Source organism: Dermacentor variabilis, chromosome 1 (genome assembly GCF_050947875.1).
Source record: "Dermacentor variabilis isolate Ectoservices chromosome 1, ASM5094787v1, whole genome shotgun sequence".
NCBI lineage: Eukaryota > Metazoa > Arthropoda > Arachnida > Ixodida > Ixodidae > Dermacentor > Dermacentor variabilis.
The window spans coordinates 87,823-159,657 of NC_134568.1; positions in this window are offsets into that span (position 1 = coordinate 87,823).

Genomic DNA, 71,835 nt, shown 5'->3' on the forward strand with positions numbered 1-71,835 from the left:
CACGCTCGCGCCTCTCTACTGCTTCACGCTCGCGCCTCTCTACTGATTCACGCTATCGCCTCTCTACTGCTTCACGTTCGAGCCTCTCTACTGATCCACGCTATCGCCTCTCTACTACTTCACGCTCGTGCCTCTCTACTGTTTCCCGCTATCGCCTCTCTACTACTTCACGCGCGTGCCTCTCTACTGATTCACGCTCGCGCCTCTCTACTGCTTCACGCTCGTGCCTCTACTGATTCACGCTATCGCCTCTCTACTGCTTCACGCTCGCGCCTCTCTACTGCTTCACGCTCGCGCCTCTCTACTGATTCACGCTCGCGCCTCTCTACTGCTTCACGCTCGTGCCTCTCTACTGCTTCACGCTCGTGCCTCTCAACTGCTTCACGCTCGCGCCTCTCTACTGATTCACGCTCGTGCCTGTCTGCTACTTCCCGCTCGTGCCTCTCTACTGTTTCTCGCTATCGCCTCTCTAATGCTTCACGCTCGTGCCTCTCTACTGATTCACGCTCGCGCCTCTCTACTGCTTCACGCTCGCGCCTCTCTACTGCTTCACGCTCGCGCCTCTCTACTGATTCACGCTCGCGCCTCTCTACTGCTTCACGCTCTTGCCTCTCTACTGTTTCCCCGCTATCGCCTCTCTACTGCTTCACGCTTGTGCCTCTCTACTGATTCACGCTATCGGCTCTCTACTACTTCACGCTCGCGCCTCTCTACTGCTTCACGCTCGCGCCTCTCTACTGCTTCACGCTCGCACCTCTCTACTGTTTCGCGCTATCGCCTCTCTACTGATTCACGCTCGCGCCTCTCTACTGTTTCTCGCTATCGCCTCTCTACTGCTTCATGCTCGTGCCTCTCTACTGTTTCTCGCTATCGCCTCTCTACTGCTTCACGCTCGCGCCTCTCTACTGCTTCACGCTCGTGCCTCTCTACTTCTTCACGCTCGTGCCTCTACTGCTTCACGCTCGCGCCTCTCTACTGCTTCACGCTCGTGCCTCTCTACTGATTCACGCTATCGCCTCTCTACTGCTTCACGCTCGCGCCTCTCTACTGATTCGCGCTATCGCCTCTCTACTGCTTCACGCTCGCGCCTCTCTATTGATCCACGCTATCGCCTCTCTACTGCTTCACGATCGCGCCTCTCTAGTGCTTCACGCTCGCGCCTCTCTATTGATCCACGCTCGTGCCTCTCTACTGATTCACGCTATCGCCTCTCTACTACTTCACGCTCGTGCCTCTCTACTGATTCACGCTATCGCCTCTCTACTGCTTCACGCTCGCGCCTCTCTACTGCTTCACGCTCGTGCCTCTCTACTGCTTCACGCTCGTGCCTCTACTGCTTCACGCTCGCGCCTCTCTACTGCTTCACGCTCGCGCCTTTCTACTGATTCACGCTCGCGCCTCTCTACTGCTTCACGCTCGTGCCTCTCTACTGTTTCCCCGCTATCGCCTCTCTACTGCTTCACGCTCGTGCCTGTCTACTGATTCACGCTATCGCCTCTCTGCTACTTCACGCTCGTGCCTCTCATTGATTCACGCTCGCGCCTCTCTACTGTTTCCCGCTATCGCCTCTCTACTACTTCACGCGCGTGCCTCTCTACTGTTTCCCGCTATCGCCTCTCTACTGCTTCACGCTCATGCCTCTCTACTGATTCACGCTCGCGCCTCTCTACTGTTTCCCGCTATCGCCTCTCTACTACTTCACGCTCGCGCCTCTCTACTGATTCACGCTCGCGCCTCTCTACTGCTTCACGCTCGCGCCTCTCTACTGTTTCTCGCTATCGCATCTCTACTGCTTCACGCTCGTGCCTCTCTACTGTTTCACGCTATCGCCTCTCTACTGCTTCACGCTCGTGCCTCTCTACTGATTCACGCTCGCGCCTCTCTACTGCTTCACGCTCGTGCCTCTCTACTGATTCACGCTCGCGCCTCTCTACTGTTTCTCGCTATCGCCTCTCTACTGCTTCACGCTCACGCCTCTCTACTGTTTCTCGCTATCGCCTCTCTACTGCTTCACGCTCGCGCCTCTCAACTGCTTCACGCTCGTGCCTCTCTACTGCTTCACGCTCGTGCTTCTCTACTTCTTCACGCTCGCGCCTCTCTACTGCTTCACGCTCGCGCCTCTCTACTGATTCACGCTATCGCCTCTCTACTGCTTCACGTTCGCGCCTCTCTACTGATCCACGCTATGGCCTCTCTACTGCTTCACGCTCGCGCCTCTCTACTGCTTCACGCTCGCGCCTCTCTACTGATTCACGCTCGCGCCTCTCTACTGCTTCACGCTCGTGCCTCTCTACTGTTTCCCCGCTATCGCCTCTCTACTGCTTCACGCTCGTGCCTGTCTACTGATTCACGCTCGCGCCTCTCTACTGTTTCCCGCTATCGCCTCTCTACTACTTCACGCGCGCGCCTCTCTACTGTTTCTCGCTATCGCCTCTCTACTGCTTCACGCTCGTGCCTCTACTGTTTCTCGCTATCGCCTCTCTACTGCTTCACGCTCGTGCCTCTCTACTGATTCACGCTCGCGCCTCTCTACTGCTTCACGCTCGCGCCTCTCTACTGATTCACGCTCGCGCCTCTCTACTGCTTCATGCTCGTGCCTCTCTACTGATTCACGCTATCGCCTCTCTACTGCTTCACGCGCGTGCCTCTCTACTGATTCACGCTCGCGCCTCTCTACTGCTTCACGCTCGTGCCTCTCTACTGCTTCACGCTCGTGCCTCTCTACTGATTCACGCTCGTGCCTGTCTACTACTTCCCGCTCGTGCCTCTCTACTGATTCACGCTCGCGCCTCTCTACTGATTCACGCTCGTGCCTCTCTACTGATTCACGCTCGCGCCTCTCTACTGCTTCACGCTCGCGCCTCTCTACTGATTCACGTTCGCGCCTCTCTACTGCTTCACGCTCGCGCCTCTCTACTGTTTCCCCGCTATCGCCTCTCTACTGCTTCACGCTCGTGCCTGTCTACTGATTCACGCTATCGCCTCTCTACTGCTTCACGCAGGCGCCTCTCTACTGCTTCACGCTCGCGCCTCTCTACTGTTTCTCGCTGTCGCCTCTCTACTGCTTCACGCTCGTGCCTCTCTACTGTTTCTCGCTATTGCCTCTCTACTGCTTCCCGCTCGCGCCTCTCTACTGCTTCACGCTCGCGCCTCTCTACTGATTCACGCTCGCTCCTCTCTACTGCTTCACGCTCGTGCCTCTCTACTGTTTCCCCGCTATCGCCTCTCTACTGCTTCACGCTCGTGCCTGTCTACTGATTCACGCTATCGCCTCTCTACTGCTTCACGCTCGCGCCTCTCTACTGCTTCACGCTCGTGCCTCTCTACTGCTTCACGCTCGCGCCTCTCTACTGCTTCACGCTCGCGCCTCTCTACTGATTCACGCTCGTGCCTGTCTACTACTTCCCGCTCGCGCCTCTCTACTGCTTCACGCTCGTGCCTCTCTACTGATTCACGCTCGCGCCTCTCTACTGCTTCACGCTCGCGCCTCTCTACTGCTTCACGCTCGCGCCTCTCTACTGATTCACGCTCGTGCCTGTCTACTACTTCCCGCTCGCGCCTCTCTACTGCTTCACGCTCGTGCCTCTCTACTGATTCACGCTCGTGCCTCTCTACTGATTCACGCTCGCGCCTCTCTACTGCTTCACGCTCGTGCCTCTCTACTGATTCACGCTCGTGCCTCTCTACTGTTTCTCGCTATCGCCTCTCTAATGCTTCACGCTCGTGCCTCTCTACTGCTTCACGCTCGCGCCTCTCTACTGCTTCACGCTCGCGCCTCTCTACTGATTCACGCTCGCGCCTCTCTACTGTTTCTCGCTATCGCCTCTACTGCTTCACGCTGGCGCCTCTCTACTGCTTCACGCTCGCGCCTCTCGACTGATTCACGCTATCGCCTCTCTACTGCTTCACGCTCGCGCCTCTCTACTGCTTCACGCTCGTGCCTCTCTACTGCTTCACGCTCGTGCCTCTTTACTTATTCACGCTCGTGCCTTTCTACTACTTCCCCCTCGTGCCTCTCTACTGATTCATGCTCGCGCCTCTCTACTGCTTCACGCTCGCGCCTCTACTGTTTCTCGCTATGCCTCTCTACTGCTTCACGCTCGTGCCTCTCTACTGTTTCTCGCTATCGCCTCTCTACTCCTTCACGCTCGCGCCTCTCTACTGCTTCACGCTCGTGCCTCTCTACTGATTCACGCTCGCGCCTCTCTACTGTTTCTCGCTATCGCCTCTCTACTGCTTCACGCTCGTGCCTCTCTACTGTTTCTCGCTATCGCCTCTCTACTGCTTCACGCTCGCGCCTCTCTACTGATTCACGCTCGCGCCTCTCTACTGTTTCCCGCTATCGCCTCTCTACTACTTCACGCTCGCGCCTCTCTACTGATTCACGCTCGCGCCTCTCTACTGCTTCACGCTCGCGCCTCTCTACTGTTTCTCGCTATCGCCTCTCTACTGCTTCACGCTCGTGCCTCTCTACTGCTTCACGCTCGTGCCTGTCTACTGATTCACGCTATCGCCTCTCTACTACTTCACGCTCGTGCCTCTCTACTGATTCACGCTCGCGCCTCTCTACTGTTTCCCGCTATCGCCTCTCTACTACTTCACGCGCGTGCCTCTCTACTGTTTCCCGCTATTGCCTCTCTACTGCTTCACGCTCGTGCCTCTCTACTGTTTCCCGCTATCGCCTCTCTACTGCTTCACGCTCGTGCCTCTCTACTGATTCACGCTCGCGCCTCTCTACTGATTCACGCTCGCGCCTCTCTACTGCTTCACGCTCGCGCCTCTCTACTGTTTCTCGCTATCGCCTCTCTACTGCTTCACGCTCGTGCCTCTCTACTGTTTCTCGCTATCGCCTCTCTACTGCTTCACGCTCGTGCCTCTCTACTGATTCACGCTCGCGCCTCTCTACTGCTTCACGCTCGTGCCTCTCTACTGATTCACGCTCGCGCCTCTCTACTGTTTCTCGCTATCGCCTCTCTACTGCTTCACGCTCACGCCTCTCTACTGTTTCTCGCTATCGCCTCTCTACTGCTTCACGCTCGCGCCTCTCAACTGCTTCACGCTCGTGCCTCTCTACTGCTTCACGCTCGTGCTTCTCTACTTCTTCACGCTCGCGCCTCTCTACTGCTTCACGCTCGCGCCTCTCTACTGATTCACGCTATCGCCTCTCTACTGCTTCACGTTCGCGCCTCTCTACTGATCCACGCTATCGCCTCTCTACTGCTTCACGCTCGCGCCTCTCTACTGCTTCACGCTCGTGACTCTCCACTGTTTCCCCGCTATCGCCTCTCTACTGCTTCACGCTCGTGCCTGTCTACTGATTCACGCTCGCGCCTCTCTACTGTTTCCCGCTATCGCCTCTCTACTACTTCACGCGCGCGCCTCTCTACTGTTTCTCGCTATCGCCTCTCTACTGCTTTACGCTCGTGCCTCTACTGTTTCTCGCTATCGCCTCTCTACTGCTTCACGCGCGTGCCTCTCTACTGATTCACGCTCGCGCCTCTCTACTGCTTCACGCTCGTGCCTCTCTACTGATTCACGCTATCGCCTCTCTACTGCTTCACGCTCGCGCCTCTCTACTGCTTCACGCTCGCGCCTCTCTACTGATTCACGCTCGCGCCTCTCTACTGCTTCACGCTCATGCCTGTCTACTGTTTCCCCGCTATCGCCTCTCTACTGCTTCACGCTCGTGCCTGTCTACTGATTCACGCTATCGCCTCTCTACTACTTCACGCTCGTGCCTCTCCACTGATTCACGCTCGCGCCTCTCTATTGTTTCCCGCTATCGCCTCTCTTCTACTTCACGCGCGTGCCTCTCTACTGATTCACGCTCGCGCCTCTCTACTGCTTCACGCTCGTGCCTCTCTACTGATTCACGCTCGCGCCTCTCTACTGTTTCCCGCTATCGCCTCTCTGCTACTTCACGCGCGTGCCTCTCTACTGATTCACGCTCGCGCCTCTCTACTGCTTCACGCTCGCGCCTCTCTACTTTTTCTCGCTATCGCCTCTCTACTGCTTCACGCTCGTGCCTCTACTGTTTCTCGCTGTCGCCTCTCTACAGCTTCACGCTCGTGCCTCTCTACTGATTCACGCTCGCGCCTCTCTACTGCTTCACGCTCGTGCCTCTCTACTGTTTCCCGCTATCGCCTATCTACTGCTTCACGCTCGTGCCTCTCTACTGATTCACGCTATCGGCTCTCTACTACATCACGCTCGCGCCTCTTTACTGCTTCACGCTCGCGCCTCTCTACTGTTTCTCGCTATCGCCTCTCTACTGCTTCACGCTCGTGCCTCTCTACTGTTTCTCGCTATTGCCTCTCTACTCCTTCCCGCTCGCGCCTCTCTACTGCTTCACGCTCGCGCCTCTCTACTGATTCACGCTCGCGCCTCTCTACTGCTTCACGCTCGTGCCTCTCTACTGTTTCCCCGCTATCGCCTCTCTACTGCTTCACGCTCGTGCCTGTCTACTGATTCACGCTATCGCCTCTCTACTGCTTCACGCTCGCGCCTCTCTACTGCTTCACGCTCGCGCCTCTCTACTGTTTCTCGCTGTCGCCTCTCTACTGCTTCACGCTCGTGCCTCTCTACTGTTTCTCGCTATTGCCTCTCTACTGCTTCCCGCTCGCGCCTCTCTACTGCTTCACGCTCGCGCCTCTCTACTGATTCACGCTCGCGCCTCTCTACTGCTTCACGCTCGTGCCTCTCTACTGTTTCCCCGCTATCGCCTCTCTACTGCTTCACGCTCGTGCCTGTCTACTGATTCACGCTATCGCCTCTCTACTGCTTCACGCTCGCGCCTCTCTACTGCTTCACGCTCGTGCCTCTCTACTGCTTCACGCTCGCGCCTCTCTACTGCTTCACGCTCGCGCCTCTCTACTGATTCACGCTCGTGCCTGTCTACTACTTCCCGCTCGCGCCTCTCTACTGCTTCACGCTCGTGCCTCTCTACTGATTCACGCTCGCGCCTCTCTACTGCTTCACGCTCGTGCCTCTCTACTGATTCACGCTCGTGCCTCTCTACTGTTTCTCGCTATCGCCTCTCTAATGCTTCACGCTCGTGCCTCTCTACTGCTTCACGCTCGCGCCTCTCTACTGCTTCACGCTCGCGCCTCTCTACTGATTCACGCTCGCGCCTCTCTACTATTTCTCGCTATCGCCTCTACTGCTTCACGCTGGCGCCTCTCTACTGCTTCACGCTCGCGCCTCTCGACTGATTCACGCTATCGCCTCTCTACTGCTTCACGCTCGCGCCTCTCTACTGCTTCACGCTCGTGCCTCTCTACTGCTTCACGCTCGTGCCTCTTTACTTATTCACGCTCGTGCCTTTCTACTACTTCCCGCTCGTGCCTCTCTACTGATTCATGCTCGCGCCTCTCTACTGCTTCACGCTCGCGCCTCTACTGTTTCTCGCTATGCCTCTCTACTGCTTCACGCTCGTGCCTCTCTACTGTTTCTCGCTATCGCCTCTCTACTCCTTCACGCTCGCGCCTCTCTACTGCTTCACGCTCGTGCCTCTCTACTGATTCACGCTCGCGCCTCTCTACTGTTTCTCGCTATCGCCTCTCTACTGCTTCACGCTCGTGCCTCTCTACTGTTTCTCGCTATCGCCTCTCTACTGCTTCACGCTCGCGCCTCTCTACTGATTCACGCTCGCGCCTCTCTACTGTTTCCCGCTATCGCCTCTCTACTACTTCACGCTCGCGCCTCTCTACTGATTCACGCTCGCGCCTCTCTACTGCTTCACGCTCGTGCCTCTCTACTTATTCATGCTCGTGCCTGTCTACTACTTCCCGCTCGTGCCTCTCTACTGATTCACGCTAGCGCCTCTCTACTGCTTCACGCTCGCGCCTCTCTACTGTTTCTCGCTATCGCCTCTCTACTGCTTCACGCTCGTGCCTCTCTACTGTTTCTCGCTATCGCCTCTCTACTGCTTCACGCTCGCGCCTCTCTACTGCTTCACGCTCGTGCCTCTCTACTGATTCACGCTCGCGCCTCTCTACTGTTTCTCGCTATCGCCTCTCTACTGCTTCACGCTCGTGCCTCTCTACTGTTTCTCGCTATCGCCTCTCTACTGCTTCACGCTCGCGCCTCTCTACTGCTTCACGCTCGTGCCTCTCTACTGCTTCACGCTCGTGCCTCTCTACTGATTCACGCTCGCGCCTCTCTACTGTTTCTCGCTATCGCCTCTCTACTGCTTCACGCTCGTGCCTCTCTACTGTTTCTCGCTATCGCCTCTCTACTGCTTTACGCTCGCGCCTCTCTACTGTTTCTCGCTATCGCCTCTCTAATGCTTCCCGCTCGTGCCTCTACTGTTTCTCGCTATCGCCTCTCTACTGCTTCACGCTCGTGCCTCTCTACTGATTCACGCTCGCGCCTCTCTACTGCTTCACGCTCGCGACTCTCTACTGCTTCACGCTCGTGCCTCTCTACTGTTTCCCCGCTATCGCCTCTCTACTGCTTCACGCTCGCGCCTTTCTACTGCTTCACGCTCGCGCCTCTCTACTGATTCACGCTCGCGCCTCTCTACTGCTTCACGCTCGTGCCTCTCTACTGTTTCCCCGCTATCGCCTCTCTACTGCTTCACGCTCGTGCCTGTCTACTGATTCACGCTATCGCCTCTCTACTACTTCACGCTCGTGCCTCTCTACTGATTCACGCTCGCGCCTCTCTACTGTTTCCCGCTATCGCCTCTCTACTACTTCACGCGCGTGCCTCTCTACTGATTCACGCTCGCGCCTCTCTACTGCTTCACGCTCGTGCCTCTCTACTGATTCACGCTCGCGCTTCTCTACTGTTTCCCACTATCGCCTCTCTACTACTTCGCGCGCGTGCCTCTCTACTGATTCACGCTCGCGCCTCTCTACTGCTTCACGCTCGTGCCTCTCTACTCATCCACGCTATCGCCTCTCTACTGCTTCACGTTCGTGCCTCTCTACTGATTCAAGCTATCGCCTCTCTACTGCTCCACGCTCGCGCCTCTCTACTGCTTCACGCTCGTGCCTCTCTACTGATTCAAGCTATCGCCTCTCTTCTGATTCACGCTATCGCCTCTCTACTACTTCACGCTCGTGCCTCTCTACTGATTCACGCTCGCGCCTCTCTACTGTTTCCCGCTATCGCCTCTCTACTACTTCACGCTCGCGCCTCTCTACTGTTTCCCGCTATCGCCTCTCTACTACTTCACGCGCGTGCCTCTCTACTGATTCACGCTCGCGCCTCTCTACTGCTTCACGCTCGTGCCTCTCTACTGATTCACGCTATCGCCTCTCTACTGATTCACGCTATCGCCTCTCTACTACTTCACGCTCGTGCCTCTCTACTGTTTCCCGCTATCGCCTCTCTACTACTTCACGCGCGTGCCTCTCTACTGATTCACGCTCGCGCCTCTCTACTGCTTCACGCTCGTGCCTCTACTGATTCACGCTATCGCCTCTCTACTGCTTCACGCTCGCGCCTCTCTACTGCTTCACGCTCGCGCCTCTCTACTGATTCACGCTCGCGCCTCTCTACTGCTTCACGCTCGTGCCTCTCTACTGCTTCACGCTCGTGCCTCTCAACTGCTTCACGCTCGCGCCTCTCTACTGATTCACGCTCGTGCCTGTCTGCTACTTCCCGCTCGTGCCTCTCTACTGTTTCTCGCTATCGCCTCTCTAATGCTTCACGCTCGTGCCTCTCTACTGATTCACGCTCGCGCCTCTCTACTGCTTCACGCTCGCGCCTCTCTACTGCTTCACGCTCGCGCCTCTCTACTGATTCACGCTCGCGCCTCTCTACTGCTTCACGCTCTTGCCTCTCTACTGTTTCCCCGCTATCGCCTCTCTACTGCTTCACGCTTGTGCCTCTCTACTGATTCACGCTATCGGCTCTCTACTACTTCACGCTCGCGCCTCTCTACTGCTTCACGCTCGCGCCTCTCTACTGCTTCACGCTCGCACCTCTCTACTGTTTCGCGCTATCGCCTCTCTACTGATTCACGCTCGCGCCTCTCTACTGTTTCTCGCTATCGCCTCTCTACTGCTTCACGCTCGCGCCTCTCAACTGCTTCACGCTCGTGCCTCTCTACTGCTTCACGCTCGTGCTTCTCTACTTCTTCACGCTCGCGCCTCTCTACTGCTTCACGCTCGCGCCTCTCTACTGATTCACGCTATCGCCTCTCTACTGCTTCACGTTCGCGCCTCTCTACTGATCCACGCTATCGCCTCTCTACTGCTTCACGCTCGCGCCTCTCTACTGCTTCACGCTCGTGACTCTCCACTGTTTCCCCGCTATCGCCTCTCTACTGCTTCACGCTCGTGCCTGTCTACTGATTCACGCTCGCGCCTCTCTACTGTTTCCCGCTATCGCCTCTCTACTACTTCACGCGCGCGCCTCTCTACTGTTTCTCGCTATCGCCTCTCTACTGCTTTACGCTCGTGCCTCTACTGTTTCTCGCTATCGCCTCTCTACTGCTTCACGCGCGTGCCTCTCTACTGATTCACGCTATCGCCTCTCTACTGCTTCACGCTCGCGCCTCTCTACTGCTTCACGCTCGCGCCTCTCTACTGATTCACGCTCGCGCCTCTCTACTGCTTCACGCTCATGCCTGTCTACTCTTTCCCCGCTATCGCCTCTCTACTGCTTCACGCTCGTGCCTGTCTACTGATTCACGCTATCGCCTCTCTACTACTTCACGCTCGTGCCTCTCCACTGATTCACGCTCGCGCCTCTCTATTGTTTCCCGCTATCGCCTCTCTTCTACTTCACGCGCGTGCCTCTCTACTGATTCACGCTCGCGCCTCTATACTGCTTCACGCTCGTGCCTCTCTACTGATTCACGCTCGCGCCTCTCTACTGTTTCCCGCTATCGCCTCTCTGCTACTTCACGCGCGTGCCTCTCTACTGATTCACGCTCGCGCCTCTCTACTGCTTCACGCTCGCGCCTCTCTACTTTTTCTCGCTATCGCCTCTCTACTGCTTCACGCTCGTGCCTCTACTGTTTCTCGCTGTCGCCTCTCTACAGCTTCACGCTCGTGCCTCTCTACTGATTCACGCTCGCGCCTCTCTACTGCTTCACGCTCGTGCCTCTCTACTGTTTCCCGCTATCGCCTATCTACTGCTTCACGCTCGTGCCTCTCTACTGATTCACGCTATCGGCTCTCTACTACATCACGCTCGCGCCTCTTTACTGCTTCACGCTCGCGCCTCTCTACTGTTTCTCGCTATCGCCTCTCTACTGCTTCACGCTCGTGCCTCTCTACTGTTTCTCGCTATTGCCTCTCTACTCCTTCCCGCTCGCGCCTCTCTACTGCTTCACGCTCGCGCCTCTCTACTGATTCACGCTCGCGCCTCTCTACTGCTTCACGCTCGTGCCTCTCTACTGTTTCCCCGCTATCGCCTCTCTACTGCTTCACGCTCGTGCCTGTCTACTGATTCACGCTATCGCCTCTCTACTGCTTCACGCTCGCGCCTCTCTACTGCTTCACGCTCGCGCCTCTCTACTGTTTCTCGCTGTCGCCTCTCTACTGCTTCACGCTCGTGCCTCTCTACTGTTTCTCGCTATTGCCTCTCTACTGCTTCCCGCTCGCGCCTCTCTACTGCTTCACGCTCGCGCCTCTCTACTGATTCACGCTCGCGCCTCTCTACTGCTTCACGCTCGTGCCTCTCTACTGTTTCCCCGCTATCGCCTCTCTACTGCTTCACGCTCGTGCCTGTCTACTGATTCACGCTATCGCCTCTCTACTGCTTCACGCTCGCGCCTCTCTACTGCTTCACGCTCGTGCCTCTCTACTGCTTCACGCTCGCGCCTCTCTACTGCTTCACGCTCGCGCCTCTCTACTGATTCACGCTCGTGCCTGTCTACTACTTCCCGCTCGCGCCTCTCTACTGCTTCACGCTCGTGCCTCTCTACTGATTCACGCTCGCGCCTCTCTACTGCTTCACGCTCGTGCCTCTCTACTGATTCACGCTCGTGCCTCTCTACTGTTTCTCGCTATCGCCTCTCTAATGCTTCACGCTCGTGCCTCTCTACTGCTTCACGCTCGCGCCTCTCTACTGCTTCACGCTCGCGCCTCTCTACTGATTCACGCTCGCGCCTCTCTACTGTTTCTCGCTATCGCCTCTACTGCTTCACGCTGGCGCCTCTCTACTGCTTCACGCTCGCTCCTCTCGACTGATTCACGCTATCGCCTCTCTACTGCTTCACGCTCGCGCCTCTCTACTGCTTCACGCTCGTGCCTCTCTACTGCTTCACGCTCGTGCCTCTTTACTTATTCACGCTCGTGCCTTTCTACTACTTCCCGCTCGTGCCTCTCTACTGATTCATGCTCGCGCCTCTCTACTGCTTCACGCTCGCGCCTCTACTGTTTCTCGCTATGCCTCTCTACTGCTTCACGCTCGTGCCTCTCTACTGTTTCTCGCTATCGCCTCTCTACTCCTTCACGCTCGCGCCTCTCTACTGCTTCACGCTCGTGCCTCTCTACTGATTCACGCTCGCGCCTCTCTACTGTTTCTCGCTATCGCCTCTCTACTGCTTCACGCTCGTGCCTCTCTACTGTTTCTCGCTATCGCCTCTCTACTGCTTCACGCTCGCGCCTCTCTACTGATTCACGCTCGCGCCTCTCTACTGTTTCCCGCTATCGCCTCTCTACTACTTCACGCTCGCGCCTCTCTACTGATTCACGCTCGCGCCTCTCTACTGCTTCACGCTCGTGCCTCTCTACTTATTCATGCTCGTGCCTGTCTACTACTTCCCGCTCGTGCCTCTCTACTGATTCACGCTCGCGCCTCTCTACTGCTTCACGCTCGCGCCTCTCTACTGTTTCTCGCTATCGCCTCTCTACTGCTTCACGCTCGTGCCTCTCTACTGTTTCTCGCTATCGCCTCTCTACTGCTTCACGCTCGCGCCTCTCTACTGCTTCACGCTCGTGCCTCTCTACTGATTCACGCTCGCGCCTCTCTACTGTTTCTCGCTATCGCCTCTCTACTGCTTCACGCTCGTGCCTCTCTACTGTTTCTCGCTATCGCCTCTCTACTGCTTCACGCTCGCGCCTCTCTACTGCTTCACGCTCGTGCCTCTCTACTGCTTCACGCTCGTGCCTCTCTACTGATTCACGCTCGCGCCTCTCTACTGTTTCTCGCTATCGCCTCTCTACTGCTTCACGCTCGTGCCTCTCTACTGTTTCTCGCTATCGCCTCTCTACTGCTTTACGCTCGCGCCTCTCTACTGTTTCTCGCTATCGCCTCTCTAATGCTTCCCGCTCGTGCCTCTACTGTTTCTCGCTATCGCCTCTCTACTGCTTCACGCTCGTGCCTCTCTACTGATTCACGCTCGCGCCTCTCTACTGCTTCACGCTCGCGACTCTCTACTGCTTCACGCTCGTGCCTCTCTACTGTTTCCCCGCTATCGCCTCTCTACTGCTTCACGCTCGCGCCTTTCTACTGCTTCACGCTCGCGCCTCTCTACTGATTCACGCTCGCGCCTCTCTACTGCTTCACGCTCGTGCCTCTCTACTGTTTCCCCGCTATCGCCTCTCTACTGCTTCACGCTCGTGCCTGTCTACTGATTCACGCTATCGCCTCTCTACTACTTCACGCTCGCGCCTCTCTACTGATTCACGCTCGCGCCTCTCTACTGTTTCCCGCTATCGCCTCTCTACTACTTCACGCGCGTGCCTCTCTACTGATTCACGCTCGCGCCTCTCTACTGCTTCACGCTCGTGCCTCTCTACTGATTCACGCTCGCGCTTCTCTACTGTTTCCCGCTATCGCCTCTCTACTACTTCGCGCGCGTTCCTCTCTACTGATTCACGCTCGCGCCTCTCTACTGCTTCACGCTCGTGCCTCTCTACTCATCCACGCTATCGCCTCTCTACTGCTTCACGTTCGTGCCTCTCTACTGATTCAATCTATCGCCTCTCTACTGCTCCACGCTCGCGCCTCTCTACTGCTTCACGCTCGTGCCTCTCTACTGATTCAAGCTATCGCCTCTCTTCTGATTCACGCTATCGCCTCTCTACTACTTCACGCTCGTGCCTCTCTACTGATTCACACTCGCGCCTCTCTACTGTTTCCCGCTATCGCCTCTCTACTACTTCACGCTCGCGCCTCTCTACTGTTTCCCGCTATCGCCTCTCTACTACTTCACGCGCGTGCCTCTCTACTGATTCACGCTCGCGCCTCTCTACTGCTTCACGCTCGTGCCTCTCTACTGATTCACGCTATCGCCTCTCTACTGATTCACGCTATCGCCTCTCTACTACTTCACGCTCGTGCCTCTCTACTGTTTCCCGCTATCGCCTCTCTACTACTTCACGCGCGTGCCTCTCTACTGATTCACGCTCGCGCCTCTCTACTGCTTCACGCTCGTGCCTCTACTGATTCACGCTATCGCCTCTCTACTGCTTCACGCTCGCGCCTCTCTACTGCTTCACGCTCGCGCCTCTCTACTGATTCACGCTCGCGCCTCTCTACTGCTTCACGCTCGTGCCTCTCTACTGCTTCACGCTCGTGCCTCTCAACTGCTTCACGCTCGCGCCTCTCTACTGATTCACGCTCGTGCCTGTCTGCTACTTCCCGCTCGTGCCTCTCTACTGTTTCTCGCTATCGCCTCTCTAATGCTTCACGCTCGTGCCTCTCTACTGATTCACGCTCGCGCCTCTCTACTGCTTCACGCTCGCGCCTCTCCACTGCTTCACGCTCGCGCCTCTCTACTGATTCACGCTCGCGCCTCTCTACTGCTTCACGCTCTTGCCTCTCTACTGTTTCCCCGCTATCGCCTCTCTACTGCTTCACGCTTGTGCCTCTCTACTGATTCACGCTATCGGCTCTCTACTACTTCACGCTCGCGCCTCTCTACTGCTTCACGCTCGCGCCTCTCTACTGCTTCACGCTCGCACCTCTCTACTGTTTCGCGCTATCGCCTCTCTACTGATTCACGCTCGTGCCTCTCTACTGCTTCACGCTCGTGCCTCTACTGCTTCACGCTCGCGCCTCTCTACTGCTTCACGCTCGTGCCTCTCTACTGATTCACGCTATCGCCTCTCTACTGCTTCACGCTCGCGCCTCTCTACTGATTCGCGCTATCGCCTCTCTACTGCTTCACGCTCGCGCCTCTCTATTGATCCACGCTATCGCCTCTCTACTGCTTCACGATCGCGCCTCTCTAGTGCTTCACGCTCGCGCCTCTCTATTGATCCACGCTCGTGCCTCTCTACTGATTCACGCTATCGCCTCTCTACTACTTCACGCTCGTGCCTCTCTACTGATTCACGCTATCGCCTCTCTACTGCTTCACGCTCGCGCCTCTCTACTGCTTCACGCTCGTGCCTCTCTACTGCTTCACGCTCGTGCCTCTACTGCTTCACGCTCGCGCCTCTCTACTGCTTCACGCTCGCGCCTTTCTACTGATTCACGCTCGCGCCTCTCTACTGCTTCACGCTCGTGCCTCTCTACTGTTTCCCCGCTATCGCCTCTCTACTGCTTCACGCTCGTGCCTGTCTACTGATTCACGCTATCGCCTCTCTGCTACTTCACGCTCGTGGCTCTCATTGATTCACGCTGGCGCCTCTCTACTGTTTCCCGCTATCGCCTCTCTACTACTTCACGCGCGTGCCTCTCTACTGTTTCCCGCTATCGCCTCTCTACTGCTTCACGCTCGTGCCTCTCTACTGATTCATGCTCGCGCCTCTCTACTGTTTCCCGCTATCGCCTCTCTACTACTTCACGCTCGCGCCTCTCTACTGATTCACGCTCGCGCCTCTCTACTGCTTCACGCTCGCGCCTCTCTACTGTTTCTCGCTATCGCATCTCTACTGCTTCACGCTCGTGCCTCTCTACTGTTTCACGCTATCGCCTCTCTACTGCTTCACGCTCGTGCCTCTCTACTGATTCACGCTCGCGCCTCTCTACTGCTTCACGCTCGTGCCTCTCTACTGATTCACGCTCGCGCCTCTCTACTGTTTCTCGCTATCGCCTCTCTACTGCTTCACGCTCACGCCTCTCTACTGTTTCTCGCTATCGCCTCTCTACTGCTTCACGCTCGCGCCTCTCAACTGCTTCACGCTCGTGCCTCTCTACTGCTTCACGCTCGTGCTTCTCTACTTCTTCACGCTCGCGCCTCTCTACTGCTTCACGCTCGCGCCTCTCTACTGATTCACGCTATCGCCTCTCTACTGCTTCACGTTCGCGCCTCTCTACTGATCCACGCTATGGCCTCTCTACTGCTTCACGCTCGCGCCTCTCTACTGCTTCACGCTCGCGCCTCTCTACTGATTCACGCTCGCGCCTCTCTACTGCTTCACGCTCGTGCCTCTCTACTGTTTCCCCGCTATCGCCTCTCTACTGCTTCACGCTCGCGCCTCTCTACTGTTTCCCGCTATCGCCTCTCTACTACTTCACGCGCGCGCCTCTCTACTGTTTCTCGCTATCGCCTCTCTACTGCTTCACGCTCGTGCCTCTACAGTTTCTCGCTATCGCCTCTCTACTGCTTCACGCTCGTGCCTCTCTACTGATTCACGCTCGCGCCTCTCTACTGCTTCACGCTCGCGCCTCTCTACTGATTCACGCTCGCGCCTCTCTACTGCTTCATGCTCGTGCCTCTCTACTGATTCACGCTATCGCCTCTCTACTGCTTCACGCGCGTGCCTCTCTACTGATTCACGCTCGCGCCTCTCTACTGCTTCACGCTCGTGCCTCTCTACTGCTTCACGCTCGTGCCTCTCTACTGATTCACGCTCGTGCCTGTCTACTACTTCCCGCTCGTGCCTCTCTACTGATTCACGCTCGCGCCTCTCTACTGATTCACGCTCGTGCCTCTCTACTGATTCACGCTCGCGCCTCTCTACTGCTTCACGCTCGCGCCTCTCTACTGATTCACGCTCGCGCCTCTCTACTGCTTCACGCTCGCGCCTCTCTACTGCTTCACGCTCGTGCCTCTCTACTGCTTCACGCTCGCGTCTCTCTACTGCTTCACGCTCGCGCCTCTCTACTGATTCACGCTCGTGACTGTCTACTACTTCCCGCTCGCGCCTGTCTACTGCTTCACGCTCGTGCCTCTCTACTGATTCACGCTCGTGCCTCTCTACTGTTTCTCGCTATCGCCTCTCTAATGCTTCACGCTCGTGCCTCTCTACTGATTCACGCTCGCGCCTCTCTACTGCTTCACGCTCGCGCCTCTCTACTACTTCACGCTCGTGCCTCTCTACTGATTCACGCTCGCGCCTCTCTACTGTTTCCCGCTATCGCCTCTCTACTACTTCACGCGCGTGCCTCTCTACTGTTTCCCGCTATCGCCTCTCTACTGCTTCACGCTCGTGCCTCTCTACTGATTCACGCTCGCGCCTCTCTACTATTTCCCGCTATCGCCTCTCTACTAGTTCACGCTCGCGCCTCTCTACTGCTTCACGCTCGCACCTCTCTACTGCTTCACGCTCGCGCCTCTCTACTGCTTCACGCTCGTGCCTCTCTACTGTTTCTCGCTATCGCCTCTCTACTGCTTCACGCTCGTGCCTCTCTACTGATTCACGCTCGCGCCTCTCTACTGCTTCACGCTCGTGCCTCTCTACTGATTCACGCTCGCGCCTCTCTACTGTTTCTCGCTATCGCCTCTCTACTGCTTCACGCTCACGCCTCTCTACTGCTTCACGCTCACGCCTCTCTACTGCTTCACGCTCGCGCCTCTCAACTGCTTCACGCTCGCGCCTCTCTACTGCTTCACGCTCGTGCTTCTCTACTTCTTCACGCTCGCGCCTCTCTACTGCTTCACGCTCGCGCCTCTCTACTGATTCACGCTATCGCCTCTCTACTGCTTCACGTTCGAGCCTCTCTACTGATCCACGCTATCGCCTCTCTACTACTCCACGCTCGTGCCTCTCTACTGTTTCCCGCTATCGCCTCTCTACTACTTCACGCGCGTGCCTCTCTACTGATTCACGCTCGCGCCTCTCTACTGCTTCACGCTCGTGCCTCTACTGATTCACGCTATCGCCTCTCTACTGCTTCACGCTCGCGCCTCTCTACTGCTTCACGCTCGCGCCTCTCTACTGATTCACGCTCGCGCCTCTCTACTGCTTCACGCTCGTGCCTCTCTACTGTTTCCCCGCTATCGCCTCTCTACTGCTTCACGCTCGTGCCTGTCTACTGATTCACGCTCGCGCCTCTCTACTGTTTCCCGCTATCGCCTCTCTACTACTTCACGCGCGCGCCTCTCTACTGTTTCTCGCTATCGCCTCTCTACTGCTTCACGCTCGTGCCTCTACAGTTTCTCGCTATCGCCTCTCTACTGCTTCACGCTCGTGCCTCTCTACTGATTCACGCTCGCGCCTCTCTACTGCTTCACGCTCGCGCCTCTCTACTGATTCACGCTCGCGCCTCTCTACTGCTTCATGCTCGTGCCTCTCTACTGATTCACGCTATCGCCTCTCTACTGCTTCACGCGCGTGCCTCTCTACTGATTCACGCTCGCGCCTCTCTACTGCTTCACGCTCGTGCCTCTCTACTGCTTCACGCTCGTGCCTCTCTACTGATTCACGCTCGTGCCTGTCTACTACTTCCCGCTCGTGCCTCTCTACTGATTCACGCTCGCGCCTCTCTACTGATTCACGCTCGTGCCTCTCTACTGATTCACGCTCGCGCCTCTCTACTGCTTCACGCTCGCGCCTCTCTACTGATTCACGCTCGCGCCTCTCTACTGCTTCACGCTCGCGCCTCTCTACTGCTTCACGCTCGTGCCTCTCTACTGCTTCACGCTCGCGTCTCTCTACTGCTTCACGCTCGCGCCTCTCTACTGATTCACGCTCGTGACTGTCTACTACTTCCCGCTCGCGCCTGTCTACTGCTTCACGCTCGTGCCTCTCTACTGATTCACGCTCGCGCCTCTCTACTGCTTCACGCTCGTGCCTCTCTACTGATTCACGCTCGTGCCTCTCTACTGTTTCTCGCTATCGCCTCTCTAATGCTTCACGCTCGTGCCTCTCTACTGATTCACGCTCGCGCCTCTCTACTGCTTCACGCTCGCGCCTCTCTACTACTTCACGCTCGTGCCTCTCTACTGATTCACGCTCGCGCCTCTCTACTGTTTCCCGCTATCGCCTCTCTACTACTTCACGCGCGTGCCTCTCTACTGTTTCCCGCTATCGCCTCTCTACTGCTTCACGCTCGTGCCTCTCTACTGATTCACGCTCGCGCCTCTCTACTATTTCCCGCTATCGCCTCTCTACTAGTTCACGCTCGCGCCTCTCTACTGCTTCACGCTCGCACCTCTCTACTGCTTCACGCTCGCGCCTCTCTACTGCTTCACGCTCGTGCCTCTCTACTGTTTCTCGCTATCGCCTCTCTACTGCTTCACGCTCGTGCCTCTCTACTGATTCACGCTCGCGCCTCTCTACTGCTTCACGCTCGTGCCTCTCTACTGATTCACGCTCGCGCCTCTCTACTGTTTCTCGCTATCACCTCTCTACTGCTTCACGCTCACGCCTCTCTACTGCTTCACGCTCACGCCTCTCTACTGCTTCACGCTCGCGCCTCTCAACTGCTTCACGCTCGCGCCTCTCTACTGCTTCACGCTCGTGCTTCTCTACTTCTTCACGATCGCGCCTCTCTACTGCTTCACGCTCGCGCCTCTCTACTGATTCACGCTATCGCCTCTCTACTGCTTCACGTTCGAGCCTCTCTACTGATCCACGCTATCGCCTCTCTACTACTTCACGCTCGTGCCTCTCTACTGTTTCCCGCTATCGCCTCTCTACTACTTCACGCGCGTGCCTCTCTACTGATTCACGCTCGCGCCTCTCTACTGCTTCACGCTCGTGCCTCTACTGATTCACGCTATCGCCTCTCTACTGCTTCACGCTCGCGCCTCTCTACTGCTTCACGCTCGCGCCTCTCTACTGATTCACGCTCGCGCCTCTCTACTGCTTCACGCTCGTGCCTCTCTACTGCTTCACGCTCGTGCCTCTCAACTGCTTCACGCTCGCGCCTCTCTACTGATTCACGCTCGTGCCTGTCTGCTACTTCCCGCTCGTGCCTCTCTACTGTTTCTCGCTATCGCCTCTCTAATGCTTCACGCTCGTGCCTCTCTACTGATTCACGCTCGCGCCTCTCTACTGCTTCACGCTCGCGCCTCTCTACTGCTTCACGCTCGCGCCTCTCTACTGATTCACGCTCGCGCCTCTCTACTGCTTCACGCTCTTGCCTCTCTACTGTTTCCCCGCTATCGCCTCTCTACTGCTTCACGCTTGTGCCTCTCTACTGATTCACGCTATCGGCTCTCTACTACTTCACGCTCGCGCCTCTCTACTGCTTCACGCTCGCGCCTCTCTACTGCTTCACGCTCGCACCTCTCTACTGTTTCGCGCTATCGCCTCTCTACTGATTCACGCTCGCGCCTCTCTACTGTTTCTCGCTATCGCCTCTCTACTGCTTCATGCTCGTGCCTCTCTACTGTTTCTCGCTATCGCCTCTCTACTGCTTCACGCTCGCGCCTCTCTACTGCTTCACGCTCGTGCCTCTCTACTGCTTCACGCTCGTGCCTCTCTACTGATTCACGCTCGTGCCTGTCTACTACTTCCCGCTCGTGCCTCTCTACTGATTCACGCTCGCGCCTCTCTACTGATTCACGCTCGTGCCTCTCTACTGATTCACGCTCGCGCCTCTCTACTGCTTCACGCTCGCGCCTCTCTACTGATTCACGCTCGCGCCTCTCTACTGCTTCACGCTCGCGCCTCTCTACTGCTTCACGCTCGTGCCTCTCTACTGCTTCACGCTCGCGTCTCTCTACTGCTTCACGCTCGCGCCTCTCTACTGATTCACGCTCGTGACTGTCTACTACTTCCCGCTCGCGCCTGTCTACTGCTTCAGGCTCGTGCCTCTCTACTGATTCACGCTCGCGCCTCTCTACTGCTTCACGCTCGTGCCTCTCTACTGATTCACGCTCGTGCCTCTCTACTGTTTCTCGCTATCGCCTCTCTAATGCTTCACGCTCGTGCCTCTCTACTGATTCACGCTCGCGCCTCTCTACTGCTTCACGCTCGCGCCTCTCTACTACTTCACGCTCGTGCCTCTCTACTGATTCACGCTCGCGCCTCTCTACTGTTTCCCGCTATCGCCTCTCTACTACTTCACGCGCGTGCCTCTCTACTGTTTCCCGCTATCGCCTCTCTACTGCTTCACGCTCGTGCCTCTCTACTGATTCACGCTCGCGCCTCTCTACTATTTCCCGCTATCGCCTCTCTACTAGTTCACGCTCGCGCCTCTCTACTGCTTCACGCTCGCACCTCTCTACTGCTTCACGCTCGCGCCTCTCTACTGCTTCACGCTCGTGCCTCTCTACTGTTTCTCGCTATCGCCTCTCTACTGCTTCACGCTCGTGCCTCTCTACTGATTCACGCTCGCGCCTCTCTACTGCTTCACGCTCGTGCCTCTCTACTGATTCACGCTCGCGCCTCTCTACTGTTTCTCGCTATCGCCTCTCTACTGCTTCACGCTCACGCCTCTCTACTGCTTCACGCTCACGCCTCTCTACTGCTTCACGCTCGCGCCTCTCAACTGCTTCACGCTCGCGCCTCTCTACTGCTTCACGCTCGTGCTTCTCTACTTCTTCACGCTCGCGCCTCTCTACTGCTTCACGCTCGCGCCTCTCTACTGATTCACGCTATCGCCTCTCTACTGCTTCACGTTCGAGCCTCTCTACTGATTCACGCTATCGCCTCTCTACTACTTCACGCTCGTGCCTCTCTACTGTTTCTCGCTATCGCCTCTCTAATGCTTCACGCTCGTGCCTCTCTACTGATTCACGCTCGCGCCTCTCTACTGCTTCACGCTCGCGCCTCTCTACTGCTTCACGCTCGCGCCTCTCTACTGATTCACGCTCGCGCCTCTCTACTGCTTCACGCTCTTGCCTCTCTACTGTTTCCCCGCTATCGCCTCTCTACTGCTTCACGCTTGTGCCTCTCTACTGATTCACGCTATCGGCTCTCTACTACTTCACGCTCGCGCCTCTCTACTGCTTCACGCTCGCGCCTCTCTACTGCTTCACGCTCGCACCTCTCTACTGTTTCGCGCTATCGCCTCTCTACTGATTCACGCTCGCGCCTCTCTACTGTTTCTCGCTATCGCCTCTCTACTGCTTCATGCTCGTGCCTCTCTACTGTTTCTCGCTATCGCCTCTCTACTGCTTCACGCTCGCGCCTCTCTACTGCTTCACGCTCGTGCCTCTCTACTTCTTCACGCTCGTGCCTCTACTGCTTCACGCTCGCGCCTCTCTACTGCTTCACGCTCGTGCCTCTCTACTGATTCACGCTATCGCCTCTCTACTGCTTCACGCTCGCGCCTCTCTACTGATTCGCGCTATCGCCTCTCTACTGCTTCACGCTCGCGCCTCTCTATTGATCCACGCTATCGCCTCTCTACTGCTTCACGATCGCGCCTCTCTAGTGCTTCACGCTCGCGCCTCTCTATTGATCCACGCTCGTGCCTCTCTACTGATTCACGCTATCGCCTCTCTACTACTTCACGCTCGTGCCTCTCTACTGATTCACGCTATCGCCTCTCTACTGCTTCACGCTCGCGCCTCTCTACTGCTTCACGCTCGTGCCTCTCTACTGCTTCACGCTCGTGCCTCTACTGCTTCACGCTCGCGCCTCTCTACTGCTTCACGCTCGCGCCTTTCTACTGATTCACGCTCGCGCCTCTCTACTGCTTCACGCTCGTGCCTCTCTACTGTTTCCCCGCTATCGCCTCTCTACTGCTTCACGCTCGTGCCTGTCTACTGATTCACGCTATCGCCTCTCTGCTACTTCACGCTCGTGCCTCTCATTGATTCACGCTCGCGCCTCTCTACTGTTTCCCGCTATCGCCTCTCTACTACTTCACGCGCGTGCCTCTCTACTGTTTCCCGCTATCGCCTCTCTACTGCTTCACGCTCATGCCTCTCTACTGATTCACGCTCGCGCCTCTCTACTGTTTCCCGCTATCGCCTCTCTACTACTTCACGCTCGCGCCTCTCTACTGATTCACGCTCGCGCCTCTCTACTGCTTCACGCTCGCGCCTCTCTACTGTTTCTCGCTATCGCATCTCTACTGCTTCACGCTCGTGCCTCTCTACTGTTTCACGCTATCGCCTCTCTACTGCTTCACGCTCGTGCCTCTCTACTGATTCACGCTCGCGCCTCTCTACTGCTTCACGCTCGTGCCTCTCTACTGATTCACGCTCGCGCCTCTCTACTGTTTCTCGCTATCGCCTCTCTACTGCTTCACGCTCACGCCTCTCTACTGTTTCTCGCTATCGCCTCTCTACTGCTTCACGCTCGCGCCTCTCAACTGCTTCACGCTCGTGCCTCTCTACTGCTTCACGCTCGTGCTTCTCTACTTCTTCACGCTCGCGCCTCTCTACTGCTTCACGCTCGCGCCTCTCTACTGATTCACGCTATCGCCTCTCTACTGCTTCACGTTCGCGCCTCTCTACTGATCCACGCTATGGCCTCTCTACTGCTTCACGCTCGCGCCTCTCTACTGCTTCACGCTCGCGCCTCTCTACTGATTCACGCTCGCGCCTCTCTACTGCTTCACGCTCGTGCCTCTCTACTGTTTCCCCGCTATCGCCTCTCTACTGCTTCACGCTCGTGCCTGTCTACTGATTCACGCTCGCGCCTCTCTACTGTTTCCCGCTATCGCCTCTCTACTACTTCACGCTCGTGCCTCTACTGTTTCTCGCTATCGCCTCTCTACTGCTTCACGCTCGTGCCTCTCTACTGATTCACGCTCGCGCCTCTCTACTGCTTCACGCTCGCGCCTCTCTACTGATTCACGCTCGCGCCTCTCTACTGCTTCATGCTCGTGCCTCTCTACTGATTCACGCTATCGCCTCTCTACTGCTTCACGCGCGTGCCTCTCTACTGATTCACGCTCGCGCCTCTCTACTGCTTCACGCTCGTGCCTCTCTACTGCTTCACGCTCGTGCCTCTCTACTGATTCACGCTCGTGCCTGTCTACTACTTCCCGCTCGTGCCTCTCTACTGATTCACGCTCGCGCCTCTCTACTGATTCACGCTCGTGCCTCTCTACTGATTCACGCTCGCGCCTCTCTACTGCTTCACGCTCGCGCCTCTCTACTGATTCACGTTCGCGCCTCTCTACTGCTTCACGCTCGCGCCTCTCTACTGCTTCACGCTCGTGCCTCTCTACCGCTTCACGCTCGCGTCTCTCTACTGCTTCACGCTCGCGCCTCTCTACTGATTCACGCTCGTGACTGTCTACTACTTCCCGCTCGCGCCTGTCTACTGCTTCACGCTCGTGCCTCTCTACTGATTCACGCTCGCGCCTCTCTACTGCTTCACGCTCGCGCCTCTCTACTGATTCACGCTCGCACCTCTCTACTGCTTCACGCTCGTGCCTCTCTACTGTTTCCCCGCTATCGCCTCTCTACTGCTTCACGCTCGTGCCTGTCTACTGTTTCCCGCTATCGCCTCTCTACTACTTCACGCGCGTGCCTCTCTACTGATTCACGCTCGCGCCTCTCTACTGCTTCACGCTCGTGCCTCTACTGATTCACGCTATCGCCTCTCTACTGCTTCACGCTCGCGCCTCTCTACTGCTTCACGCTCGCGCCTCTCTACTGATTCACGCTCGCGCCTCTCTACTGCTTCACGCTCGTGCCTCTCTACTGCTTCACGCTCGTGCCTCTCAACTGCTTCACGCTCGCGCCTCTCTACTGATTCACGCTCGTGCCTGTCTGCTACTTCCCGCTCGTGCCTCTCTACTGTTTCTCGCTATCGCCTCTCTAATGCTTCACGCTCGTGCCTCTCTACTGATTCACGCTCGCGCCTCTCTACTGCTTCACGCTCGCGCCTCTCTACTGCTTCACGCTCGCGCCTCTCTACTGATTCACGCTCGCGCCTCTCTACTGCTTCACGCTCTTGCCTCTCTACTGTTTCCCCGCTATCGCCTCTCTACTGCTTCACGCTTGTGCCTCTCTACTGATTCACGCTATCGGCTCTCTACTACTTCACGCTCGCGCCTCTCTACTGCTTCACGCTCGCGCCTCTCTACTGCTTCACGCTCGCACCTCTCTACTGTTTCGCGCTATCGCCTCTCTACTGATTCACGCTCGCGCCTCTCTACTGTTTCTCGCTATCGCCTCTCTACTGCTTCATGCTCGTGCCTCTCTACTGTTTCTCGCTATCGCCTCTCTACTGCTTCACGCTCGCGCCTCTCTACTGCTTCACGCTCGTGCCTCTCTACTTCTTCACGCTCGTGCCTCTACTGCTTCACGCTCGCGCCTCTCTACTGCTTCACGCTCGTGCCTCTCTACTGATTCACGCTATCGCCTCTCTACTGCTTCACGCTCGCGCCTCTCTACTGATTCGCGCTATCGCCTCTCTACTGCTTCACGCTCGCGCCTCTCTATTGATCCACGCTATCGCCTCTCTACTGCTTCACGATCGCGCCTCTCTAGTGCTTCACGCTCGCGCCTCTCTATTGATCCACGCTCGTGCCTCTCTACTGATTCACGCTATCGCCTCTCTACTACTTCACGCTCGTGCCTCTCTACTGATTCACGCTATCGCCTCTCTACTGCTTCACGCTCGCGCCTCTCTACTGCTTCACGCTCGTGCCTCTCTACTGCTTCACGCTCGTGCCTCTACTGCTTCACGCTCGCGCCTCTCTACTGCTTCACGCTCGCGCCTTTCTACTGATTCACGCTCGCGCCTCTCTACTGCTTCACGCTCGTGCCTCTCTACTGTTTCCCCGCTATCGCCTCTCTACTGCTTCACGCTCGTGCCTGTCTACTGATTCACGCTATCGCCTCTCTGCTACTTCACGCTCGTGCCTCTCATTGATTCACGCTCGCGCCTCTCTACTGTTTCCCGCTATCGCCTCTCTACTACTTCACGCGCGTGCCTCTCTACTGTTTCCCGCTATCGCCTCTCTACTGCTTCACGCTCATGCCTCTCTACTGATTCACGCTCGCGCCTCTCTACTGTTTCCCGCTATCGCCTCTCTACTACTTCACGCTCGCGCCTCTCTACTGATTCACGCTCGCGCCTCTCTACTGCTTCACGCTCGCGCCTCTCTACTGTTTCTCGCTATCGCATCTCTACTGCTTCACGCTCGTGCCTCTCTACTGTTTCACGCTATCGCCTCTCTACTGCTTCACGCTCGTGCCTCTCTACTGATTCACGCTCGCGCCTCTCTACTGCTTCACGCTCGTGCCTCTCTACTGATTCACGCTCGCGCCTCTCTACTGTTTCTCGCTATCGCCTCTCTACTGCTTCACGCTCACGCCTCTCTACTGTTTCTCGCTATCGCCTCTCTACTGCTTCACGCTCGCGCCTCTCAACTGCTTCACGCTCGTGCCTCTCTACTGCTTCACGCTCGTGCTTCTCTACTTCTTCACGCTCGCGCCTCTCTACTGCTTCACGCTCGCGCCTCTCTACTGATTCACGCTATCGCCTCTCTACTGCTTCACGTTCGCGCCTCTCTACTGATCCACGCTATGGCCTCTCTACTGCTTCACGCTCGCGCCTCTCTACTGCTTCACGCTCGCGCCTCTCTACTGATTCACGCTCGCGCCTCTCTACTGCTTCACGCTCGTGCCTCTCTACTGTTTCCCCGCTATCGCCTCTCTACTGCTTCACGCTCGTGCCTGTCTACTGATTCACGCTCGCGCCTCTCTACTGTTTCCCGCTATCGCCTCTCTACTACTTCACGCTCGTGCCTCTACTGTTTCTCGCTATCGCCTCTCTACTGCTTCACGCTCGTGCCTCTCTACTGATTCACGCTCGCGCCTCTCTACTGCTTCACGCTCGCGCCTCTCTACTGATTCACGCTCGCGCCTCTCTACTGCTTCATGCTCGTGCCTCTCTACTGATTCACGCTATCGCCTCTCTACTGCTTCACGCGCGTGCCTCTCTACTGATTCACGCTCGCGCCTCTCTACTGCTTCACGCTCGTGCCTCTCTACTGCTTCACGCTCGTGCCTCTCTACTGATTCACGCTCGTGCCTGTCTACTACTTCCCGCTCGTGCCTCTCTACTGATTCACGCTCGCGCCTCTCTACTGATTCACGCTCGTGCCTCTCTACTGATTCACGCTCGCGCCTCTCTACTGCTTCACGCTCGCGCCTCTCTACTGATTCACGTTCGCGCCTCTCTACTGCTTCACGCTCGCGCCTCTCTACTGCTTCACGCTCGTGCCTCTCTACCGCTTCACGCTCGCGTCTCTCTACTGCTTCACGCTCGCGCCTCTCTACTGATTCACGCTCGTGACTGTCTACTACTTCCCGCTCGCGCCTGTCTACTGCTTCACGCTCGTGCCTCTCTACTGATTCACGCTCGCGCCTCTCTACTGCTTCACGCTCGCGCCTCTCTACTGATTCACGCTCGCACCTCTCTACTGCTTCACGCTCGTGCCTCTCTACTGTTTCCCCGCTATCGCCTCTCTACTGCTTCACGCTCGTGCCTGTCTACTGATTCACGCTCGCGCCTCTCTACTGTTTCCCGCTATCGCCTCTCTACTACTTCACGCGCGCGCCTCTCTACTGTTTCTCGCTATCGCCTCTCTACTGCTTCACGCTCGTGCCTCTACTGTTTCTCGCTATCGCCTCTCTACTGCTTCACGCTCGTGCCTCTCTACTGATTCACGCTCGCGCCTCTCTACTGCTTCACGCTCGCGCCTCTCTACTGATTCACGCTCGCGCCTCTCTACTGCTTCATGCTCGTGCCTCTCTACTGATTCACGCTATCGCCTCTCTACTGCTTCACGCGCGTGCCTCTCTACTGATTCACGCTCGCGCCTCTCTACTGCTTCATGCTCGTGCCTCTCTACTGCTTCACGCTCGTGCCTCTCTACTGATTCACGCTCGTGCCTGTCTACTACTTCCCGCTCGTGCCTCTCTACTGATTCACGCTCGCGCCTCTCTACTGATTCACGCTCGTGCCTCTCTACTGATTCAAGCTCGCGCCTCTCTACTGCTTCACGCTCGCGCCTCTCTACTGATTCACGCTCGCGCCTCTCTACTGCTTCACGCTCGCGCCTCTCTACTGCTTCACGCTCGTGCCTCTCTACTGCTTCACGCTCGCGTCTCTCTACTGCTTCACGCTCGCGCCTCTCTACTGATTCACGCTCGTGACTGTCTACTACTTCCCGCTCGCGCCTGTCTACTGCTTCACGCTCGTGCCTCTCTACTGATTCACGCTCGCGCCTCTCTACTGCTTCACGCTCGTGCCTCTCTACTGATTCACGCTCGTGCCTCTCTACTGTTTCTCGCTATCGCCTCTCTAATGCTTCACGCTCGTGCCTCTCTACTGATTCACGCTCGCGCCTCTCTACTGCTTCACGCTCGCGCCTCTCTACTACTTCACGCTCGTGCCTCTCTACTGATTCACGCTCGCGCCTCTCTACTGTTTCCCGCTATCGCCTCTCTACTACTTCACGCGCGTGCCTCTCTACTGTTTCCCGCTATCGCCTCTCTACTGCTTCACGCTCGTGCCTCTCTACTGATTCACGCTCGCGCCTCTCAACTATTTCCCGCTATCGCCTCTCTACTAGTTCACACTCGCGCCTCTCTACTGCTTCACGCTCGCGCCTCTCTACTGCTTCACGCTCGCGCCTCTCTACTGCTTCACGCTCGTGCCTCTCTACTGTTTCTCGCTATCGCCTCTCTACTGCTTCACGCTCGTGCCTCTCTACTGATTCACGCTCGCGCCTCTCTACTGCTTCACGCTCGTGCCTCTCTACTGATTCACGCTCGCGCCTCTCTACTGTTTCTCGCTATCGCCTCTCTACTGCTTCACGCTCACGCCTCTCTACTGCTTCACGCTCACGCCTCTCTACTGCTTCACGCTCGCGCCTCTCAACTGCTTCACGCTCGCGCCTCTCTACTGCTTCACGCTCGTGCTTCTCTACTTCTTCACGCTCGCGCCTCTCTACTGCTTCACGCTCGCGCCTCTCTACTGATTCACGCTATCGCCTCTCTACTGCTTCCCGTTCGAGCCTCTCTACTGATCCACGCTATCGCCTCTCTACTACTTCACGCTCGTGCCTCTCTACTGTTTCCCGCTATCGCCTCTCTACTACTTCACGCGCGTGCCTCTCTACTGATTCACGCTCGCGCCTCTCTACTGCTTCACGCTCGTGCCTCTACTGATTCACGCTATCGCCTCTCTACTGCTTCACGCTCGCGCCTCTCTACTGCTTCACGCTCGCGCCTCTCTACTGATTCACGCTCGCGCCTCTCTACTGCTTCACGCTCGTGCCTCTCTACTGCTTCACGCTCGTGCCTCTCAACTGCTTCACGCTCGCGCCTCTCTACTGATTCACGCTCGTGCCTGTCTGCTACTTCCCGCTCGTGCCTCTCTACTGTTTCTCGCTATCGCCTCTCTAATGCTTCACGCTCGTGCCTCTCTACTGATTCACGCTCGCGCCTCTCTACTGCTTCACGCTCGCGCCTCTCTACTGTTTCACGCTCGCGCCTCTCTACTGATTCACGCTCGCGCCTCTCTACTGCTTCACGCTCTTGCCTCTCTACTGTTTCCCCGCTATCGCCTCTCTACTGCTTCACGCTTGTGCCTCTCTACTGATTCACGCTATCGGCTCTCTACTACTTCACGCTCGCGCCTCTCTACTGCTTAACGCTCGCGCCTCTCTACTGCTTCACGCTCGCACCTCTCTACTGTTTCGCGCTATCGCCTCTCTACTGATTCACGCTCGCGCCTCTCTACTGTTTCTCGCTATCGCCTCTCTACTGCTTCATGCTCGTGCCTCTCTACTGTTTCTCGCTATCGCCTCTCTACTGCTTCACGCTCGCGCCTCTCTACTGCTTCACGCTCGTGCCTCTCTACTGCTTCACGCTCGTGCCTCTACTGCTTCACGCTCGCGCCTCTCTACTGCTTCACGCTCGTGCCTCTCTACTGATTCACGCTATCGCCTCTCTACTGCTTCACGCTCGCGCCTCTCTACTGATTCGCGCTATCGCCTCTCTACTGCTTCACGCTCGCGCCTCTCTATTGATCCACGCTATCGCCTCTCTACTGCTTCACGATCGCGCCTCTCTAGTGCTTCACGCTCGCGCCTCTCTATTGATCCACGCTCGTGCCTCTCTACTGATTCACGCTATCGCCTCTCTACTACTTCACGCTCGTGCCTCTCTACTGATTCACGCTATCGCCTCTCTACTGCTTCACGCTCGCGCCTCTCTACTGCTTCACGCTCGTGCCTCTCTACTGCTTCACGCTCGTGCCTCTACTGCTTCACGCTCGCGCCTCTCTACTGCTTCACGCTCGCGCCTTTCTACTGATTCACGCTCGCGCCTCTCTACTGCTTCACGCTCGTGCCTCTCTACTGTTTCCCCGCTATCGCCTCTCTACTGCTTCACGCTCGTGCCTGTCTACTGATTCACGCTATCGCCTCTCTGCTACTTCACGCTCGTGCCTCTCATTGATTCACGCTCGCGCCTCTCTACTGTTTCCCGCTATCGCCTCTCTACTACTTCACGCGCGTGCCTCTCTACTGTTTCCCGCTATCGCCTCTCTACTGCTTCACGCTCGTGCCTCTCTACTGATTCACGCTCGCGCCTCTCTACTGTTTCCCGCTATCGCCTCTCTACTACTTCACGCTCGCGCCTCTCTACTGATTCACGCTCGCGCCTCTCTACTGCTTCACGCTCGCGCCTCTCTACTGTTTCTCGCTATCGCATCTCTACTGCTTCACGCTCGTGCCTCTCTACTGTTTCACGCTATCGCCTCTCTACTGCTTCACGCTCGTGCCTCTCTACTGATTCACGCTCGCGCCTCTCTACTGCTTCACGCTCGTGCCTCTCTACTGATTCACGCTCGCGCCTCTCTACTGTTTCTCGCTATCGCCTCTCTACTGCTTCACGCTCACGCCTCTCTACTGTTTCTCGCTATCGCCTCTCTACTGCTTCACGCTCGCGCCTCTCAACTGCTTCACGCTCGTGCCTCTCTACTGCTTCACGCTCGTGCTTCTCTACTTCTTCACGCTCGCGCCTCTCTACTGCTTCACGCTCGCGCCTCTCTACTGATTCACGCTATCGCCTCTCTACTGCTTCACGTTCGCGCCTCTCTACTGATCCACGCTATGGCCTCTCTACTGCTACACGCTCGCGCCTCTCTACTGCTTCACGCTCGCGCCTCTCTACTGATTCACGCTCGCGCCTCTCTACTGCTTCACGCTCGTGCCTCTCTACTGTTTCCCCGCTATCGCCTCTCTACTGCTTCACGCTCGTGCCTGTCTACTGATTCACGCTCGCGCCTCTCTACTGTTTCCCGCTATCGCCTCTCTACTACTTCACGCGCGCGCCTCTCTACTGTTTCTCGCTATCGCCTCTCTACTGCTTCACGCTCGTGCCTCTACTGTTTCTCGCTATCGCCTCTCTACTGCTTCACGCTCGTGCCTATCTACTGATTCACGCTCGCGCCTCTCTACTGCTTCACGCTCGCGCCTCTCTACTGATTCACGCTCGCGCCTCTCTACTGCTTCATGCTCGTGCCTCTCTACTGATTCACGCTATCGCCTCTCTACTGCTTCACGCGCGTGCCTCTCTACTGATTCACGCTCGCGCCTCTCTACTGCTTCACGCTCGTGCCTCTCTACTGCTTCACGCGCGTGCCTCTCTACTGATTCACGCTCGTGCCTGTCTACTACTTCCCGCTCGTGCCTCTCTACTGATTCACGCTCGCGCCTCTCTACTGATTCACGCTCGTGCCTCTCTACTGATTCACGCTCGCGCCTCTCTACTGCTTCACGCTCGCGCCTCTCTACTGATTCACGCTCGCGCCTCTCTACTGCTTCACGCTCGCGCCTCTCTACTGCTTCACGCTCGTGCCTCTCTACTGCTTCACGCTCGCGTCTCTCTACTGCTTCACGCTCGCGCCTCTCTACTGATTCACGCTCGTGACTGTCTACTACTTCCCGCTCGCGCCTGTCTACTGCTTCACGCTCGTGCCTCTCTACTGATTCACGCTCGCGCCTCTCTACTGCTTCACGCTCGTGCCTCTCTACTGATTCACGCTCGTGCCTCTCTACTGTTTCTCGCTATCGCCTCTCTAATGCTTCACGCTGGTGCCTCTCTACTGATTCACGCTCGCGCCTCTCTACTGCTTCACGCTCGCGCCTCTCTACTACTTCACGCTCGTGCCTCTCTACTGATTCACGCTCGCGCCTCTCTACTGTTTCCCGCTATCGCCTCTCTACTACTTCACGCGCGTGCCTCTCTACTGTTTCCCGCTATCGCCTCTCTACTGCTTCACGCTCGTGCCTCTCTACTGATTCACGCTCGCGCCTCTCTACTATTTCCCGCTATCGCCTCTCTACTAGTTCACGCTCGCGCCTCTCTACTGCTTCACGCTCGCGCCTCTCTACTGCTTCACGCTCGCGCCTCTCTACTGCTTCACGCTCGTGCCTCTCTACTGTTTCTCGCTATCGCCTCTCTACTGCTTCACGCTCGTGCCTCTCTACTGATTCACGCTCGCGCCTCTCTACTGCTTCACGCTCGTGCCTCTCTACTGATTCACGCTCGCGCCTCTCTACTGTTTCTCGCTATCGCCTCTCTACTGCTTCACGCTCACGCCTCTCTACTGCTTCACGCTCACGCCTCTCTACTGCTTCACGCTCGCGCCTCTCAACTGCTTCACGCTCGCGCCTCTCTACTGCTTCACGCTCGTGCTTCTCTACTTCTTCACGCTCGCGCCTCTCTACTGCTTCACGCTCGCGCCTCTCTACTGATTCACGCTATCGCCTCTCTACTGCTTCACGTTCGAGCCTCTCTACTGATCCACGCTATCGCCTCTCTACTACTTCACGCTCGTGCCTCTCTACTGTTTCCCGCTATCGCCTCTCTACTACTTCACGCGCGTGCCTCTCTACTGATTCACGCTCGCGCCTCTCTACTGCTTCACGCTCGTGCCTCTACTGATTCACGCTATCGCCTCTCTACTGCTTCACGCTCGCGCCTCTCTACTGCTTCACGCTCGCGCCTCTCTACTGATTCACGCTCGCGCCTCTCTACTGCTTCACGCTCGTGCCTCTCTACTGCTTCACGCTCGTGCCTCTCAACTGCTTCACGCTCGCGCCTCTCTACTGATTCACGCTCGTGCCTGTCTGCTACTTCCCGCTCGTGCCTCTCTACTGTTTCTCGCTATCGCCTCTCTACTGCTTCACGCTCGTGCCTCTCTACTGATTCACGCTCGCGCCTCTCTACTGCTTCACGCTCGCGCCTCTACTGATTCACGCTCGCGCCTCTCTACTGCTTCATGCTCGTGCCTCTCTACTGATTCACGCTATCGCCTCTCTACTGCTTCACGCGCGTGCCTCTCTACTGATTCACGCTCGCGCCTCTCTACTGCTTCACGCTCGTGCCTCTCTACTGATTCACGCTCGTGCCTGTCTACTACTTCCCGCTCGTGCCTCTCTACTGATTCACGCTCGCGCCTCTCTACTGATTCACGCTCGTGCCTCTCTACTGATTCACGCTCGCGCCTCTCTACTGCTTCACGCTCGCGCCTCTCTACTGATTCACGCTCGCGCCTCTCTACTGCTTCACGCTCGCGCCTCTCTACTGCTTCACGCTCGTGCCTCTCTACTGCTTCACGCTCGCGTCTCTCTACTGCTTCACGCTCGCGCCTCTCTACTGATTCACGCTCGTGACTGTCTACTACTTCCCGCTCGCGCCTGTCTACTGCTTCACGCTCGTGCCTCTCTACTGATTCACGCTCGCGCCTCTCTACTGCTTCACGCTCGCGCCTCTCTACTGATTCACGCTCGCGCCTCTCTACTGCTTCACGCTCGTGCCTCTCTACTGTTTCCCCGCTATCGCCTCTCTACTGCTTCACGCTCGCGCCTCTCTACTACTTCCCGCTCGCGCCTCTCTACTGATTCACGCTCGTGCCTCTCTACTGATTCACGCTCGCGCCTCTCTACTGCTTCACGCTCGTGCCTCTCTACTGATTCACGCTCGCGCCTCTCTACTGTTTCTCGCTATCGCCTCTTTAATGCTTCACGCTCGTGCCTCTCTACTGATTCACGCTCGCGCCTCTCTACTGCTTCACGCTCGCGCCTCTCTACTGATTCACGCTCGCGCCTCTCTACTGATTCACGCTATCGGCTCTCTACTACTTCACGCTCGTGCCTCTCTACTGATTCACGCTCGCGCCTCTCTACTGCTTCACGCTCGTGCCTCTCTACTGCTTCACGCTCGTGCCTCTCTACTGATTCACGCTCGTGCCTGTCTACTACTTCCCGCTCGTGCCTCTCTACTGATTCACGCTCGCGCCTCTCTACTGATTCACGCTCGTGCCTCTCTACTGATTCACGCTCGCGCCTCTCTACTGCTTCACGCTCGCGCCTCTCTACTGATTCACGCTCGCGCCTCTCTACTGCTTCACGCTCGCGCCTCTCTACTGCTTCACGCTCGTGCCTCTCTACTGCTTCACGCTCGCGTCTCTCTACTGCTTCACGCTCGCGCCTCTCTACTGATTCACGCTCGTGACTGTCTACTACTTCCCGCTCGCGCCTGTCTACTGCTTCACGCTCGTGCCTCTCTACTGATTCACGCTCGCGCCTCTCTACTGCTTCACGCTCGTGCCTCTCTACTGATTCACGCTCGTGCCTCTCTACTGTTTCTCGCTATCGCCTCTCTAATGCTTCACGCTCGTGCCTCTCTACTGATTCACGCTCGCGCCTCTCTACTGCTTCACGCTCGCGCCTCTCTACTACTTCACGCTCGTGCCTCTCTACTGATTCACGCTCGCGCCTCTCTACTGTTTCCCGCTATCGCCTCTCTACTACTTCACGCGCGTGCCTCTCTACTGTTTCCCGCTATCGCCTCTCTACTGCTTCACGCTCGTGCCTCTCTACTGATTCACGCTCGCGCCTCTCTACTATTTCCCGCTATCGCCTCTCTACTAGTTCACGCTCGCGCCTCTCTACTGCTTCACGCTCGCGCCTCTCTACTGCTTCACGCTCGCGCCTCTCTACTGCTTCACGCTCGTGCCTCTCTACTGTTTCTCGCTATCGCCTCTCTACTGCTTCACGCTCGTGCCTCTCTACTGATTCACGCTCGCGCCTCTCTACTGCTTCACGCTCGTGCCTCTCTACTGATTCACGCTCGCGCCTCTCTACTGTTTCTCGCTATCGCCTCTCTACTGCTTCACGCTCACGCCTCTCTACTGCTTCACGCTCACGCCTCTCTACTGCTTCACGCTCGCGCCTCTCAACTGCTTCACGCTCGCGCCTCTCTACTGCTTCACGCTCGTGCTTCTCTACTTCTTCACGCTCGCGCCTCTCTACTGCTTCACGCTCGCGCCTCTCTACTGATTCACGCTATCGCCTCTCTACTGCTTCACGTTCGAGCCTCTCTACTGATCCACGCTATCGCCTCTCTACTACTTCACGCTCGTGCCTCTCTACTGTTTCCCGCTATCGCCTCTCTACTACTTCACGCGCGTGCCTCTCTACTGATTCACGCTCGCGCCTCTCTACTGCTTCACGCTCGTGCCTCTACTGATTCACGCTATCGCCTCTCTACTGCTTCACGCTCGCGCCTCTCTACTGCTTCACGCTCGTGCCTCTCTACTGCTTCACGCTCGTGCCTCTCAACTGCTTCACGCTCGCGCCTCTCTACTGATTCACGCTCGTGCCTGTCTGCTACTTCCCGCTCGTGCCTCTCTACTGTTTCTCGCTATCGCCTCTCTAATGCTTCACGCTCGTGCCTCTCTACTGATTCACGCTCGCGCCTCTCTACTGCTTCACGCTCGCGCCTCTCTACTGCTTCACGCTCGCGCCTCTCTACTGATTCACGCTCGCGCCTCTCTACTGCTTCACGCTCTTGCCTCTCTACTGTTTCCCCGCTATCGCCTCTCTACTGCTTCACGCTTGTGCCTCTCTACTGATTCACGCTATCGGCTCTCTACTACTTCACGCTCGCGCCTCTCTACTGCTTCACGCTCGCGCCTCTCTACTGCTTCACGCTCGCACCTCTCTACTGTTTCGCGCTATCGCCTCTCTACTGATTCACGCTCGCGCCTCTCTACTGTTTCTCGCTATCGCCTCTCTACTGCTTCATGCTCGTGCCTCTCTACTGTTTCTCGCTATCGCCTCTCTACTGCTTCACGCTCGCGCCTCTCTACTGCTTCACGCTCGTGCCTCTCTACTGCTTCACGCTCGTGCCTCTACTGCTTCACGCTCGCGCCTCTCTACTGCTTCACGCTCGTGCCTCTCTACTGATTCACGCTATCGCCTCTCTACTGCTTCACGCTCGCGCCTCTCTACTGATTCGCGCTATCGCCTCTCTACTGCTTCACGCTCGCGCCTCTCTATTGATCCACGCTATCGCCTCTCTACTGCTTCACGATCGCGCCTCTCTAGTGCTTCACGCTCGCGCCTCTCTATTGATCCACGCTCGTGCCTCTCTACTGATTCACGCTATCGCCTCTCTACTACTTCACGCTCGTGCCTCTCTACTGATTCACGCTATCGCCTCTCTACTGCTTCACGCTCGCGCCTCTCTACTGCTTCACGCTCGTGCCTCTCTACTGCTTCACGCTCGTGCCTCTACTGCTTCACGCTCGCGCCTCTCTACTGCTTCACGCTCGCGCCTTTCTACTGATTCACGCTCGCGCCTCTCTACTGCTTCACGCTCGTGCCTCTCTACTGTTTCCCCGCTATCGCCTCTCTACTGCTTCACGCTCGTGCCTGTCTACTGATTCACGCTATCGCCTCTCTGCTACTTCACGCTCGTGCCTCTCATTGATTCACGCTCGCGCCTCTCTACTGTTTCCCGCTATCGCCTCTCTACTACTTCACGCGCGTGCCTCTCTACTGTTTCCCGCTATCGCCTCTCTACTGCTTCACGCTCGTGCCTCTCTACTGATTCACGCTCGCGCCTCTCTACTGTTTCCCGCTATCGCCTCTCTACTACTTCACGCTCGCGCCTCTCTACTGATTCACGCTCGCGCCTCTCTACTGCTTCACGCTCGCGCCTCTCTACTGTTTCTCGCTATCGCATCTCTACTGCTTCACGCTCGTGCCTCTCTACTGTTTCACGCTATCGCCTCTCTACTGCTTCACGCTCGTGCCTCTCTACTGATTCACGCTCGCGCCTCTCTACTGCTCCACGCTCGTGCCTCTCTACTGATTCACGCTCGCGCCTCTCTACTGTTTCTCGCTATCGCCTCTCTACTGCTTCACGCTCACGCCTCTCTACTGTTTCTCGCTATCGCCTCTCTACTGCTTCACGCTCGCGCCTCTCAACTGCTTCACGCTCGTGCCTCTCTACTGCTTCACGCTCGTGCTTCTCTACTTCTTCACGCTCGCGCCTCTCTACTGCTTCACGCTCGCGCCTCTCTACTGATTCACGCTATCGCCTCTCTACTGCTTCACGTTCGCGCCTCTCTACTGATCCACGCTATGGCCTCTCTACTGCTTCACGCTCGCGCCTCTCTACTGCTTCACGCTCGCGCCTCTCTACTGATTCACGCTCGCGCCTCTCTACTGCTTCACGCTCGTGCCTCTCTACTGTTTCCCCGCTATCGCCTCTCTACTGCTTCACGCTCGCGCCTCTCTACTGTTTCCCGCTATCGCCTCTCTACTACTTCACGCGCGCGCCTCTCTACTGTTTCTCGCTATCGCCTCTCTACTGCTTCACGCTCGTGCCTCTACTGTTTCTCGCTATCGCCTCTCTACTGCTTCACGCTCGTGCCTCTCTACTGATTCACGCTCGCGCCTCTCTACTGCTTCACGCTCGCGCCTCTCTACTGATTCACGCTCGCGCCTCTCTACTGCTTCATGCTCGTGCCTCTCTACTGATTCACGCTATCGCCTCTCTACTGCTTCACGCGCGTGCCTCTCTACTGATTCACGCTCGCGCCTCTCTACTGCTTCACGCTCGTGCCTCTCTACTGATTCACGCTCGTGCCTGTCTACTACTTCCCGCTCGTGCCTCTCTACTGATTCACGCTCGCGCCTCTCTACTGATTCACGCTCGTGCCTCTCTACTGATTCACGCTCGCGCCTCTCTACTGCTTCACGCTCGCGCCTCTCTACTGATTCACGCTCGCGCCTCTCTACTGCTTCACGCTCGCGCCTCTCTACTCCTTCACGCTCGTGCCTCTCTACTGCTTCACGCTCGCGTCTCTCTACTGCTTCACGCTCGCGCCTCTCTACTGATTCACGCTCGTGACTGTCTACTACTTCCCGCTCGCGCCTGTCTACTGCTTCACGCTCGTGCCTCTCTACTGATTCACGCTCGCGCCTCTCTACTGCTTCACGCTCGCGCCTCTCTACTGATTCACGCTCGCGCCTCTCTACTGCTTCACGCTCGTGCCTCTCTACTGTTTCCCCGCTATCGCCTCTCTACTGCTTCACGCTCGTGCCTGTCTACTGATTCACGCTCGCGCCTCTCTACTGTTTCCCGCTATCGCGTCTCTACTACTTCACGCGCGCGCATCTCTACTGTTTCTCGCTATCGCCTCTCTACTGCTTCACGCTCGTGCCTCTACTGTTTCTCGCTATCGCCTCTATACTGCTTCACGCTCGTGCCTCTCTACTGATTCACGCTCGCGCCTCTCTACTGCTTCACGCTCGCGCCTCTCTACTGATTCACGCTCGCGCCTCTCTACTGCTTCATGCTCGTGCCTCTCTACTGATTCACGCTATCGCCTCTCTACTGCTTCACGCGCGTGCCTCTCTACTGATTCACGCTCGCGCCTCTCTACTGCTTCACGCTCGTGCCTCTCTACTGCTTCACGCTCGTGCCTCTCTACTTATTCACGCTCGTGCCTGTCTACTACTTCCCGCTCGTGCCTCTCTACTGATTCACGCTCGCGCCTCTCTACTGATTCACGCTCGTGCCTCTCTACTGATTCACGCTCGCGCCTCTCTACTGCTTCACGCTCGCGCCTCTCTACTGATTCACGCTCGCGCCTCTCTACTGCTTCACGCTCGCGCCTCTCTACTGCTTCACGCTCGTGCCTCTCTACTGCTTCACGCTCGCGTCTCTCTACTGCTTCACGCTCGCGCCTCTCTACTGATTCACGCTCGTGACTGTCTACTACTTCCCGCTCGCGCCTGTCTACTGCTTCACGCTCGTGCCTCTCTACTGATTCACGCTCGCGCCTCTCTACTGCTTCACGCTCGTGCCTCTCTACTGATTCACGCTCGTGCCTCTCTACTGTTTCTCGCTATCGCCTCTCTAATGCTTCACGCTCGTGCCTCTCTACTGATTCACGCTCGCGCCTCTCTACTGCTTCACGCTCGCGCCTCTCTACTACTTCACGCTCGTGCCTCTCTACTGATTCACGCTCGCGCCTCTCTACTGTTTCCCGCTATCGCCTCTCTACTACTTCACGCGCGTGCCTCTCTACTGTTTCCCGCTATCGCCTCTCTACTGCTTCACGCTCGTGCCTCTCTACTGATTCACGCTCGCGCCTCTCTACTATTTCCCGCTATCGCCTCTCTACTAGTTCACGCTCGCGCCTCTCTACTGCTTCACGCTCGCGCCTCTCTACTGCTTCACGCTCGCGCCTCTCTACTGCTTCACGCTCGTGCCTCTCTACTGTTTCTCGCTATCGCCTCTCTACTGCTTCACGCTCGTGCCTCTCTACTGATTCACGCTCGCGCCTCTCTACTGCTTCACGCTCGTGCCTCTCTACTGATTCACGCTCGCGCCTCTCTACTGTTTCTCGCTATCGCCTCTCTACTGCTTCACGCTCACGCCTCTCTACTGCTTCACGCTCACGCCTCTCTACTGCTTCACGCTCGCGCCTCTCAACTGCTTCACGCTCGCGCCTCTCTACTGCTTCACGCTCGTGCTTCTCTACTTCTTCACGCTCGCGCCTCTCTACTGCTTCACGCTCGCGCCTCTCTACTGATTCACGCTATCGCCTCTCTACTGCTTCACGTTCGAGCCTCTCTACTGATCCACGCTATCGCCTCTCTACTACTTCACGCTCGTGCCTCTCTACTGTTTCCCGCTATCGCCTCTCTACTACTTCACGCGCGTGCCTCTCTACTGATTCACGCTCGCGCCTCTCTACTGCTTCACGCTCGTGCCTCTACTGATTCACGCTATCGCCTCTCTACTGCTTCACGCTCGCGCCTCTCTACTGCTTCACGCTCGCGCCTCTCTACTGATTCACGCTCGCGCCTCTCTACTGCTTCACGCTCGTGCCTCTCTACTGCTTCACGCTCGTGCCTCTCAACTGCTTCACGCTCGCGCCTCTCTACTGATTCACGCTCGTGCCTGTCTGCTACTTCCCGCTCGTGCCTCTCTACTGTTTCTCGCTATCGCCTCTCTACTGCTTCACGCTCGTGCCTCTCTACTGCTTCACGCTCGTGCCTCTACTGCTTCACGCTCGCGCCTCTCTACTGCTTCACGCTCGTGCCTCTCTACTGATTCACGCTATCGCCTCTCTACTGCTTCACGCTCGCGCCTCTCTACTGATTCGCGCTATCGCCTCTCTACTGCTTCACGCTCGCGCCTCTCTATTGATCCACGCTATCGCCTCTCTACTGCTTCACGATCGCGCCTCTCTAGTGCTTCACGCTCGCGCCTCTCTATTGATCCACGCTCGTGCCTCTCTACTGATTCACGCTATCGCCTCTCTACTACTTCACGCTCGTGCCTCTCTACTGATTCACGCTATCGCCTCTCTACTGCTTCACGCTCGCGCCTCTCTACTGCTTCACGCTCGTGCCTCTCTACTGCTTCACGCTCGTGCCTCTACTGCTTCACGCTCGCGCCTATCTACTGCTTCACGCTCGCGCCTTTCTACTGATTCACGCTCGCGCCTCTCTACTGCTTCACGCTCGTGCCTCTCTACTGTTTCCCCGCTATCGCCTCTCTACTGCTTCACGCTCGTGCCTGTCTACTGATTCACGCTATCGCCTCTCTGCTACTTCACGCTCGTGCCTCTCATTGATTCACGCTCGCGCCTCTCTACTGTTTCCCGCTATCGCCTCTCTACTACTTCACGCGCGTGCCTCTCTACTGTTTCCCGCTATCGCCTCTCTACTGCTTCACGCTCGTGCCTCTCTACTGATTCACGCTCGCGCCTCTCTACTGTTTCCCGCTATCGCCTCTCTACTACTTCACGCTCGCGCCTCTCTACTGATTCACGCTCGCGCCTCTCTACTGCTTCACGCTCGCGCCTCTCTACTGTTTCTCGCTATCGCATCTCTACTGCTTCACGCTCGTGCCTCTCTACTGTTTCACGCTATCGCCTCTCTACTGCTTCACGCTCGTGCCTCTCTACTGATTCACGCTCGCGCCTCTCTACTGCTTCACGCTCGTGCCTCTCTACTGATTCACGCTCGCGCCTCTCTACTGTTTCTCGCTATCGCCTCTCTACTGCTTCACGCTCACGCCTCTCTACTGTTTCTCGCTATCGCCTCTCTACTGCTTCACGCTCGCGCCTCTCAACTGCTTCACGCTCGTGCCTCTCTACTGCTTCACGCTCGTGCTTCTCTACTTCTTCACGCTCGCGCCTCTCTACTGCTTCACGCTCGCGCCTCTCTACTGATTCACGCTATCGCCTCTCTACTGCTTCACGTTCGCGCCTCTCTACTGATCCACGCTATGGCCTCTCTACTGCTTCACGCTCGCGCCTCTCTACTGCTTCACGCTCGCGCCTCTCTACTGATTCACGCTCGCGCCTCTCTACTGCTTCACGCTCGTGCCTCTCTACTGTTTCCCCGCTATCGCCTCTCTACTGCTTCACGCTCGTGCCTGTCTACTGATTCACGCTCGCGCCTCTCTACTGTTTCCCGCTATCGCCTCTCTACTACTTCACGCGCGCGCCTCTCTACTGTTTCTCGCTATCGCCTCTCTACTGCTTCACGCTCGTGCCTCTACTGTTTCTCGCTATCGCCTCTCTACTGCTTCACGCTCGTGCCTCTCTACTGATTCACGCTCGCGCCTCTCTACTGCTTCACGCTCGCGCCTCTCTACTGATTCACGCTCGCGCCTCTCTACTGCTTCATGCTCGTGCCTCTCTACTGATTCACGCTATCGCCTCTCTACTGCTTCACGCGCGTGCCTCTCTACTGATTCACGCTCGCGCCTCTCTACTGCTTCACGCTCGTGCCTCTCTACTGCTTCACGCTCGTGCCTCTCTACTGATTCACGCTCGTGCCTGTCTACTACTTCCCGCTCGTGCCTCTCTACTGATTCACGCTCGCGCCTCTCTACTGATTCACGCTCGTGCCTCTCTACTGATTCACGCTCGCGCCTCTCTACTGCTTCACGCTCGCGCCTCTCTACTGATTCACGCTCGCGCCTCTCTACTGCTTCACGCTCGCGCCTCTCTACTGCTTCACGCTCGTGCCTCTCTACTGCTTCACGCTCGCGTCTCTCTACTGCTTTACGCTCGCGCCTCTCTACTGATTCACGCTCGTGACTGTCTACTACTTCCCGCTCGCGCCTGTCTACTGCTTCACGCTCGTGCCTCTCTACTGATTCACGCTCGCGCCTCTCTACTGCTTCACGCTCGTGCATCTCTACTGATTCACGCTCGTGCCTCTCTACTGTTTCTCGCTATCGCCTCTCTAATGCTTCACGCTCGTGCCTCTCTACTGATTCACGCTCGCGCCTCTCTACTGCTTCACGCTCGCGCCTCTCTACTACTTCACGCTCGTGCCTCTCTACTGATTCACGCTCGCGCCTCTCTACTGTTTCCCGCTATCGCCTCTCTACTACTTCACGCGCGTGCCTCTCTACTGTTTCCCGCTATCGCCTCTCTACTGCTTCACGCTCGTGCCTCTCTACTGATTCACGCTCGCGCCTCTCTACTATTTCCCGCTATCGCCTCTCTACTAGTTCACGCTCGCGCCTCTCTACTGCTTCACGCTCGCGCCTCTCTACTGCTTCACGCTCGCGCCTCTCTACTGCTTCACGCTCGTGCCTCTCTACTGTTTCTCGCTATCGCCTCTCTACTGCTTCACGCTCGTGCCTCTCTACTGATTCACGCTCGCGCCTCTCTACTGCTTCACGCTCGTGCCTCTCTACTGATTCACGCTCGCGCCTCTCTACTGTTTCTCGCTATCGCCTCTCTACTGCTTCACGCTCACGCCTCTCTACTGCTTCACGCTCACGCCTCTCTACTGCTTCACGCTCGCGCCTCTCAACTGCTTCACGCTCGCGCCTCTCTACTGCTTCACGCTCGTGCTTCTCTACTTCTTCACGCTCGCGCCTCTCTACTGCTTCACGCTCGCGCCTCTCTACTGATTCACGCTATCGCCTCTCTACTGCTTCACGTTCGAGCCTCACTACTGATCCACGCTATCGCCTCTCTACTGCTTCACGCTCGCGCCTCTCTACTGCTTCACGCTCGCGCCTCTCTACTGATTCACGCTCGCGCCTCTCTACTGCTTCACGCTCGTGCCTCTCTACTGTTTCCCCGCTATCGCCTCTCTACTGCTTCACGCTCGTGCCTGTCTACTCATTCACGCTCGCGCCTCTCTACTGTTTCTCGCTATCGCCTCTCTACTACTTCACGCGCGCGCCTCTCTACTGTTTCTCGCTATCGCCTCTCTGCTGCTTCACGCTCGTGCCTCTCTACTGATTGACGCTCGCGCCTCTCTACTGCTTCACGCTCACGCCTCTCTACTGATTCCCGCTCGCGCCTCTCTACTGCTTCATGCTCGCGCCTCTCTACTGATTCACGCTCGCGCCTCTCTACTGCTTCATGCTCGTGCCTCTCTACTGATTCACGCTATCACCTCTCTACTGCTTCACGCGCGTGCCTCTCTACTGATTCACGCTCGCGCCTCTCTACTGCTTCACGCTCGTGCCTCTCTACTGATTCACGCTATCGCCTCTCTACTGCTTCACGCTCGCGCCTCTCTACTGATTCACGCTCGTGCCTCTCTACTGCTTCACGCTCGTGCCTCTCTACTGATTCACGCTCGTGCCTGTCTACTGATTCACGCTCGTGCCTCTCTACTGATTCACGCTCGCGCCTCTCTACTGATTCACGCTCGCGCCTCTCTACTGATTCACGCTCGCGCCTCTCTACTGCTTCACGCTCGCGCCTCTCTACTGATTCACGCTCGTGCCTCTCTACTGCTTCACGCTCGCGCCTCTCTACTGCTTCACGCTCGCGCCTCTCTACTGCTTCACGCTCGCGCCTCTCTACTACTTCCCGCTCGCGCCTCTCCACTGATTCACGCTCGTGCCTCTCTACTGATTCACGCTCGCGCCTCTCTACTGCTTCACGCTCGTGGCTCTCTACTGATTCACGCTATCGGCTCTCTACTACTTCACGCTCGTGCCTCTCTACTGATTCACGCTCGCGCCTCTCTACTGCTTCACGCTCGTGCCTCTCTACTGATTCACGCTCGCGCCTCTCTACTGATTCACGCTCGTGCCTCTCTACTGCTTCACGCGCGTGCCTCTCTACTGATTCACGCTCGCGCCTGTCTACTACTTCACGCTCGTGCCTCTCTACTGATTCACGCTATCGCCTCTCTACTGCTTCACGCTCGCGCCTCTCTACTGCTTCACGCTCGTGCCTCTCTACTGCTTTACGCTCGTGCCTCTCTACTGATTCACGCTCGTGCCTGTCTACTACTTCCCGCTCGTGCCTCTCTACTGATTCACGCTCGCGCCTCTCTACTGCTTCACGCTCGCGCCTCTCTACTGTTTCTCGCTGTCGCCTCTCTACTGCTTCACGCTCGTGCCTCTCTACTGTTTCTCGCTATTGCCTCTCTACTGCTTCCCGCTCGCGCCTCTCTACTGCTTCACGCTCGCGCCTCTCTACTGATTCACGCTCGCGCCTCTCTACTGCTTCACGCTCGTGCCTCTCTACTGTTTCCCCGCTATCGCCTCTCTACTGCTTCACGCTCGTGCCTGTCTACTGATTCACGCTATCGCCTCTCTACTGCTTCACGCTCGCGCCTCTCTACTGCTTCACGCTCGTGCCTCTCTACTGCTTCACGCTCGCGCCTCTCTACTGCTTCACGCTCGCGCCTCTCTACTGATTCACGCTCGTGCCTGTCTACTACTTCCCGCTCGCGCGTCTCTACTGCTTCACGCTCGTGCCTCTCTACTGATTCACGCTCGCGCCTCTCTACTGCTTCACGCTCGTGCCTCTCTACTGATTCACGCTCGTGCCTCTCTACTGTTTCTCGCTATCGCCTCTCTAATGCTTCACGCTCGTGCCTCTCTACTGCTTCACGCTCGCGCCTCTCTACTGCTTCACGCTCGCGCCTCTCTACTGATTCACGCTCGCGCCTCTCTACTGTTTCTCGCTATCGCCTCTACTGCTTCACGCTGGCGCCTCTCTACTGCTTCACGCTCGCGCCTCTCGACTGATTCACGCTATCGCCTCTCTACTGCTTCACGCTCGCGCCTCTCTACTGCTTCACGCTCGTGCCTCTCTACTGCTTCACGCTCGTGCCTCTTTACTTATTCACGCTCGTGCCTCTCTACTGTTTCTCGCTATCGCCTCTCTACTGCTTCACGCTCGTGCCTCTCTACTGTTTCTCGCTATCGCCTCTCTACTGCTTCACGCTCGCGCCTCTCTACTGATTCACGCTCGCGCCTCTCTACTGTTTCCCGCTATCGCCTCTCTACTGTTTCTCGCTATCGCCTCTCTACTGCTTCACGCTCGTGCCTCTCTACTGTTTCTCGCTATCGCCTCTCTACTGCTTCACGCTCGCGCCTCTCTACTGATTCACGCTCGCGCCTCTCTACTGTTTCCCGCTATCGCCTCTCTACTACTTCACGCTCGCGCCTCTCTACTGATTCACGCTCGCGCCTCTCTACTGCTTCACGCTCGCGCCTCTCTACTGTTTCTCGCTATCGCCTCTCTACTGCTTCACGCTCGTGCCTCTCTACTGCTTCACGCTCGTGCCTGTCTACTGATTCACGCTATCGCCTCTCTACTACTTCACGCTCGTGCCTCTCTACTGATTCACGCTCGCGCCTCTCTACTGTTTCCCGCTATCGCCTCTCTACTACTTCACGCGCGTGCCTCTCTACTGTTTCCCGCTATCGCCTCTCTACTGCTTCACGCTCGTGCCTCTCTACTGTTTCCCGCTATCGCCTCTCTACTGCTTCACGCTCGTGCCTCTCTACTGATTCACGCTCGCGCCTCTCTACTGATTCACGCTCGCGCCTCTCTACTGCTTCACGCTCGCGCCTCTCTACTGTTTCTCGCTATCGCCTCTCTACTGCTTCAGGCTCGTGCCTCTCTACTGTTTCTCGCTATCGCCTCTCTACTGCTTCACGCTCGTGCCTCTCTACTGATTCACGCTCGCGCCTCTCTACTGCTTCACGCTCGTGCCTCTCTACTGATTCACGCTCGCGCCTCTCTACTGTTTCTCGCTATCGCCTCTCTACTGCTTCACGCTCACGCCTCTCTACTGTTTCTCGCTATCGCCTCTCTACTGCTTCACGCTCGCGCCTCTCAACTGCTTCACGCTCGTGCCTCTCTACTGCTTCACGCTCGTGCTTCTCTACTTCTTCACGCTCGCGCCTCTCTACTGCTTCACGCTCGCGCCTCTCTACTGATTCACGCTATCGCCTCTCTACTGCTTCACGTTCGCGCCTCTCTACTGATCCACGCTATCGCCTCTCTACTGCTTCACGCTCGCGCCTCTCTACTGCTTCACGCTCGTGACTCTCCACTGTTTCCCCGCTATCGCCTCTCTACTGCTTCACGCTCGTGCCTGTCTACTGATTCACGCTCGCGCCTCTCTACTGTTTCCCGCTATCGCCTCTCTACTACTTCACGCGCGCGCCTCTCTACTGTTTCTCGCTATCGCCTCTCTACTGCTTCACGCTCGTGCCTCTCTACTGTTTCTCGCTATCGCCTCTCTACTGCTTCACGCTCGTGCCTCTCTACTGATTCACGCTCGCGCCTCTCTACTGCTTCACGCTCGTGCCTCTCTACTGATTCACGCTCGCGCCTCTCTACTGTTTCTCGCTATTGCCTCTCTACTGCTTCACGCTCGTGCCTCTCTACTGATTCACGCTATCGCCTCTCTACTGCTTCACGCGCGTGCCTCTCTACTGATTCACGCTCGCGCCTCTCTACTGCTTCACGCTCGTGCCTCTCTACTGATTCACGCTATCGCCTCTCTACTGCTTCACGCTCGCGCCTCTCTACTGCTTCACGCTCGCGCCTCTCTACTGATTCACGCTCGCGCCTCTCTACTGCTTCACGCTCATGCCTGTCTACTGTTTCCCCGCTATCGCCTCTCTACTGCTTCACGCTCGTGCCTGTCTACTGATTCACGCTATCGCCTCTCTACTACTTCACGCTCGTGCCTCTCCACTGATTCACGCTCGCGCCTCTCTATTGTTTCCCGCTATCGCCTCTCTTCTACTTCACGCGCGTGCCTCTCTACTGATTCACGCTCGCGCCTCTCTACTTCTTCACGCTCGTGCCTCTCTACTGATTCACGCTCGCGCCTCTCTACTGTTTCCCGCTATCGCCTCTCTGCTACTTCACGCGCGTGCCTCTCTACTGATTCACGCTCGCGCCTCTCTACTGCTTCACGATCGCGCCTCTCTACTTTTTCTCGCTATCGCCTCTCTACTGCTTCACGCTCGTGCCTCTACTGTTTCTCGCTGTCGCCTCTCTACAGCTTCACGCTCGTGCCTCTCTACTGATTCACGCTCGCGCCTCTCTACTGCTTCACGCTCGTGCCTCTCTACTGTTTCCCGCTATCGCCTATCTACTGCTTCACGCTCGTGCCTCTCTACTGATTCACGCTATCGGCTCTCTACTACATCACGCTCGCGCCTCTTTACTGCTTCACGCTCGCGCCTCTCTACTGTTTCTCGCTATCGCCTCTCTACTGCTTCACGCTCGTGCCTCTCTACTGTTTCTCGCTATTGCCTCTCTACTCCTTCCCGCTCGCGCCTCTCTACTGCTTCACGCTCGCGCCTCTCTACTGATTCACGCTCGCGCCTCTCTACTGCTTCAAGCTCGTGCCTCTCTACTGTTTCCCCGCTATCGCCTCTCTACTGCTTCACGCTCGTGCCTGTCTACTGATTCACGCTATCGCCTCTCTACTGCTTCACGCTCGCGCCTCTCTACTGCTTCACGCTCGCGCCTCTCTACTGTTTCTCGCTGTCGCCTCTCTACTGCTTCACGCTCGTGCCTCTCTACTGTTTCTCGCTATTGCCTCTCTACTGCTTCCCGCTCGCGCCTCTCTACTGCTTCACGCTCGCGCCTCTCTACTGATTCACGCTCGCGCCTCTCTACTGCTTCACGCTCGTGCCTCTCTACTGTTTCCCCGCTATCGCCTCTCTACTGCTTCACGCTCGTGCCTGTCTACTGATTCACGCTATCGCCTCTCTACTGCTTCACGCTCGCGCCTCTCTACTGCTTCACGCTCGTGCCTCTCTACTGCTTCACGCTCGCGCCTCTCTACTGCTTCACGCTCGCGCCTCTCTACTGATTCACGCTCGTGCCTGTCTACTACTTCCCGCTCGCGCCTCTCTACTGCTTCACGCTCGTGCCTCTCTACTGATTCACGCTCGCGCCTCTCTACTGCTTCACGCTCGTGCCTCTCTACTGATTCACGCTCGTGCCTCTCTACTGTTTCTCGCTATCGCCTCTCTAATGCTTCACGCTCGTGCCTCTCTACTGCTTCACGCTCGCGCCTCTCTACTGCTTCACGCTCGCGCCTCTCTACTGATTCACGCTCGCGCCTCTCTACTGTTTCTCGCTATCGCCTCTACTGCTTCACGCTGGCGCCTCTCTACTGCTTCACGCTCGCGCCTCTCGACTGATTCACGCTATCGCCTCTCTACTGCTTCACGCTCGCGCCTCTCTACTGCTTCACGCTCGTGCCTCTCTACTGCTTCACGCTCGTGCCTCTTTACTTATTCACGCTCGTGCCTTTCTACTACTTCCCGCTCGTGCCTCTCTACTGATTCATGCTCGCGCCTCTCTACTGCTTCACGCTCGCGCCTCTACTGTTTCTCGCTATGCCTCTCTACTGCTTCACGCTCGTGCCTCTCTACTGTTTCTCGCTATCGCCTCTCTACTCCTTCACGCTCGCGCCTCTCTACTGCTTCACGCTCGTGCCTCTCTACTGATTCACGCTCGCGCCTCTCTACTGTTTCTCGCTATCGCCTCTCTACTGCTTCACGCTCGTGCCTCTCTACTGTTTCTCGCTATCGCCTCTCTACTGCTTCACGCTCGCGCCTCTCTACTGATTCACGCTCGCGCCTCTCTACTGTTTCCCGCTATCGCCTCTCTACTACTTCACGCTCGCGCCTCTCTACTGATTCACGCTCGCGCCTCTCTACTGCTTCACGCTCGCGCCTCTCTACTGTTTCTCGCTATCGCCTCTCTACTGCTTCACGCTCGTGCCTCTCTACTGCTTCACGCTCGTGCCTGTCTACTGATTCACGCTATCGCCTCTCTACTACTTCACGCTCGTGCCTCTCTACTGATTCACGCTCGCGCCTCTCTACTGTTTCCCGCTATCGCCTCTCTACTACTTCACGCGCGTGCCTCTCTACTGTTTCCCGCTATCGCCTCTCTACTGCTTCACGCTCGTGCCTCTCTACTGTTTCCCGCTATCGCCTCTCTACTGCTTCACGCTCGTGCCTCTCTACTGATTCACGCTCGCGCCTCTCTACTGATTCACGCTCGCGCCTCTCTACTGCTTCACGCTCGCGCCTCTCTACTGTTTCTCGCTATCGCCTCTCTACTGCTTCACGCTCGTGCCTCTCTACTGTTTCTCGCTATCGTCTCTCTACTGCTTCACGCTCGTGCCTCTCTACTAATTCACGCTCGCGCCTCTCTACTGCTTCACGCTCGTGCCTCTCTACTGATTCACGCTCGCGCCTCTCTACTGTTTCTCGCTATCGCCTCTCTACTGCTTCACGCTCACGCCTCTCTACTGTTTCTCGCTATCGCCTCCCTACTGCTTCACGCTCGCGCCTCTCAACTGCTTCACGCTCGTGCCTCTCTACTGCTTCACGCTCGTGCTTCTCTACTTCTTCACGCTCGCGCCTCTCTACTGCTTCACGCTCGCGCCTCTCTACTGATTCACGCTATCGCCTCTCTACTGCTTCACGTTCGCGCCTCTCTACTGATCCACGCTATCGCCTCTCTACTGCTTCACGCTCGCGCCTCTCTACTGCTTCACGCTCGTGACTCTCCACTGTTTCCCCGCTATCGCCTCTCTACTGCTTCACGCTCGTGCCTGTCTACTGATTCACGCTCGCGCCTCTCTACTGTTTCCCGCTATCGCCTCTCTACTACTTCACGCGCGCGCCTCTCTACTGTTTCTCGCTATCGCCTCTCTACTGCTTTACGCTCGTGCCTCTACTGTTTCTCGCTATCGCCTCTCTACTGCTTCACGCTCGTGCCTCTCTACTGATTCACGCTATCGCCTCTCTACTGCTTCACGCGCGTGCCTCTCTACTGATTCACGCTCGCGCCTCTCTACTGCTTCACGCTCGTGCCTCTCTACTGATTCACGCTATCGCCTCTCTACTGCTTCACGCTCGCGCCTCTCTACTGCTTCAGGCTCGCGCCTCTCTACTGATTCACGCTCGCGCCTCTCTACTGCTTCACGCTCATGCCTGTCTACTGTTTCCCCGCTATCGCCTCTCTACTGCTTCACGCTCGTGCCTGTCTACTGATTCACGCTATCGCCTCTCTACTACTTCACGCTCGTGCCTCTCCACTGATTCACGCTCGCGCCTCTCTATTGTTTCCCGCTATCGCCTCTCTTCTACTTCACGCGCGTGCCTCTCTACTGATTCACGCTCGCGCCTCTCTACTGCTTCACGCTCGTGCCTCTCTACTGATTCACGCTCGCGCCTCTCTACTGTTTCCCGCTATCGCCTCTCTGCTACTTCACGCGCGTGCCTCTCTACTGCTTCACGCTCGCGCCTCTCTACTGCTTCACGCTCGCGCCTCTCTACTTTTTCTCGCTATCGCCTCTCTACTGCTTCACGCTCGTGCCTCTCTACTGATTCACGCTCGCGCCTCTCTACTGCTTCACGCTCGTGCCTCTCTACTGTTTCCCCGCTATCGCCTATCTACTGCTTCACGCTCGTGCCTCTCTACTGATTCACGCTATCGGCTCTCTACTACATCACGCTCGCGCCTCTTTACTGCTTCACGCTCGCGCCTCTCTACTGTTTCTCGCTATCGCCTCTCTACTGCTTCACGCTCGTGCCTCTCTACTGTTTCTCGCTATTGCCTCTCTACTCCTTCCCGCTCGCGCCTGTCTACTGCTTCACGCTCGCGCCTCTCTACTGATTCACGCTCGCGCCTCTCTACTGCTTCACGCTCGTGCCTCTCTACTGTTTCCCCGCTATCGCCTCTCTACTGCTTCACGCTCGTGCCTGTCTACTGATTCACGCTATCGCCTCTCTACTGCTTCACGCTCGCGCCTCTCTACTGCTTCACGCTCGTGCCTCTCTACTGCTTCACGCTCGCGCCTCTCTACTGCTTCACGCTCGCGCCTCTCTACTGATTCACGCTCGTGCCTGTCTACTACTTCCCGCTCGCGCCTCTCTACTGCTTCACGCTCGTGCCTCTCTACTGATTCACGCTCGCGCCTCTCTACTGCTTCACGCTCGCGCCTCTCTACTGATTCACGCTCGCGCCTCTCTACTGTTTCTCGCTATCGCCTCTCTACTGCTTCACGCTGGCGCCTCTCTACTGCTTCACGCTCGCGCCTCTCGACTGATTCACGCTATCGCCTCTCTACTGCTTCACGCTCGAGCCTCTCTACTGCTTCACGCTCGTGCCTCTCTACTGCTTCACGCTCGTGCCTCTCTACTTATTCACGCTCGTGCCTGTCTACTACTTCCCGCTCGTGCCTCTCTACTGATTCATGCTCGCGCCTCTCTACTGCTTCACGCTCGCGCCTCTCTACTGTTTCTCGCTATCGCCTCTCTACTGCTTCACGCTCGTGCCTCTCTACTGTTTCTCGCTATCGCCTCTCTACTGCTTCACGCTCGCGCCTCTCTACTGCTTCACGCTCGTGCCTCTCTACTGATTCACGTTCGCGCCTCTCTACTGTTTCTCGCTATCGCCTCTCTACTGCTTCGCGCTCGTGCCTCTCTACTGTTTCTCGCTATCGCCTCTCTACTGCTTCACGCTCGCGCCTCTCTACTGCTTCACGCTCGTGCCTCTCTACTGCTTCACGCTCGTACCTCTCTACTGCTTCACGCTCGTGCCTCTACTGCTTCACGCTCGCGCCTCTCTACTGCTTCACGCTCGTGCCTCTCTACTGATTCACGCTATCGCCTCTCTACTGCTTCACGCTCGCGCCTCTCTACTGATCCACGCTATCACCTCTCTACTGCTTCACGATCGCGCCTCTCTACTGATTCACGCTCGCGCCTCTCTACTGCTTCACGCTCGCGCCTCTACTGCTTCACGCTCATGCCTCTCTACTGTTTCCCCGCTATCGCCTCTCTACTGCTTCACGCTCGTGCCTCTCTACTGATTCACGCTATCGCCTCTCTACTACTTCACGCTCGTGCCTCTCTACTGATTCACGCTCGCGGCTCTCTACTGTTTCCCGCTATCGCCTCTCTACTACTTCACGCGCGTGCCTCTCTACTGATTCACGCTCGCGCCTCTCTACTGCTTCACGCTCATGCCTCTCTACTGTTTCCCCGCTATCGCCTCTCTACTGCTTCACGCTCGCGCCTCTCTACTGCTTCACGCTTGTGCCTCTCTACTGATTCACGCTCGCGCCTCTCTACTGTTTCCCGCTATCGCCTCTCTACTACTTCACGCGCGTGCCTCTCTACTGATTCACGCTCGCGCCTCTCTACTGCTTCACGCTGGCGCCTCTCTACTGCTTCACGCTCGCGCCTCTCGACTGATTCACGCTATCGCCTCTCTACTGCTTCACGCTCGCGCCTCTCTACTGCTTCACGCTCGTGCCTCTCTACTGCTTCACGCTCGTGCCTCTCTACTTATTCACGCTCGTGCCTGTCTACTACTTCCCGCTCGTGCCTCTCTACTGATTCATGCTCGCGCCTCTCTACTGCTTCACGCTCGCGCCTCTACTGTTTCTCGCTATCGCCTCTCTACTGCTTCACGCTCGTGCCTCTCTACTGTTTCTCGCTATCGCCTCTCTACTCCTTCACGCTCGCGCCTCTCTACTGCTTCACGCTCGTGCCTCTCTACTGATTCAGGCTCGCGCCTCTCTACTGTTTCTCGCTATCGCCTCTCTACTGCTTCACGCTCGTGCCTCTCTACTGTTTCTCGCTATCGCCTCTCTACTCCTTCACGCTCGCGCCTCTCTACTGCTTCACGCTCGTGCCTCTCTACTGCTTCACGCTCGTACCTCTCTACTGCTTCACGCTCGTGCCTCTACTGCTTCACGCTCGCGCCTCTCTACTGCTTCACGCTCGTGCCTCTCTACTGATTCACGCTATCGCCTCTCTACTGCTTCACGCTCGCGCCTCTCTACTGATCCACGCTATCACCTCTCTACTGCTTCACGCTCGCGCCTCTCTACTGCTTCACGCTCGCGCCTCTCTACTGATTCACGCTCGCGCCTCTCTACTGCTTCACGCTCATGCCTGTCTACTGTTTCCCCGCTATCGCCTCTCTACTGCTTCACGCTCGTGCCTGTCTACTGATTCACGCTATCGCCTCTCTACTACTTCACGCTCGTGCCTCTCCACTGATTCACGCTCGCGCCTCTCTATTGTTTCCCGCTATCGCCTCTCTTCTACTTCACGCGCATGCCTCTCTACTGATTCACGCTCGCGCCTCTCTACTGCTTCACGCTCGTGCCTCTCTACTGATTCACGCTCGCGCCTCTCTACTGTTTCCCGCTATCGCCTCTCTGCTACTTCACGCGCGTGCCTCTCTACTGATTCACGCTCGCGCCTCTCTACTGCTTCACGCTCGCGCCTCTCTACTTTTTCTCGCTATCGCCTCTCTACTGCTTCACGCTCTTGCCTCTACTGTTTCTCGCTGTCGCCTTTCTACAGCTTCACGCTCGTGCCTCTCTACTGATTCACGCTCGCGCCTCTCTACTGCTTCACGCTCGTGCCTCTCTACTGTTTCCCCGCTATCGCCTATCTACTGCTTCACGCTCGTGCCTCTCTACTGATTCACGCTATCGGCTCTCTACTACATCACGCTCGCGCCTCTTTACTGCTTCACGCTCGCGCCTCTCTACTGTTTCTCGCTATCGCCTCTCTACTGCTTCACGCTCGTGCCTCTCTACTGTTTCTCGCTATTGCCTCTCTACTCCTTCCCGCTCGCGCCTCTCTACTGCTTCACGCTCGCGCCTCTCTACTGATTCACGCTCGCGCCTCTCTACTGCTTCACGCTCGTGCGTCTCTACTGTTTCCCCGCTATCGCCTCTCTACTGCTTCACGCTCGTGCCTGTCTACTGATTCACGCTATCGCCTCTCTACTGCTTCACGCTCGCGCCTCTCTACTGCTTCACGCTCGTGCCTCTCTACTGCTTCACGCTCGCGCCTCTCTACTGCTTCACGCTCGCGCCTCTCTACTGATTCACGCTCGTGCCTGTCTACTACTTCCCGGTCGCGCCTCTCTACTGCTTCACGCTCGTGCCTCTCTACTGATTCACGCTCGCGCCTCTCTACTGCTTCACGCTCGCGCCTCTCTACTGCTTCACGCTCGTGCCTCTCTACTGATTCACGCTATCGCCTCTCTACTGCTTCACGCTCGCGCCTCTCTACTGATTCACGCTCGCGCCTCTCTACTGCTTCACGCTCGCGCCTCTACTGCTTCACGCTCATGCCTCTCTACTGTTTCCCCGCTATCGCCTCTCTACTGCTTCACGCTCGTGCCTCTCTACTGATTCACGCTATCGCCTCTCTACTACTTCACGCTCGTGCCTCTCTACTGATTCACGCTCGCGGCTCTCTACTGTTTCCCGCTATCGCCTCTCTACTACTTCACGCGCGTGCCTCTCTACTGATTCACGCTCGCGCCTCTCTACTGCTTCACGCTCATGCCTCTCTACTGTTTCCCCGCTATCGCCTCTCTACAGCTTCACGCTCGTGCCTCTCTACTGATTCACGCTCGCGCCTCTCTACTGCTTCACGCTTGTGCCTCTCTACTGATTCACGCTCGCGCCTCTCTACTGTTTCCCGCTATCGCCTCTCTACTACTTCACGCGCGTGCCTCTCTACTGATTCACGCTCGCGCCTCTCTACTGCTTCACGCTGGCGCCTCTCTACTGCTTCACGCTCGCGCCTCTCCACAGATTCACGCTATCGCCTCTCTACTGCTTCACGCTCGCGCCTCTCTACTGCTTCACGCTCGTGCCTCTCTACTGCTTCACGCTCGTACCTCTCTACTACTTCCCGCTCGTGCCTCTCTACTGATTCATGCTCGCGCCTCTCTAGTGCTTCACGCTCGTGCCTCTCTACTGTTTCTCGCTATCGCCTCTCTACTGCTTCACGCTCGCGCCTCTCTACTGCTTCACGCTCGTGCCTCTCTACTGATTCACGCTCGCGCCTCTCTACTGTTTCTCGCTATCGCCTCTCTACTGCTTCACGTTCGTGCCTCTCTACTGTTTCTCGCTATCGCCTCTCTACTGCTTCACGCTCGCGCCTCTCTACTGCTTCACGCTCGTGCCTCTCTACTGCTTCACGCTCGTACCCCTCTACTGCTTCACGCTCGTGCCTCTACTGCTTCACGCTCGCGCCTCTCTACTGCTTCACGCTCGTGCCTCTCTACTGATTCACGCTATCGCCTCTCTACTGCTTCACGCTCGCGCCTCTCTACTGATCCACGCTATACTGCTTCACGCTCGCGCCTCTCTACTGCTTCACGCTCGTGCCTCTCTACTGATTCACGCTATCGCCTCTCTACTGCTTAACGCTCGCGCCTCTCTACTGATCCACGCTATCGCCTCTCTACTGCTTCACGCTCGCGCCTCTCTACTGCTTCACGCTCGCGCCTCTCTACTGATTCACGCTCGCGCCTCTCTACTGCTTCACACTCATGCCTCTCTACTGTTTCCCCGCTATCGCCTCTCTACTGCTTCACGCTCGTGCCTCTCTACTGTTTCCCCGCTATCGCCTCTCTACTGCTTCACGCTCGTGCCTCTCTACTGATTCACGCTCGCGCCTCTCTACTGCTTCACGCTTGTGCCTCTCTACTGATTCACGCTCGCGCCTCTCTACTGTTTCCCGCTATCGCCTCTCTACTACTTCACGCGCGTGCCTCTCTACTGATTCACGCTATCGCCTCTCTACTGCTTCACGCTCGCGCCTCTCTACTGATCCACGCTATCACCTCTCTACTGCTTCACGCTCGCGCCTCTCTACTGCTTCACGCTCGCGCCTCTCTACTGATCCACGCTATCACCTCTCTACTGCTTCACGCTCGCGCCTCTCTACTGCTTCACGCTCGCGCCTCTCTACTGATTCACGCTCGCGCCTCTCTACTGCTTCACGCTCATGCCTGTCTACTGTTTCCCCGCTATCGCCTCTCTACTGCTTCACGCTCGTGCCTGTCTACTGATTCACGCTATCGCCTCTCTACTACTTCACGCTCGTGCCTCTCTACTGATTCACGCTCGCGCCTCTCTATTGTTTCCCGCTATCGCCTCTCTTCTACTTCACGCGCGTGCCTCTCTACTGATTCACGCTCGCGCCTCTCTACTGCTTCACGCTCGTGCCTCTCTACTGATTCACGCTCGCGCCTCTCTACTGTTTCCCGCAATCGCCTCTCTGCTACTTCACGCGCGTGCCTCTCTACTGATTCACGCTCGCGCCTCTCTACTGCTTCACGCTCGCGCCTCTCTACTTTTTCTCGCTATCGCCTCTCTACTGCTTCACGCTCGTGCCTCTACTGTTTCTCGCTGTCGCCTCTCTACAGCTTCACGCTCGTGCCTCTCTACTGATTCACGCTCGCGCCTCTCTACTGCTTCACGCTCGTGCCTCTCTACTGTTTCCCCGCTATCGCCTATCTACTGCTTCACGCTCGTGCCTCTCTACTGATTCACGCTATCGGCTCTCTACTACATCACGCTCGCGCCTCTCTACTGCTTCACGCTCGCGCCTCTCTACTGTTTCTCGCTATCGCCTCTCTACTGCTTCACGCTCGTGCCTCTCTACTGTTTCTCGCTATTGCCTCTCTACTCCTTCCCGCTCGCGCCTCTCTACTGCTTCACGCTCGCGCCTCTCTACTGATTCATGCTCGCGCCTCTCTACTGCTTCACGCTCGTGCCTCTCTACTGTTTCCCCGCTATCGCCTCTCTACTGCTTCACGCTCGTGCCTGTCTACTGATTCACGCTATCGCCTCTCTACTGCTTCACGCTCGCGCCTCTCTACTGCTTCACGCTCGTACCTCTCTACTGCTTCACGCTCGCGCCTCTCTACTGCTTCACGCTCGCGCCTCTCTACTGATTCACGCTCGTGCCTGTCTACTACTTCCCGCTCGCGCCTCTCTACTGCTTCACGCTCGTGCCTCTCTACTGATTCACGCTCGCGCCTCTCTACTGCTTCACGCTCGCGCCTCTCTACTGATTCACGCTCGCACCTCTCTACTGTTTCTCGCTATCGCCTCTCTACTGCTTCACGCTGGTGCCTCTCTACTGCTTCACGCTCGCGCCTCTCGACTGATTCACGCTATCGCCTCTCTACTGCTTCACGCTCGCGCCTCTCTACTGCTTCACGCTCGTGCCTCTCTACTGCTTCACGCTCGTGCCTCTCTACTTATTCACGCTCGTGCCTGTCTACTACTTCCCACTCGTGCCTCTCTACTGATTCATGCTCGCGCCTCTCTACTGCTTCACGCTCGCGCCTCTCTACTGTTTCTCGCTATCGCCTCTCTACTGCTTCACGCTCGCGCCTCTCTACTGCTTCACGCTCGTGCCTCTCTACTGATTCACGCTCGCGCCTCTCTACTGTTTCTCGCTATCGCCTCTCTACTGCTTCACGTTCGTGCCTCTCTACTGTTTCTCGCTATCGCCTCTCTACTGCTTCACGCTCGCGCCTCTCTACTGCTTCACGCTCGTGCCTCTCTACTGCTTCACGCTCGTACCCCTCTACTGCTTCACGCTCGTGCCTCTACTGCTTCACGCTCGCGCCTCTCTACTGCTTCACGCTCGTGCCTCTCTACTGATTCACGCTATCGCCTCTCTACTGCTTCACGCTCGCGCCTCTCTACTGATCCACGCTATACTGCTTCACGCTCGCGCCTCTCTACTGCTTCACGCTCGTGCCTCTCTACTGATTCACGCTATCGCCTCTCTACTGCTTAACGCTCGCGCCTCTCTACTGATCCACGCTATCGCCTCTCTACTGCTTCACGCTCGCGCCTCTCTACTGCTTCACGCTCGCGCCTCTCTACTGATTCACGCTCGCGCCTCTCTACTGCTTCACACTCATGCCTCTCTACTGTTTCCCCGCTATCGCCTCTCTACTGCTTCACGCTCGTGCCTCTCTACTGTTTCCCCGCTATCGCCTCTCTACTGCTTCACGCTCGTGCCTCTCTACTGATTCACGCTCGCGCCTCTCTACTGCTTCACGCTTGTGCCTCTCTACTGATTCACGCTCGCGCCTCTCTACTGTTTCCCGCTATCGCCTCTCTACTACTTCACGCGCGTGCCTCTCTACTGATTCACGCTATCGCCTCTCTACTGCTTCACGCTCGCGCCTCTCTACTGATCCACGCTATCACCTCTCTACTGCTTCACGCTCGCGCCTCTCTACTGCTTCACGCTCGCGCCTCTCTACTGATCCACGCTATCACCTCTCTACTGCTTCACGCTCGCGCCTCTCTACTGCTTCACGCTCGCGCCTCTCTACTGATTCACGCTCGCGCCTCTCTACTGCTTCACGCTCATGCCTGTCTACTGTTTCCCCGCTATCGCCTCTCTACTGCTTCACGCTCGTGCCTGTCTACTGATTCACGCTATCGCCTCTCTACTACTTCACGCTCGTGCCTCTCTACTGATTCACGCTCGCGCCTCTCTATTGTTTCCCGCTATCGCCTCTCTTCTACTTCACGCGCGTGCCTCTCTACTGATTCACGCTCGCGCCTCTCTACTGCTTCACGCTCGTGCCTCTCTACTGATTCACGCTCGCGCCTCTCTACTGTTTCCCGCAATCGCCTCTCTGCTACTTCACGCGCGTGCCTCTCTACTGATTCACGCTCGCGCCTCTCTACTGCTTCACGCTCGCGCCTCTCTACTTTTTCTCGCTATCGCCTCTCTACTGCTTCACGCTCGTGCCTCTACTGTTTCTCGCTGTCGCCTCTCTACAGCTTCACGCTCGTGCCTCTCTACTGATTCACGCTCGCGCCTCTCTACTGCTTCACGCTCGTGCCTCTCTACTGTTTCCCCGCTATCGCCTATCTACTGCTTCACGCTCGTGCCTCTCTACTGATTCACGCTATCGGCTCTCTACTACATCACGCTCGCGCCTCTCTACTGCTTCACGCTCGCGCCTCTCTACTGTTTCTCGCTATCGCCTCTCTACTGCTTCACGCTCGTGCCTCTCTACTGTTTCTCGCTATTGCCTCTCTACTCCTTCCCGCTCGCGCCTCTCTACTGCTTCACGCTCGCGCCTCTCTACTGATTCATGCTCGCGCCTCTCTACTGCTTCACGCTCGTGCCTCTCTACTGTTTCCCCGCTATCGCCTCTCTACTGCTTCACGCTCGTGCCTGTCTACTGATTCACGCTATCGCCTCTCTACTGCTTCACGCTCGCGCCTCTCTACTGCTTCACGCTCGTACCTCTCTACTGCTTCACGCTCGCGCCTCTCTACTGCTTCACGCTCGCGCCTCTCTACTGATTCACGCTCGTGCCTGTCTACTACTTCCCGCTCGCGCCTCTCTACTGCTTCACGCTCGTGCCTCTCTACTGATTCACGCTCGCGCCTCTCTACTGCTTCACGCTCGCGCCTCTCTACTGATTCACGCTCGCACCTCTCTACTGTTTCTCGCTATCGCCTCTCTACTGCTTCACGCTGGTGCCTCTCTACTGCTTCACGCTCGCGCCTCTCGACTGATTCACGCTATCGCCTCTCTACTGCTTCACGCTCGCGCCTCTCTACTGCTTCACGCTCGTGCCTCTCTACTGCTTCACGCTCGTGCCTCTCTACTTATTCACGCTCGTGCCTGTCTACTACTTCCCACTCGTGCCTCTCTACTGATTCATGCTCGCGCCTCTCTACTGCTTCACGCTCGCGCCTCTCTACTGTTTCTCGCTATCGCCTCTCTACTGCTTCACGCTCGTGCCTCTCTACTGTTTCTCGCTATCGCCTCTCTACTGCTTCACGCTCGCGCCTCTCTACTGCTTCACGCTCGTGCCTCTCTACTGATTCACGCTCGCGCCTCTCTACTGTTTCTCGCTATCGCCTCTCTACTGCTTCACGCTCGCGCCTCTCTACTGCTTCACGCTCGTGCCTCTCTACTGCTTCACGCTCGTACCTCTCTACTGCTTCACGCTCGTGCCTCTACTGCTTCACGCTCGCGCCTCTCTACTGCTTCACGCTCGTGCCTCTCTACTGATTCACGCTATCGCCTCTCTACTGCTTCACGCTCGCGCCTCTATACTGATCTACGCTATCACCTCTCTGCTGCTTCACGATCGCGCCTCTCTACTGATTCACGCTCGCGCCTCTCTACTGCTTCACGCTCGCGCCTCTACTGCTTCACGCTCATGCCTCTCTACTGTTTCCCCGCTATCGCCTCTCTACTGCTTCACGCTCGTGCCTGTCTACTGATTCACGCTATCGCCTCTCTACTACTTCACGCTCGTGCCTCTCTACTGATTCACGCTCACGGCTCTCTACTGTTTCCCGCTATCGCCTCTCTACTACTTCACGCGCGTGCCTCTCTACTGATTCACGCTCGCGCCTCTCTACTGCTTCACGCTCATGCCTCTCTACTGTTTCCCCGCTATCGCCTCTCTACTGCTTCACGCTCGTGCCTCTCTACTGATTCACGCTCGCGCCTCTCTACTGCTTCACGCTTGTGCCTCTCTACTGATTCACGCTCGCGCCTCTCTACTGTTTCCCGCTATCGCCTCTCTACTACTTCACGCGCGTGCCTCTCTACTGCTTCACGCTCGCGCTTCTCGACTGATTCACGCTATCGCCTCTCTACTGCTTCACGCTCGCGCCTCTCTACTGCTTCACGCTCGTGCCTCTCTACTGCTTCACGCTCGTACCTCTCTACTACTTCCCGCTCGTGCCTCTCTACTGATTCATGCTCGCGCCTCTCTACTGCTTCACGCTCGTGCCTCTCTACTGTTTCTCGCTATCGCCTCTCTACTGCTTCACGCTCGCGCCTCTCTACTGCTTCACGCTCGTGCCTCTCTACTGATTCACGCTCGCGCCTCTCTACAGTTTCTCGCTATCGCCTCTCTACTGCTTCACGCTCGTGCCTCTCTACTGTTTCTCGCTATCGCCTCTCTACTGCTTCACGCTCGCGCCTCTCTACTGCTTCACGCTCGTGCCTCTCTACTGCTTCACGCTCGTACCCCTCTACTGCTTCACGCTCGTGCCTCTCTACTGATTCACGCTCGCGCCTCTCTACTGCTTCACGCTCGTGCCTCTCTACTGATTCACGCTCGCGCCTCTCTACTGTTTCCCGCTATCGCCTCTCTACTACTTCACGCTCGCGCCTCTCTACTGATTCACGCTCGCGCCTCTCTACTGCTTCACGCTCGCGCCTCTCTACTTTTTCTCGCTATCGCCTCTCTACTGCTTCACGCTCGTGCCTCTACTGTTTCTCGCTGTCGCCTCTCTACTGCTTCACGCCCGTGCCTCTCTACTGATTCACGCTCGCGCCTCTCTACTGCTTCACGCTCGTGCCTCTCTACTGTTTCCCCGCTATCGCCTATCTACTGCTTCACGCTCGTGCCTCTCTACTGATTCACGCTATCGTCTCTCTACTACATCACGCTCGTGCCTCTCTACTGATTCACGCTCGCGCCTCTACAGTTTCCCGCTATCGCCTCTCTACTACTTCACGCGCGTGCCTCTCTACTGATTCACGCTCGCTCCTCTCTACTGCTTCACGCTCGTGCCTCTCTACTGTTTCTCGCTATTGCCTCTCTACTGCTTCCCGCTCGCGCCTCTCTACTGCTTCACGCTCGCGCCTCTCTACTGATTCACGCTCGCGCCTCTCTACTGCTTCACGCTCGCGCCTCTCTACTGTTTCTCGCTATCGCCTCTCTACTGCTTCACGCTCGTGCCTGTCTACTGATTCACGCTATCGCCTCTCTACTGCTTCACGCTCGTGCCTCTCTACTGCTTCACGCTCGCGCCTCTCTACTGCTTCACGCTCGCGCCTCTCTACTGATTCACGCTCGTGCCTGTCTACTACTTCCCGCTCGCGCCTCTCTACTGCTTCACGCTCGTGCCTCTCTACTGATTCACGCTCGCGCCTCTCTACTGCTTCACGCTCGTGCCTCTCTACTGATTCACGCTAGTGCCTCTCTACTGTTTCTCGCTATCGCCTCTCTAATGCTTCACGCTCGTGCCTCTCTACTGCTTCACGCTCGCGCCTCTCTACTGCTTCACGCTCGCGCCTCTCAACTGCTTCACGCTCGCGCCTCTCTACTGCTTCACGCTCGTGCTTCTCTACTTCTTCACGCTCGCGCCTCTCTACTGTTTCTCGCTATCGCCTCTCTACTGCTTCACGCTCGCGCCTCTCTACTGCTTCACGCTCGTGCCTCTCTACTGCTTCACGCTCGTGCCTCTACTGCTTCACGCTCGCGCCTCTCTACTGCTTCACGCTCGTGCCTCTCTACTGATTCACGCTATCGCCTCTCTACTGCTTCACGCTCGCGCCTCTCTACTGATTCGCGCTATCGCCTCTCTACTGCTTCACGCTCGCGCCTCTCTATTGATCCACGCTATCGCCTCTCTACTGCTTCACGATCGCACCTCTCTACTGCTTCACGCTCGCGCCTCTCTATTGATCCACGCTCGTGCCTCTCTACTGATTCACGCTATCGCCTCTCTACTACTTCACGCTCGTGCCTCTCTACTGATTCACGCTATCGCCTCTCTACTGTTTCTCGCTATCGCCTCTCTACTGATCCACGCTATCACCTCTCTACTGCTTCACGCTCGCGCCTCTCTACTGCTTCACGCTCGCGCCTCTCTACTGATCCACGCTATCACCTCTCTACTGCTTCACGCTCGCGCCTCTCTACTGCTTCACGCTCGCGCCTCTCTACTGATTCACGCTCGCGCCTCTCTACTGCTTCACGCTCATGCCTGTCTACTGTTTCCCCGCTATCGCCTCTCTACTGCTTCACGCTCGTGCCTGTCTACTGATTCACGCTATCGCCTCTCTACTACTTCACGCTCGTGCCTCTCTACTCATTCACGCTCGCGCCTCTCTATTGTTTCCCGCTATCGCCTCTCTTCTACTTCACGCGCGTGCCTCTCTACTGATTCACGCTCGCGCCTCTCTACTGCTTCACGCTCGTGCCTCTCTACTGATTCACGCTCGCGCCTCTCTACTGTTTCCCGCAATCGCCTCTCTGCTACTTCACGCGCGTGCCTCTCTACTGATTCACGCTCGCGCCTCTCTACTGCTTCACGCTCGCGCCTCTCTACTTTTTCTCGCTATCGCCTCTCTACTGCTTCACGCTCGTGCCTCTACTGTTTCTCGCTGTCGCCTCTCTACAGCTTCACGCTCGTGCCTCTCTACTGATTCACGCTCGCGCCTCTCTACTGCTTCACGCTCGTGCCTCTCTACTGTTTCCCCGCTATCGCCTATCTACTGCTTCACGCTCGTGCCTCTCTACTGATTCACGCTATCGGCTCTCTACTACATCACGCTCGCGCCTCTCTACTGCTTCACGCTCGCGCCTCTCTACTGTTTCTCGCTATCGCCTCTCTACTGCTTCACGCTCGTGCCTCTCTACTGTTTCTCGCTATTGCCTCTCTACTCCTTCCCGCTCGCGCCTCTCTACTGCTTCACGCTCGCGCCTCTCTACTGATTCATGCTCGCGCCTCTCTACTGCTTCACGCTCGTGCCTCTCTACTGTTTCCCCGCTATCGCCTCTCTACTGCTTCACGCTCGTGCCTGTCTACTGATTCACGCTATCGCCTCTCTACTGCTTCACGCTCGCGCCTCTCTACTGCTTCACGCTCGTACCTCTCTACTGCTTCACGCTCGCGCCTCTCTACTGCTTCACGCTCGCGCCTCTCTACTGATTCACGCTCGTGCCTGTCTACTACTTCCCGCTCGCGCCTCTCTACTGCTTCACGCTCGTGCCTCTCTACTGATTCACGCTCGCGCCTCTCTACTGCTTCACGCTCGCGCCTCTCTACTGATTCACGCTCGCACCTCTCTACTGTTTCTCGCTATCGCCTCTCTACTGCTTCACGCTGGTGCCTCTCTACTGCTTCACGCTCGCGCCTCTCGACTGATTCACGCTATCGCCTCTCTACTGCTTCACGCTCGCGCCTCTCTACTGCTTCACGCTCGTGCCTCTCTACTGCTTCACGCTCGTGCCTCTCTACTTATTCACGCTCGTGCCTGTCTACTACTTCCCGCTCGTGCCTCTCTACTGATTCATGCTCGCGCCTCTCTACTGCTTCACGCTCGCGCCTCTCTACTGTTTCTCGCTATCGCCTCTCTACTGCTTCACGCTCGTGCCTCTCTACTGTTTCTCGCTATCGCCTCTCTACTGCTTCACGCTCGCGCCTCTCTACTGCTTCACGCTCGTGCCTCTCTACTGATTCACGCTCGCGCCTCTCTACTGTTTCTCGCTATCGCCTCTCTACTGCTTCACGCTCGCGCCTCTCTACTGCTTCACGCTCGTGCCTCTCTACTGCTTCACGCTCGTACCTCTCTACTGCTTCACGCTCGTGCCTCTACTGCTTCACGCTCGCGCCTCTCTACTGCTTCACGCTCGTGCCTCTCTACTGATTCACGCTATCGCCTCTCTACTGCTTCACGCTCGCGCCTCTCTACTGATTCGCGCTATCGCCTCTCTACTGCTTCACGCTCGCGCCTCTCTATTGATCCACGCTATCGCCTCTCTACTGCTTCACGATCGCACCTCTCTACTGCTTCACGCTCGCGCCTCTCTATTGATCCACGCTCGTGCCTCTCTACTGATTCACGCTATCGCCTCTCTACTACTTCACGCTCGTGCCTCTCTACTGATTCACGCTATCGCCTCTCTACTGTTTCTCGCTATCGCCTCTCTACTGATCCACGCTATCACCTCTCTACTGCTTCACGCTCGCGCCTCTCTACTGCTTCACGCTCGCGCCTCTCTACTGATCCACGCTATCACCTCTCTACTGCTTCACGCTCGCGCCTCTCTACTGCTTCACGCTCGCGCCTCTCTACTGATTCACGCTCGCGCCTCTCTACTGCTTCACGCTCATGCCTGTCTACTGTTTCCCCGCTATCGCCTCTCTACTGCTTCACGCTCGTGCCTGTCTACTGATTCACGCTATCGCCTCTCTACTACTTCACGCTCGTGCCTCTCTACTGATTCACGCTCGCGCCTCTCTATTGTTTCCCGCTATCGCCTCTCTTCTACTTCACGCGCGTGCCTCTCTACTGATTCACGCTCGCGCCTCTCTACTGCTTCACGCTCGTGCCTCTCTACTGATTCACGCTCGCGCCTCTCTACTGTTTCCCGCAATCGCCTCTCTGCTACTTCACGCGCGTGCCTCTCTACTGATTCACGCTCGCGCCTCTCTACTGCTTCACGCTCGCGCCTCTCTACTTTTTCTCGCTATCGCCTCTCTACTGCTTCACGCTCGTGCCTCTACTGTTTCTCGCTGTCGCCTCTCTACAGCTTCACGCTCGTGCCTCTCTACTGATTCACGCTCGCGCCTCTCTACTGCTTCACGCTCGTGCCTCTCTACTGTTTCCCCGCTATCGCCTATCTACTGCTTCACGCTCGTGCCTCTCTACTGATTCACGCTATCGGCTCTCTACTACATCACGCTCGCGCCTCTCTACTGCTTCACGCTCGCGCCTCTCTACTGTTTCTCGCTATCGCCTCTCTACTGCTTCACGCTCGTGCCTCTCTACTGTTTCTCGCTATTGCCTCTCTACTCCTTCCCGCTCGCGCCTCTCTACTGCTTCACGCTCGCGCCTCTCTACTGATTCATGCTCGCGCCTCTCTACTGCTTCACGCTCGTGCCTCTCTACTGTTTCCCCGCTATCGCCTCTCTACTGCTTCACGCTCGTGCCTGTCTACTGATTCACGCTATCGCCTCTCTACTGCTTCACGCTCGCGCCTCTCTACTGCTTCACGCTCGTACCTCTCTACTGCTTCACGCTCGCGCCTCTCTACTGCTTCACGCTCGCGCCTCTCTACTGATTCACGCTCGTGCCTGTCTACTACTTCCCGCTCGCGCCTCTCTACTGCTTCACGCTCGTGCCTCTCTACTGATTCACGCTCGCGCCTCTCTACTGCTTCACGCTCGCGCCTCTCTACTGATTCACGCTCGCACCTCTCTACTGTTTCTCGCTATCGCCTCTCTACTGCTTCACGCTGGTGCCTCTCTACTGCTTCACGCTCGCGCCTCTCGACTGATTCACGCTATCGCCTCTCTACTGCTTCACGCTCGCGCCTCTCTACTGCTTCACGCTCGTGCCTCTCTACTGCTTCACGCTCGTGCCTCTCTACTTATTCACGCTCGTGCCTGTCTACTACTTCCCGCTCGTGCCTCTCTACTGATTCATGCTCGCGCCTCTCTACTGCTTCACGCTCGCGCCTCTCTACTGTTTCTCGCTATCGCCTCTCTACTGCTTCACGCTCGTGCCTCTCTACTGTTTCTCGCTATCGCCTCTCTACTGCTTCACGCTCGCGCCTCTCTACTGCTTCACGCTCGTGCCTCTCTACTGATTCACGCTCGCGCCTCTCTACTGTTTCTCGCTATCGCCTCTCTACTGCTTCACGCTCGCGCCTCTCTACTGCTTCACGCTCGTGCCTCTCTACTGCTTCACGCTCGTACCTCTCTACTGCTTCACGCTCGTGCCTCTACTGCTTCACGCTCGCGCCTCTCTACTGCTTCACGCTCGTGCCTCTCTACTGATTCACGCTATCGCCTCTCTACTGCTTCACGCTCGCGCCTCTATACTGATCTACGCTATCACCTCTCTACTGCTTCACGATCGCGCCTCTCTACTGATTCACGCTCGCGCCTCTCTACTGCTTCACGCTCGCGCCTCTACTGCTTCACGCTCATGCCTCTCTACTGTTTCCCCGCTATCGCCTCTCTACTGCTTCACGCTCGTGCCTGTCTACTGATTCACGCTATCGCCTCTCTACTACTTCACGCTCGTGCCTCTCTACTGATTCACGCTCACGGCTCTCTACTGTTTCCCGCTATCGCCTCTCTACTACTTCACGCGCGTGCCTCTCTACTGATTCACGCTCGCGCCTCTCTACTGCTTCACGCTCATGCCTCTCTACTGTTTCCCCGCTATCGCCTCTCTACTGCTTCACGCTCGTGCCTCTCTACTGATTCACGCTCGCGCCTCTCTACTGCTTCACGCTTGTGCCTCTCTACTGATTCACGCTCGCGCCTCTCTACTGTTTCCCGCTATCGCCTCTCTACTACTTCACGCGCGTGCCTCTCTACTGCTTCACGCTCGCGCTTCTCGACTGATTCACGCTATCGCCTCTCTACTGCTTCACGCTCGCGCCTCTCTACTGCTTCACGCTCGTGCCTCTCTACTGCTTCACGCTCGTACCTCTCTACTACTTCCCGCTCGTGCCTCTCTACTGATTCATGCTCGCGCCTCTCTACTGCTTCACGCTCGTGCCTCTCTACTGTTTCTCGCTATCGCCTCTCTACTGCTTCACGCTCGCGCCTCTCTACTGCTTCACGCTCGTGCCTCTCTACTGATTCACGCTCGCGCCTCTCTACAGTTTCTCGCTATCGCCTCTCTACTGCTTCACGCTCGTGCCTCTCTACTGTTTCTCGCTATCGCCTCTCTACTGCTTCACGCTCGCGCCTCTCTACTGCTTCACGCTCGTGCCTCTCTACTGCTTCACGCTCGTACCCCTCTACTGCTTCACGCTCGTGCCTCTCTACTGATTCACGCTCGCGCCTCTCTACTGCTTCACGCTCGTGCCTCTCTACTGATTCACGCTCGCGCCTCTCTACTGTTTCCCGCTATCGCCTCTCTACTACTTCACGCTCGCGCCTCTCTACTGATTCACGCTCGCGCCTCTCTACTGCTTCACGCTCGCGCCTCTCTACTTTTTCTCGCTATCGCCTCTCTACTGCTTCACGCTCGTGCCTCTACTGTTTCTCGCTGTCGCCTCTCTACTGCTTCACGCCCGTGCCTCTCTACTGATTCACGCTCGCGCCTCTCTACTGCTTCACGCTCGTGCCTCTCTACTGTTTCCCCGCTATCGCCTATCTACTGCTTCACGCTCGTGCCTCTCTACTGATTCACGCTATCGTCTCTCTACTACATCACGCTCGTGCCTCTCTACTGATTCACGCTCGCGCCTCTACAGTTTCCCGCTATCGCCTCTCTACTACTTCACGCGCGTGCCTCTCTACTGATTCACGCTCGCTCCTCTCTACTGCTTCACGCTCGTGCCTCTCTACTGTTTCTCGCTATTGCCTCTCTACTGCTTCCCGCTCGCGCCTCTCTACTGCTTCACGCTCGCGCCTCTCTACTGATTCACGCTCGCGCCTCTCTACTGCTTCACGCTCGCGCCTCTCTACTGTTTCTCGCTATCGCCTCTCTACTGCTTCACGCTCGTGCCTGTCTACTGATTCACGCTATCGCCTCTCTACTGCTTCACGCTCGTGCCTCTCTACTGCTTCACGCTCGCGCCTCTCTACTGCTTCACGCTCGCGCCTCTCTACTGATTCACGCTCGTGCCTGTCTACTACTTCCCGCTCGCGCCTCTCTACTGCTTCACGCTCGTGCCTCTCTACTGATTCACGCTCGCGCCTCTCTACTGCTTCACGCTCGTGCCTCTCTACTGATTCACGCTAGTGCCTCTCTACTGTTTCTCGCTATCGCCTCTCTAATGCTTCACGCTCGTGCCTCTCTACTGCTTCACGCTCGCGCCTCTCTACTGCTTCACGCTCGCGCCTCTCAACTGCTTCACGCTCGCGCCTCTCTACTGCTTCACGCTCGTGCTTCTCTACTTCTTCACGCTCGCGCCTCTCTACTGTTTCTCGCTATCGCCTCTCTACTGCTTCACGCTCGCGCCTCTCTACTGCTTCACGCTCGTGCCTCTCTACTGCTTCACGCTCGTGCCTCTACTGCTTCACGCTCGCGCCTCTCTACTGCTTCACGCTCGTGCCTCTCTACTGATTCACGCTATCGCCTCTCTACTGCTTCACGCTCGCGCCTCTCTACTGATTCGCGCTATCGCCTCTCTACTGCTTCACGCTCGCGCCTCTCTATTGATCCACGCTATCGCCTCTCTACTGCTTCACGATCGCACCTCTCTACTGCTTCACGCTCGCGCCTCTCTATTGATCCACGCTCGTGCCTCTCTACTGATTCACGCTATCGCCTCTCTACTACTTCACGCTCGTGCCTCTCTACTGATTCACGCTATCGCCTCTCTACTGTTTCTCGCTATCGCCTCTCTACTACTTCACGCGCGCGCCTCTCTACTGTTTCTCGCTATCGCCTCTCTACTGCTTCACGCTCGTGCCTCTCTACTGATTCACGCTCGCGCCTCTCTACTACTTCACGCTCGTGCCTCTCTACTGATTCACGCTCGCGCCTCTCTACTGTTTCCCGCTATCGCCTCTCTACTACTTCACGCGCGTGCCTCTCTACTGTTTCCCGCTATCGCCTCTCTACTGCTTCACGCTCGTGCCTCTCTACTGATTCACGCTCGCGCCTCTCTACTGTTTCCCGCTATCGCCTCTCTACTAGTTCACGCTCGCGCCTCTCTACTGCTTCACGCTCGCGCCTCTCTACTGCTTCAGGCTCGCGCCTCTCTACTGCTTCACGCTCGTGCCTCTCTACTGTTTTTCGCTATCGCCTCTCTACTGCTTCACGCTCGTGCCTCTCTACTGATTCACGCTCGCGCCTCTCTACTGCTTCACGCTCGTGCCTCTCTACTGATTCACGCTCGCGCCTCTCTACTGTTTCTCGCTATCGCCTCTCTACTGCTTCACGCTCACGCCTCTCTACTGCTTCACGCTCACGCCTCTCTACTGCTTCACGCTCGCGCCTCTCAACTGCTTCACGCTCGCGCCTCTCTACTGCTTCACGCTCGTGCTTCTCTACTTCTTCACGCTCGCGCCTCTCTACTGCTTCACGCTCGCGCCTCTCTACTGATTCACGCTATCGCCTCTCTACTGCTTCACGTTCGCGCCTCTCTACTGATCCACGCTATCGCCTCTCTACTGCTTCACGCTCGCGCCTCTCTACTGCTTCACGCTCGCGCCTCTCTACTGATTCACGCTCGCGCCTCTCTACTGCTTCACGCTCGTGCCTCTCTACTGTTTCCCCGCTGTCGCCTCTCTACTGCTTCATGCTCGTGCCTGTCTACTGATTCACGCTCGCGCCTCTCTACTGTTTCTCGCTATCGCCTCTCTACTACTTCACGCGCGCGCCTCTCGACTGTTTCTCGCTATCGCCTCTCTACTGCTTCACGCTCGCGCCTCTCTACTGATTCACGCTCGCGCCTCTCTACTGCTTCATGCTCGCGCCTCTCTACTGATTCACGCTCGCGCCTCTCTACTGCTTCATGCTCGTGCCTCTCTACTGATTCACGCTATCACCTCTCTACTGCTTCACGCGCGTGCCTCTCTACTGATTCACGCTCGCGCCTCTCTACTGCTTCACGCTCGTGCCTCTCTACTGATTCACGCTATCGCCTCTCTACTGCTTCACGCTCGCGCCTCTCTACTGATTCACGCTCGTGCCTCTCTACTGCTTCACGCTCGTGCCTCTCTACTGATTCACGCTCGTGCCTGTCTACTGATTCACGCTCGTGCCTCTCTACTGATTCACGCTCGCGCCTCTCTACTGATTCACAGCTCGCGCCTCTCTACTGATTCACGCTCGCGCCTCTCTACTGCTTCACGCTCGCGCCTCTCTACTGATTCACGCTCGTGCCTCTCTACTGCTTCACGCTCGCGCCTCTCTACTGCTTCACGCTCGCGCCTCTCTACTGCTTCACGCTCGCGCCTCTCTACTACTTCCCGCTCGCGCCTCTCTACTGATTCACGCTCGTGCCTCTCTACTGATTCACGCTCGCGCCTCTCTACTGCTTCACGCTCGTGCCTCTCTACTGATTCACGCTCGCGCCTCTCTACTGTTTCTCGCTATCGCCTCTCTAATGCTTCACGCTCGTGCCTCTCTACTGATTCACGCTCGCGCCTCTCTACTGCTTCACGCTCGCGCCTCTCTACTGATTCACGCTCGCGCCTCTCTACTGATTCACGCTATCGGCTCTCTACTACTTCACGCTCGTGCCTCTCTACTGATTCACGCTCGCGCCTCTCTACTGCTTCACGCTCGTGCCTCTCTACTGATTCACGCTCGCGCCTCTCTACTGATTCACGCTCGTGCCTCTCTTCTGCTTCACGCGCGTGCCTCTCTACTGATTCACGCTCGCGCCTGTCTACTACTTCACGCTCGTGCCTCTCTACTGATTCACGCTATCGCCTCTCTACTGCTTCACGCTCGCGCCTCTCTACTGCTTCACGCTCGTGCCTCTCTACTGCTTTACGCTCGTGCCTCTCTACTGATTCACGCTCGTGCCTGTCTAGTACTTCCCGCTCGTGCCTCTCTACTGATTCACGCTCGCGCCTCTCTACTGCTTCACGCTCGCGCCTCTCTACTGTTTCTCGCTATCGCCACTCTACTGCTTCACGCTCGTGCCTCTCTACTGTTTCTCGCTATTGCCTCTCTACTGCTTCCCGCTCGCGCCTCTCTACTGCTTCACGCTCGCGCCTCTCTACTGATTCACG